This window comes from Salvelinus alpinus, chromosome 2, assembly GCF_045679555.1.
Source record: "Salvelinus alpinus chromosome 2, SLU_Salpinus.1, whole genome shotgun sequence".
Taxonomy (NCBI): domain Eukaryota; kingdom Metazoa; phylum Chordata; class Actinopteri; order Salmoniformes; family Salmonidae; genus Salvelinus; species Salvelinus alpinus.
The window spans coordinates 34,939,406-35,011,494 of NC_092087.1; the positions used below are offsets into that span (position 1 = coordinate 34,939,406).

Genomic DNA, 72,089 nt, shown 5'->3' on the forward strand with positions numbered 1-72,089 from the left:
AGCCCTGGCCATGTCCGCCCTGCCACTGCTGGCCTGGGCCTTACAGGGCGGGAGGACTCCTTTTCTGGAGGGTGTTGGAGTTGGGGGAGGGGGTGAGGGTGTCCCCTCACCCCCAGCTCAGAGTCACAGGCGCTGCTCCTTGCACTGGACGGGGGGTGGGTCGAACCGCATGGCCTTCATGGTCCTGTTCACGTTGGTGTACTTTCTGTGCCCGCTGCTGGTCATCCTGGTGGTGTACTGCAGCATGTTCAAGGTGGCGCGTGTTGCGGCAATGCATCATGGGCCTCTGCCCACCTGGATGGACACGCCCCGCCGCCGGCGCTCCGAGTCGCTCAGCAGCCGCTCCACCATGGTGACCAGCTCAGGAACGGGCACGGGGACAGGGTTGGGGCGCGACACCCCTCACCGCACATTCGGAGGGGGCAAGGCGGCAGCAGTTTTAGCAGCAGTGGGAGGACAGTTCCTGTGCTGCTGGTTGCCCTACTTCTCCTTCCATCTGTACTCAGCTCTGGCCTCTAGCCCTCCAGCCACGCTGGCCCCCCTGGAGGAGGTGGTCACCTGGATCGGCTACTTCTGCTTCACCTCCAACCCTTTCTTCTACGGTTGTCTGAACCGGCAGATCCGCGAGGAGCTTGGCAAGCATGTGCCTTGCCTGTTCCGCCGGGCAACAGAAGAGGAGGACCGACTGCCCAGCCGTGAGGGATCCATAGAGGAGAATTTCCTGCAGTTCCTCCAGGGCACTGGCTGCAACCTGGATCCCCAGGACTCCCACAGCACCTCCAGCCCCAAGGGAGAGGCCTGCCGGCCTCTGGCCCAGCCCCCTCAACCCATTCCCATCGACTTCCGCATCCCAGGACAGATTGCAGAGGAGACCTCAGAATTCCTTGAGCATCACCAGATTAAAAACAACCATATCCTATCAGACAGTTAGGTTTTGTATTTATTTGATGTAAAAACCAACACAAAAAGTTACTCGGATAACAATTACCACAGTAACATAACCACACTCTGGTTTACGTCACAGAGTATTACTATACAATGTTTTGATATTTTCTTTTTGATTATATTATTCTTAAAACTCAAAAGTTGTGCAATGGGAAATTGACAGAGATTTTTGTGGAGTCTGTATTGTCCTGAATCACTTTTTGCAGCTTCACTTTCCATTCTGTAAATGCTGTAATGCTATGGAATTTATCTTCTTTGAGTAATGTTCCCATTGGAATCATTTGCTGGGAAAGGGTCGTGGCATTTTTGGGAGAAAGACAAAATGGCACAACTGTAGCTGCAGAGAACAGGCTAATATTGCCAGTCATGCCGATATTGGTGTTGTTTGTTAGAATGAGTTTTAAAGATGTAATTCTTTACATACTTTTTTTTTCACAACGCATTGATAGGGCCAGCATGTTATTAATACAGATATCTCGGTAACACTTTATTTGGATAGTCGATTTGTAGCTCTACAGACTATATACAGACTATCAGTAACATTTAAAGTAGCTATCTACTAACCCTAACTCTTATCCTAACCCTAAACTTAACCCTTATTCTACACCTAATCCTAACCGTATCCTTAGCAAGCAGTTGCTTATCAACAGATAGTTTGTTGATAGTATGACCAGACTATCCAAATAAAGTGTGACCATTATCTCTTTTGAGGATTTCCTTTTGGATTTCAAACCAAACAAGCCCTTGAGCAAAGAGGCTATAGATGACTTTCCTTCTATTAGCATACCTTAAACCATATCAGGTCCTATGACTTTCAGAAGACATCCACAAATAATGTATCTAATATTTAATACTGGTAGATCAATTACTTTGTGAAGAACCGATTTATGACAGCTTATTTATGTAAGCTGCAGAACAAAGACACCAATGTTGGAGTGCAGGAAGTCATGTTTGAAAAGATGACGTTTTCCTGATCCCTTTACCTCTGTAAAATATCATGATATGGATGTATAGTAGACAGTGAGTGAGTGGTCACTATGTCTCTACGATAAAGATAAGTTGTGCCTTTTATAGATGATGACAGAGCTACTGTACCGTAATTGTGCCCTGGTTCTGATGATGATGTAGGTAGGGTATGAAGTAAGAAGTACCATGGATCAGCCACCTGTTGTTGATAGGTAAACCTCTGGGCAGATACCCCCTCTCTCTGGTGCTTTTCCTTAACACATCATCTGTGTTTTCCCATAAGCAGACCAGGTTTGTTGTGACCACAGTTAGGATGTAGGCAATCTTTTCTTTACTTCTCCTAAACTACTTCTGGTCTGTCAGAAAAGTACATTTATTTATCATCTATCTACCGTTTAGATAGTACAGTACCCCTCAAATTGACATGGGAAGGTGTTCAGTACATTGGCAGATGTTCAGTTAAGGCAGGAGTATTTTTCTTAACTGATGCACTACGTTACATTTCTATACAATTCGATTTTGACAGTTGTCGTTCTACAAATGTAGCTGTGTTTTATGTTTGATTAAAAAAACTAATAGTGAGTTCAACTTAAGCATTTAATTATTGCAAATTATTGATTATTATTAGCTATTATTGATTACTGTATCTTTTGTGATTAATTAACAAAAGACAATGGTGTATTCAAATGGTATACAGTAACTGTCTTTTCAGTGTGTGTTGTTTAGCTGTGGAGCAACAGGTTGGAGAATATAATAAACCTAATTATATTTAACAGTCCTGCTCCTCAGAGTTCTCTACCTCAGATACAAGATTGATTTCATTTGAAGGTCAGCACACAATGTACCGATAGAAAAGATATTGTGTAAGTCATGCCACATATTTTTTACTCTATGCTCCTTGGGTTGCTTTCCTTCTGCAGCTGAACAAGGACAGACTGACAAAAGCTGTCCTGATATGGCTTTGTCTGAGAGGCTTGATATGACGCTGCTTTACGTCTGCTCTCTCTGGTGTCACATTGTGAGGGAATTTAGAGTCGTTTGAGTTGTCCAGAACAGTACTGGACACTTTGAGGTATCATCAGCCCTGTGAAACCATAGATGGTTAACGCAAGAGTACAAAATTAAAAAATGTCTTTCTGGCTTCTGACTAATTTATAGATTGTTTTAACAAATAAATGTATGACATCTTTATATTTTGTACTTTATGTTTGAATGTGTGCAGGTCTACTGTTAACCTCATCTCTATTTCCATTAGATTGTTAGGAATCATAGATCTATGTGACGAAATGCTGGATGAAAGACAAGATGAAGATGACTGTAATTTTAGAGGATTTAACAGACAAGTGAGAGTGGTGTGATACTTAGAAGAGCTCGCAACAATCTGCCCCTCCAAGGCCAGGAAGCTTATTAAATACCATCCTATCTCTGTTTGTTCTCCAAGTTCCTGGGCACTGGTCTAAACAATGATCAAGGTTGCTGTTGAGACTACTTGGGTCAGTGTGAATTGTATATTAGCCATCTCTGTCATTTGGTGGTCACCTGCAGTACCGGGATTTACTTTATGGCAACTCCTAACCTCAGAGAGGTCACTAAGGGGCTGAGTTCAGACTTAAAGTGAGCCCTTGAATGTAGTTCTTAACAAGCTGCTGGGTGGAGGGATACTTGGATCTCTCTGTTCCACCCACTCGCTCATCTTTTTCTATAATGTATATGGTTGGTGCCCCTCATTGCTTTGATATACCATTGAAAGAGGGGGAGATATGCAGTTAAAATACTCTAACCCCGGGGCTACATTTCAACTTCAAAGCCAGTAATCTGACCTTCAGGTAAAAGAAAACAGAAAAACAGTCACAAAGGGCACGATGGATACGTTCACATTTCACTCATTATATTTTGAGAGTGATGGATAGACAGTGTGGAGGACAGGGTTTACCAGCTTAGGACAAATAGATACTGTTGAAATAATCAGCAGTAACACAATTTACAGTGTAGGAAAGAATATATTATTCTTTAGTTGCAATTAACACTAGAGTGAACGCATCAAATAAAGAGTAGAGTGAACTTCAACAGATAAATCTGATTCTGTTGAAGAAGTGTAATACTATGCATGAGATGCCCTGTAGTTTTTTTACCACTGTCTTGCTGCTGTGTGAACATACTACATTTATGTTGAAAGGCCTTGCATCACACCTCATCCTCAGCAAAGGGCCTCAGTCAACCCACCCCCAGCTTCTCCAGGCTCTGCCATTCCCATGGCAACATATAACCACTGACATTTCTCAGTAGTGGGGGTGGTGGGAGGAGCTTCTCCTGTTGGAATCGTTCACAAGACCTGATATTTTCACAACCACCAATGGCTAGAGTTCTACATGAAAGCACATTCAGGTTTTGTTGGTTACAATTGTCATTAGTTGTATGCACTGTACGCACAGTAGTAAGCATAATGGATGTTCATAAAATAGTAAACGAGTCCAGCTACCCACATGACATTTTTTTACAGTTTACTACAGAATTCTATAGTAAACTGTAGTATACTATACTACTTACTATAGAATATTGTAGAACAGTTGAAGTCGGAAGTTTACATACACTTAGGTTGGAGTCATTAAAACTTGTTTTTCAACCACTCCACAAACTTCTTGTTAACAAACTATAGTTTTGGCAAGTCGGTTAGGATATCTACTTTGTGCATGACACAAGTAATTTTTCCAACAATTGTTTACAGAGATTATTTCACTTATAATTCACTGTATCACAATTCCAGTTGGTCAGAAGTTTACATACACTAAGTTGACTGTGCCTTTAAACAGCTTGGAAAATTCCAGAAAATGATGTCATGGCTTTAGAAGCTTCTGATAGGCTAATTGACACCATTTGAGTCAATTGGAGGTGTACCTGTGGATGTATTACAAGGCCTACCTTCAACCTCAGTACCTCTTTGCTTGACATCATGGGAAAATCAAAAGAAATCAGCCAAGACCTCAGAAAAAAAATTGTAGACCTCCACAAGTCTGGTTCATCCTTTAGAACAATTTCCAAATGCCTGAAGGTACCACGTTCATCTGTACAAACAATAGTAAGTATAAACACCATGGGACCGCGCAGCCGTCATACCACTCAGGAATGAGACACGTTCTGTCTCGTAGAGATGAACGTACTTTGGTGCGAAAAGTGAAAATCAATCCCAGAACAACAGCAAAGGACCTTGTGAAGATGCTGGAGGAAACAGGTACAAAAGCATGTATATCCACAGTAAAACGAGTTTTATATTGACATAACCTGAAAGGCCGCTCAGCAAGGAAGAAGCCACTGCTCCAAAACCGCCATAAAAAAGCCAGACTACGGTTTGCAACTGCACATGGGGACAAAGATCGTACTTTTTGGAGAAATGTCCTCTGGTTTGATGAAACAATAATAAAACTGTTTGGCCATTATGACCATCGTTATGTTTGGAGGAAAAAGGGGGACGCTTGCAAGCCGAAGAACACCATCCCAACCATGAAGCACGGGGGTGGCAGCATCATGTTGTGGGGTTGCTTTGCTGCAGGAGGGACTGGTGCACTTCACAAAATAGATGGCATCATGAGGAAGTAAAATTATGTGGATATATTGAAGCAACATCTCAAGACATCAGTCAGGAAGTTAAAGCTTGGTCACAAATGAGTCTTCCAAATGGATAATGACCCCAAGCATACTTCCAAAGGTGTGGCAAAATGGCTTAAGGACAACAAAGTCAAGGTATTGGAGTGGTCATCACAAAGCCCCAACCTCAATCCTATAGAAAATGTGTGGGCAGAACTGAAAAAGCGTGTGCGAGCAAGGAGGCCTACAAACCTGACTCAGTTACACCAGCTCTGTCAGGAGGAATGGGCCAAAATTCACCCAACTTATTGTGGGAAGCTTGTGGAAGGCTACCCGAAACGTTTGACCCACGTTAAACAATGTAAAGGTAATGCTACCAAATACTAATTGAGGATATGTAAACTTCTATGTGATATGTAATCATTGATATGTAATCATTCTCTTTACTATTATTCTGACATTTCACATTCTTAAAATAAAGTGGTGATCCTAACTGACCTAAAACAGGGGATTTTTACTAGGATTAAATGTCAGGAATTGTGAAAAACAGAGTTTAAATGTATTTGGCTAAGGTGTATGTAAACTTCCAACTTCAACTGTATACTGTAGAATACTATAGTAAATACTACAGCATTATCCGCACAAAAAACTACAGTAAATACTACAGTAATATATACAAAAACACTACAGTCCACAAAAACACCACACTTTTTAAACTATAATAAAAACTACAGTATTTAATTTTCATATGCCCTGCCCATTCTCCTCCCCCATATCATAGTTTGTTCCACCCATAAGTGAGAAACCTACATGCCAAGTATACACCATTTATTGTGTTCCCTACAGGTTATAGAAAAGAGTAGATCTGAACTATCCATTCAGACCCCAGTCCTACCTACCTACCTACAGGTTATGGAAAATGTGCTCTTTTAGTATTTCTACAGAAGTTTTCCTGAAGGAGAAAGTCTCCACTTCTATGTCAAGGATTAGAAAACCAAAACACTATAGTAAATACTACAGTAATGTCTGCAAAAACACTACAGTAAATACTACAGTATACTACAGTCCTCAAAAAACACTACAGTAAATACTACAGTAAACTACAGTCCTCAAAAAACACTACAGTAAATACTACAGTATAGTACAGTCTGCAAAAACACTACACTAATTACTACAGTATATACTACAGTTATTTTACTACAGTATTTATACTATAGTTAACTGTAAATACTACAGTATATACTACAGAGGGGTTGGGTGCTATGTGTTAGTTTTAAGCCATTTTTTAGGGACCCCTGAAAACTCCTAATTCTCCTAGACCCCCTGGTTGAGAATCACTATACTAAATTACTGATAGATATGGACTTCATTTCCCATCAGCCCGGCAATTATTTTCCTAAATTTCCGCGTCACGTGGCTCTGAAAGTAAACATATTTTGCTCTTCTGCGTTATTGTAGGACCAGACAATTTAGAACAGTTAACAGACAATAGTATTTAGAAGTGTGTGAGTATTTTGAGTCACTGTATAGGGTGTTTAGATTGTAGCTATTTATCTAGCTCAATTTTTACACAGCCAACGCAACGCGGAAAGAACATACAGGTAGTAACGTTATAAAGTTAAGTTTCTAGCTTGCCAATTAAGTTAATGTGGTAACTAATGTTAACTACTTAATTTCTTCGTATGAATTTTGAATTTCTTGCTCTTCTATCAAAAGTATTCAGCTCCCTCCATGTGCATAGAAAAAGCTAACAAATATTTGTATGGTTTCCCGGCCAACGCCTTTCTCCCTTCCTTTTTTCTCATGCTCGTCGTCGCACACATTTCGTTTGAAAATGTGTCGTAGTTGACAGAGTTCTGCGTCAAGCGCTTGACAGACACAGCAATACAATTTTGTAGAATTAGGGATGACATTCTTTCTTTTTACTGAACACCTTCGTTTTTTCCATTTGGACAGTTTGTCAAAAGCCAGGTAGATTATAAGCGAGACATTTTCATAGGGTTTACCTGCTGGGATCAAAATGGGTTGCACACTAAGTGCCGAAGATAAAGCTGCCATGGAGAGGAGTAAAAATATTGATCGGAATCTGAGAGAAGCTGGCGAAAAGGCATCATGTGAAGTCAAACTGTTGCTTCTAGGTGAGTGTTCATATGTGACTGACATTCGCAGCTAGTATATACATTATATGAGATCTGGAGAGGGTGTCTGTCTAACTGATCGAATTACTGTTATGTATGGCTCATGACTAGCTCTTAAACTCTTCTGTATTTAGGGTTTGAGGTTACATTCGGCCACATTTGGCTCCATGTGAACTACAATTCCGACGCTGTGTTTTAACATGTTGAAAAGTCAATAATCATCACTTTCAAACCGGTTTTCGAGACATATGCTTTGCCCCTTATCGTTCATATCAGCGAGAAATACTCTTTAAAAAAAAAAAAATATATATATATATATATATATATACAGTTACTGTAGCAGTTTTGCACAGATCCACAAGCTGTGTGCTGCCAGTTGATGAACTACACTTCCTCCCCAGTTATGCTTGCGCACATTTGTTTGAGCTAATTATCGCAGGTGGCCACCTATGGCTTTCATAAACAAGAGATGTAACATGGAGATATGGCGGTGTGGGAACACATTGTTTTAAACTTTTTTTTGTTTTTTGAAAATGATTTCTCGCTAATTTAAAAAATATGCTCCTTGTGTTTCCAAAAACATACCGCAAGTGATAATGTTTAGAGCAAGCGTCTGGGCTCTTAACAAAACACCCCCAGTCAGAAGATACTATGGTCAATAGGCGCTAAAACAGTTAGTCATGAGCCTACCCCGTTCATAGATGCTATCTGGCAATGGTTATGGTGGAACCTACTTTACTCAAATGAAAGCTGTCATTACAATTCAGTCTTCCACAGACTGCATTAAAAAAACACTTTAGCGTTCATGCTCATGATGTAGCCTGATGTTTTCCCCTAGATTCTCAGGGCATGTGCAAAGGCCCCAAAATAGTAGGGGGTTGTAGAACTGTCACAGATGGAATCAGCTGGTTCTGAGCTCTGACTGTGCATGTTTGTTGTTGTATCTCTACACATTTAGTAGAGTTAAGGATTTGAAACTTCTCCTGATCTTATGTCTCCTTTCTTTGCCTCTAAACATTCCACTTCAAGGTGCTGGGGAGTCTGGGAAAAGCACAATTGTAAAGCAGATGAAGTGAGTACATGTTTCAACCGTTTTGTGCACACCCAAAGAAAATAACAAACTAGCATTCTGTTTAAACCTATTGACCGATTAGGAACCCATGTGAAGTGCTGTATCAGCTATGAGCCGTTGCGATATGATGTTATCTATGTCACGAGGCCTAGCTTAGATGTTGACCGCAAGCACCAGTAAGATGCGCATGTTAACCTTCTCTTCCTGCCCCCAGAATTATCCATGAGGATGGGTACACACAGGAGGAGTGCAGCCAGTACAGAGTGGTGGTTTACAGCAACACCATCCAGTCCATCATCGCCATCATCAGAGCTATGGGCAGGCTGGGCATAGACTTTGGGGACACAGCACGATCAGTGAGTCAGCTTGAAGATTCTTTTACATTCCAGTGCTCTTAATTAGTTTAATAGATTATGTTAGATTCATTTACTATTGTTTCCTTGTAAAATGCCACAGTAAGTGTTTCTATTTATGTTGTTATGACTACAAGGAAGTACATACTTCACAAGAACAGTGTACAGAATGATCTACTGGCTGCCGCGACATTTTGTTCCAAGTCAAATTGTATTTATCACATGCTTCGTAAAAAAACAGGTGTGGACTAACATTGAAATGCTTACTTACGGGCCCTTCCCAACAATGCAGAGAGAAATAATAGAAAAGTAAAACACGTAATAATACATACACAATGAGTAATGATAACTTGGCTATATACAATGAGTACCAGTACCGAGTCGATATGCAGGGGTACGAGGTAATCGAAGTAGATATGTGTGTATGTATGTGTGTGTGTGTGTATATATATATATATATATATATCTCTAGGAATATAGTGACATATGGTAAACAGTAGCAGCAGTGTATGTGATGAGTCAAAAAAGTTAGTGCAAAAAAGGCTCAATGCCGATTAGTCTGGGTAGCTATTTGGTTAACTATTTAGCAGTCTTATGGCTTTGGGGTAGAAGCTTTTCAGGATCCTGTTTGTTCTAATCTTGGGGCATCGGTACCGCTTACCATGCGGTAGCAGAGGACAACAGCCGAGGAACAACATGGATGGTCAGCATGTGAAGTAAATCACTTAAACTGATTCTGCACCGAACATGTTGATTTGGGAGTAGGTTTGGGCAGTATACAGTATCCCGGTCTATTTTGAAATACCATCAGAATGATTCTTAATTTTTTTTAATTTTTATATACATTTGAATATTAGTACTTTGTTAAATAAATACCTTCTGTCAACTTGTGCACTAGGTAATGAATAAAGCAGACCGTGTTAATCATTTTGCCTGTTAGATTATTTTTCATTATTATGCTTACTGGTACTAGTTTCACAAAACATCTGTTTGAGCCAGTCACATGTTTGTTTACAAAGAAGCACAACGAGCAAAATGGGTGCTTCGCAAGGGTACTGTCACTCTGGTAGCGCAACTTAAGTGAGGTGATCAAGTTACACTTGTATGAAATTCACTACTGTTGTTTCCCAGCTATATATCGTATAACTATTAAGTTAACTATCAAATTGTGCCAAATAAATTGTCCCCAGTTGGGTTTTGCTAATGTTAGCTAAGTGGCTAATATTAGCTTGCAAGCTCAAGCTTCTTGGTAGCTGCAGCAGAGACAATCCCCTCCTGGATTAAGATCCCTGCTGTTTAATATTTATTTTGTGCATGCTGCAAACTACGTTTTGAGATGCTTTGAGATACTGGGTTTTCTTGATAGTAAATGTTTCCATGAGCTTGTTAGCATTTACCTAGCATCCACTATGGGGATTCCTTAGTACTTGTTAGCATTCTGGTAAATTATGATTTTTGTGGGGGGGGGGGAATGGCGCCCCCTGTGTGCACTACCAGTAATACCATATATCCCGGGACAGCACAGGCACGGTATGGAAATCTGGATTCTGCCCAACCCTATTTGGGATTGACATTTTTCTGTTGTCATACTGTTTCCACGATAGACAAGCGTTGTTGTTTCCTGTTGGTAACTGTGGTTTTCTTTGTTTTGCTGTGTCTCCAGGATGATGCCCGCCAGCTTTTTGCCTTGGCCAGCTCTGCAGAGGAAGGGGTCATGACCCCTGAACTGGCTGGGGTCATCAAGAGGTTATGGCAGGACGGAGGGGTCCAGATCTGCTTTGGCAGGTCTAGAGAGTACCAGCTAAACGACTCCGCCTCATAGTAAGAGCATTACAAATCTCTGCTCTAACACTACTTGAATCAAATATTATAACGACTAGAGAACCATTATGACTGATAGGAGGCATATTGGTTATCCTCAAACATGAGAAGCGAGACTGTAATCCAAATGACTGTAATTCATCCAAGGTTGGGGAAAGCCTGATGATCTGAAAATAATATTTGAGTTCCAGAAAATCATTGGAAATAGGGAGAAGTGTAACGAACGTGTACCTAAGTTCTTATGTGACATGTTAATCAGGAGGCTGCGGCCTGGACTCATTTCGTATACATTGAAATGTTTTTCTGTTTTCCACTGCCTCTGTTGGGAGCTTGCTTTTCAAAAAATGTACTGTACTATCAACAGGCTATAGATTGAGTATTTATTAGGATCCCCATTAGCTGCTGACAAGGCAGCAGCTAATCTTCCTGGGGTCCAAACAGGAATAAAACAATACATCATAGTTAAACAATAGCCTACATCATAAATAAAATAGTACATCAAACTAGACATTGCATTATACATACAGTATGTACATTGCTCCATTACTTCAAATTTACATTTATAAAATGTACAATACAACAATACACTATTACAATGTGTGTGAAGAGTATGGCTGGCACAATGACCGTGTTATGGATGAAGACCGTCATGAAAAAATAAACGCCAGAACTGTTTAACACTAGAATCGCTGGTGTTATAATCGAGGCTAACGAGCAGTCATTACAGTGTAATAAATACATTTAATATACAGTACATTCAGAAAGTACCCCTTGACTTTTTCCACATTTTGTTACGTTTCGGCCTTATTCTAAGAAAGCCGTTCGGCATGTACTTGGTGTCCACGTCAAACCAAAAGTTAATTCCAAACTTGTCGGGTTTACTCGCAATGTACTGCGTAAAGCAGCAACAAGCTTTTGTTGTGAACAATTGTTCAGCAACAGGTATCTTCTCTCCTGGTTTGCAATGCTGTTCTGTACAAACGTCAGATACCATGGCAAATTTGTCTGTTTTCAGATTTCTCGTTTCTGTGTCATCAAAACGGAGGTAACGCATGATCTCTCTGAAGCGATCATGTTACATGATTTGCTGTTGTTTTTTGCTTGAGCTGTAGGGCCTGCTCTCTGAGTACATTTTGTGCTGATAATCGGCCCGTAGCTTGTTCTTCCAATGTTGGTTGAATGGGTGGAGGAGGAGGGCAATGGGGGGGGAAAACCATAAAACAAATGACATGCCCTCCTAAAACTTGTTATAGCTCCAGTTCTGTATGTGATTATTATGATTCTAACAACGGCAGTGTGTTTTATTTAGGAAAAGTCAAGGACGGAGGCTTTACTGAGTAATTTAATTAATTGGTCGGAGGCTTGACTGTAATACATTTAATTAATTAATAAGCAGTCAAAATGACTGCTTTAGCAGTTCTAGCAGTTCTAAGTTTAATTTAGATTTTTTTTTTTAATGAACAGCTGACTGAAAAGAGGATGGCCGGGCATTCGTGTGGTTGAGTCCGTTTCTGCGGTAACGTGGACTTTAACAACGTGACTAAACTTTGTTGCTCCTTGCTGAAACAAGCAAGATGTTGTAGAACACTAAGGCAACCTGCCTAAATTGTAGAACACTAAGGCAACCCGTAGCACTCATGTCCGTAGCCATGAAGTACTTTGAAAGGCTGGTAATGGCTCACATTAACACCATTATCCCAGAAACCCTAGACCCACTCACTCCAATTTGCATACCGCTCAAACAGATCCACAGATGATGCAATCTCTATTGCACTCCACACTGCCCTTTCCCACCTGGACAAAAGGAACACCTACGTGAGAATACTATTCATTGACTACAGCTCAGCGTTCAACACCATAGTGCCCTCAAAGCTCATCACTAAGCTAAGGACCCTGGGACTAAACACCTCCCTCTGCAACTGGATCCTGCACTTCCTGACAGACCGCACCCAGGTGGTGAGGGTAGTTAACAACACATCCTTGATTCAAGTTCCTTGGTGTCCACATCACCAACAAGCTATCTTGATCCAAACACACCAAGTAAGTTGTGAAGAGGGCACAACAAAGCCTATTCCCCCTGAGGAAACTAAAAAGATTTGGCATGGGTCCTCAGATCCTCAAAAAGTTCTACAGCTGCAACATCGAGAGCATCCTGACTGGTTGCATCACTGCCTGGTACGGCAACTGCTCAGCCTCCGACCAGAGGGTAGTGCGTAAGGCCAGTACATCACTGGGGCTAAGCTGCCTGCCATCCAGAACCTCTACACCAGACAGTGTCAGAGGAAAGCCCTAAAAATTGTCAAAGACCCCAGCCACCCCAGTCAAAGACTGTTCTCTCTACTACCGCATGGCAAGCCATACCGGAGCGCCAAGTCTAGGACCAAAAGACTTCTCAACAGCTTTTACCTCCAAGTCATAAGACTCCTGAACAGCTAATAAGATGGCTACCCGGACTATTTACATTGTGTCCCCCCCCCAAACCCTCTTTTACGCTGCTGCTACTCTCTGTTTATCATATATGCATAGTCACTTTATCCATACATTCATATACGTACTGCCTCAATTAGCCCGACTAACCAGTGCCCCCGCACATTGGCTACCCAGACTATATGCATTGTGTCCTGCCACCCACCACCCGACAACCCCTCTTTTACGCTACTGCTACTCTCTGCTCAATTAGCCCGACTAACCGGTGCCTGTATATAGCCTCGCTTCTATTATAGCCTCGCTACTGTCATTTTTCACTCTTTTTACTGTTTTTAATTTTTTTAAATTTCTTTACTTATATCTTGGTCACCTAATACTTATTTTTTACTTAAAAATGTCATTGTTGGTTAGTAAGCATTTCACTGTAAGGTCTACACCTGTTGTATTTTGCGCACGTGACAAATACACTTTGATTTGTAGAAAATGAGCGCACACAAAAAGCAAGATGCATCATCAGCACACATAGAAATAGAATGATGGCAGCACATGCATATTTTTTATATATGTTTTATATACAGTACCAGTCAAAGTTTGGACATCTACTCATTCAAGGGTTTTTCTTTATTTTTACTATTTTCTACATTGTAGAATAATAGTGAAGACATCACAACCGTGAGCGAACACATATGGAATCATGTAGTAAGCAAAAAGAAGTGTTAAACAAATCAAAATACATTTTATTTTTGAGATTCTTCTAAGTAGCCACCCTTTGCCTTGATGACAGCTTTACACACTCTTGGCATTCTCTCAACCAGCTTTTTTGGAACCAAACATGTATAAAATTTGGACTCCTCAGACCAAAGGACCGATTTCCACCGGTCTAATGTCCATTGTTCATGTTTCTTGGCCCAAGCAAGTCTCTTCTTCTTATTGGTGTCGTTTAGTAGTGGTTTCTTTGCAGTAATTTGACCATGAAGGCCTGACTCACGCAGTCTTGAGCTGTTCTTGCCATAATATGGACTTGGGCTATTACCACCCCTACCATGTCACAACTGATTGTCTCAAACGCATTAAGAAGGAAAGATATTCTACAAATTAACTTTTAACAAGGCACACCTGTTAATTGAAATGCATTCCAGGTGACTACCTCATAAAGCTGGTTGAGAGAATGCCAAGATTGTGCAAAGCTATCAAGGCAAAGGGTGGTATCTCAAATATATTTTGATTTGTGTAACACTTTTTTGGGGTTACTACATGATTCCATATGTGTTGTTTTATAGTGTTGATGTCTTCGCTATTCTATAATGTAGAACATTTGTAAAAATAAAGAAAAAACATTAAATGAGTAGGTGTGTCTAAGCTGTTGATTGGTACTGTGTGTAATATATATAGATATATTATTTAACACATATTTTATTGCACAGGGGACACCTGTCTGAATTGTGCCTGTCTCAGTGGACTAATCCATTGAGTAGGCTGCTGGAATGCCATGGTCCAAGAAGGGAGAGTGGCTAAGATGCACAAGGCACGTCTCTCCATAATGCTCTCTGTCCCGCCATTTCGTGTGCATTTGTTGTTTTGTAACTTCATTGTGGGAATTGTTTGCCCTTTGATTGTTACTGTCTATCAATTCCCCATTACATATATCACCAGTAGTAGCCTACATTTACTGTTAATTCCGATCATTTCTAATCTACAATGTTTGTTTGGTTATGGTCATTTTTGTTTAATGCATTCAATATTATTAGTTTACCATTCATTGTCGGAGTGCACACGATTGCAGCGCTCACGCGTGTGAGAAAGTTTGTTTATTTCATTCTATTTACGAGTTTTGACAATTTATACATTTTTTTGGTCATTTAGCAGACTTTAAAAAAAAGTCAGTTTTGAATGACTATTTCCTCAAATATTTCCAGCTCTCTCCCCTTCGATAACCACTCGGCATGAAAGGGAAAGGTTTAATGATCTGATCCAGTGGAAATGTAATAAATACTTGATTACTTCTTATCCCTTGCACAAATAGCCTACAGCTTTGTCTGTCCTGAACTCACTGGCACCTGAATTTTGTACATTTTCACCCCAAATTCTCATTATCGAAATGCCTCTTGTGGTCATTTGAATAGGTTTTTCTAAAGTAAAACGTAACTTATTTCTATAAAATGCAAAATATGTTGTCCATAAATCAAAACATTTATACTAATTGAAGTTTACATTAAACTATAATATTTATTACGTTAAGAGTGTTAACTTTTTCAAGTTGCTGTAAAAACTCCAATCGTTTAAAAAAAATCGTTTTATTCACCCATGATGCATCATCTAGAGGAGCAGTCCTTAGACGAACAGAAGTTCATTTAATTTCTTCACTTATATGCCTTCAGAATGAGAATCTTATTCTCAAACACCCCCTTTATGACACTTGACATACTGAAATGACAAAGGCTCAAATTGGGAAAACTTACCATACCAACATAGAGCCATGAATGGGGCTTCAGCAATGTGGTCCAAACATTTTTTTGCTCATTGTAGTGGCCATCTCTTATTACTTGCAGATTGAGCTACTGGCCTCTAATTACTGAAACACACATTTCTCATTACTGCATAATTTTTAGGTCTGTTTCGGGAATGAAATCTTTCATTTCAGCAAATTATAATAAGCTAATTCTAACATATAGTCAATGGGTTTGCTGTGCTGGTAACTTTATTTACTAGGACCACTCCTTATACCCATTGTATAGCATTTTTGTTAAACATCAGTTATTTGATTAAATAGGGGTTGTCAAGAAATATGGGTGTATAAACACCATTTAATTAACTTAAAGCCACAATCTGGAGTTTGATTCAGCATAGCGCAACCCGTCGTCCAGGCTGTATCACATCCGGCCGTGATTGAGAATCCCATAGGGCGGCGCACAATTGGCCCAGCGTCGTCCGGGGTAGGTCGTCATTGTAAATAAGAATTTGTTCTTAACTGACCTGCCGAGTTAAATAAAAAAATAAATGTACTTAAAGGAGGACATCCCCCATTTTGACATGTTCCTTTGTTATGACAAGCCTAAGTAAGTTCAGGAGTAAAAATTTGCGTAAGTCACATAAGTTGCATGGACTCTGTGCACAATAGTGTTCAACATGACTATCTCATCTCTGTACCCAACATATACAATTATCTGACATATACAATTATCTCTAAGGTCCCTCAGTTGAGGAGTGAATTTCAAGTAAAGATTCAACCAAAATGACCAGGGAGGTTTTCCAATGCCTCGCAAAGAAGGGCACCTATTGGTAGATGGGTAAAAATATAAAAGCAGGCATTGAATATTCCTTTGAGCATGGTGAAGTTATTAATTACACTTTGGATGGTGTATCAATACATCCAGTCACTACAAAAATACAGGCATCCGGAGAGGAAGGAAACCACTCCGGGATTTCACCGTGAGACCAATTGTGACTTTAAAACAGTTAGAGTTTAATGGCAGTGATTGGAGAACTGAGAATAGATCAACAACATTGTAGTTACTCCACAATACTAACCTAATTGGCAGAGTGTAAATAATTTAAGCCTGTACATAATAAAAAATATTCCAAAACATGCATCCTGTTTGCAACAAGGCACTAAAGTAATACTGCAAAAATGTGGCAAAGCAATTCACTTTTTGTCTTGAATGCAAAGTGTTATGTTTTGGGCAAATCCAATACAACACCTTAATGTGTACCACTTTCCATATTTCCAAGCATAGTGGTGGTTGCATCCATGTTATGGGTATGCTTGAAATTGTAAAGGACAGGGAAGTTTTTCAGGATAAAAAAAATTTATTGAATGGAGCTAAGCACAGACAAAATCCTAGAGAAAAACATTTCCACCAGAAACTGGGAGATTAATTCACCTTTCAGCAGGACAATAGTCTAAAACACAAGGCCATATCTACACTGAAGTTGCTTACCAAGAAGACCGTGAATGTTCCTGAGTGGCAGAGTTACAATTTTGACTTAAATCTTCTTGAAATCTATGGCAAGACCTGAAAATGGTTGTCTAGCAATGATCAACAACCAATTTGACAGAGCTTGAATAATTTTGAAAAGAATAATGGGCAAATGTTGCGCAATCCAGGTGTGGAAAGCTCCTCGAGACTTACCCAGAAAGAATCACAGCTGTAATTGCTGCCAACGGTGATTCTAACAAGTATTGACTCAGGGGGTTGAATACTTATCTAATCAAGATACAGTTCCTTTCGAAAGTGTTCAGACCCCTTGACTTTTTCCACATTTTGTTACGTTACAGCCTTATTCTAAAATTTGTGATTTATAAAAATAATACATTTTAATATCCATCTACACACAATACCCCATAATGCCAAAGCGAAAACAGGTTTTTAGAAATCTTTGCAAATCTATTAAAAATGAACAAATACCTTATTTACTTAAGTATTCAGACCCTTTGCTGTGAGATTCGACATTGCGCTCAGATGCATCCTGTTTCCATTGATAATCCTTGATGTTTCTACAACTTATATTGATTGGACATGATTTGGAAAGGCACACACCTGTCTTCCGGCGCCGAAAAGAGATGGCCGCCTCGCTTCGCGTTCCTTGGAAAATATGCAGTATTTTGTTTTTTTATGTGTTATTTCTTACATCGGTACCCCAGGTAATCTTAGGTTTCATTACATACAGTCGGGAGGAACTACTGAATATACGATTAACGTCAACTCATCATCGTTCCTACCAGGAATATGACTTTCCCGAAACGGATCCAGTGTTTTGCCTTCCACCCAATACAATGGATCTGATCCCAGCCGGCGACCCTGTGCGACGCCGAAAAAGGGGCAAACGAGGCGGTCTCGTGGTCAGGCTTCGGAGACGGGCACATCGCGCTCCACTCCCTAGCATACTACTCGCCAATGTCCAGTCTCTTGACAATAAGGTTGATGAAATCCGAGCACAGGTAGCATTCCAGAGAGACATCAGGGATTGCAACGTGCTCTGCTTCACGGAAACATGGCTAACTCAAGGGACGCTAACGGAGTCGGTGCAGCCAGCTGGTTTCTTCATGCATCGCGCCGACAGAAACAAACATCTTTCCGGTAAGAAGAGGGGCGGGGGGGTATGCCTTATGATTAACGAGAAGTGGTGTGATCATCATAACAACACACAGGAACTCAAGTCATTCTGTTCACCTGATCTAGAACTCCTCACAATCAAATGTCGACCGCATTATCTACCAAGGGAATTCTCTTCAATCATAATCACAGCCGTATATATTCCCCCCCAAGCAGACACATCGATGGCCCTGAACGAACTTTATCTGACTCTTTGTAAACTGGAAACCACACACCCTGAGGCTGCATTCATCGTAGCTGGGGATTTTAACAAGGCTAATCTAAAAACAAAACTCCCTAAATTCTATCAGCATATCGATTGTGCTACCAGGGCTGGGAAAACCCTAGATCATTGTTATACTAATTTCCGCGACGCATATAAGGCCCTCCCCCGCCCCCCTTTCGGAAAAGCTGACCACGACTCCATTTTGTTGATTCCAGCCTACAAACAGAAACTCAAACAACAAGCTCCCGCGCTCAGGTCTGGTCGGACCAGCGTTGAACAATCTGAATCCACGCTTCAAGACTGCTTCGATCACGCGGATTGGAATATGTTCCGCATCGCGTCCAACAACAATATTGACGAATATGCTGATTCGGTGAGCGAGTTCATTAGGAAGTGCATTGACGATGTCGTACCCACAGCAACGATTAAAACATTCCCAAACCAGAAACCGTGGATTGACGGCAGCATTCGCGTGAAACTGAAAGCGCGAACCACTGCTTTTAACCAGGGCAAGGTGACCGGAAGCATGACCGAATACAAACAGTGTAGCTATTCTCTCCGCAAGGCAATCAAACAGGCTAAGTCCCAGTACAGAGACAAAATCGAGTCGCAATTCAACAGCTCAGACACAAGAGGTATGTGGCAGGGTCTACAGTCAATCACGGATTACAAAAAGAAAACCAGCCCCGTCGCGGACCAGGATGTCTTGCTCCCAGACAGGCTAAACAACTTTTTTGCCCGCTTTGAGGACAATACAGTGCCACTGACACGGCCCCCTACCAAAACCTGCGGGCTCTCCTTCACTGTAGCCGAGGTGAGTAAAACATTTAAACGTGTTAACCCTCGCAAGGCTGCAGGCCCAGATGGCATTCCCAGCCGCGTCCTCAGAGCATGCGCAGACCAGCTGGCTGGTGTGTTTACGGACATATTCAATCAATCCTTATCCCAGTCTGCTGTTCCCACATGCTTCAAGAGGGCCACCATTGTTCCCGTTCCCAAGAAAGCTAAGGTAACTGAGCTAAACGACTACCGCCCCGTAGCACTCACTTCCGTCATCATGAAGTGCTTTGAGAGACTAGTCAAGGACCATATCACCTCCACCCTACCGGACACCCTAGACCCACTCCAATTTGCTTACCGACCCAATAGGTCCACAGACGACGCAATCGCAACCACACTGCACACTGCCCTAACCCATCTGGACAAGAGGAATACCCATTTGAGAATGCTGTTCATCGATTACAGCTCAGCATTTAACACCATAGTACCCTCCAAACTCGTCATCAAGCTCGAGACCCTGGGTCTCGACCCCGCCCTGTGCAACTGGGTCCTGGACTTCCTGACGGGCCGCCCCCAGGTGGTGAGGGTAGGTAACAACATCTCCACCCCGCTGATCCTCAACACTGGGGCCCCACAAGGGTGCGTTCTGAGCCCTCTCCTGTACTCCCTGTTCACCCACGACTGCGTGGCCATGCACGCCTCCAACTCAATCATCAAGTTTGCGGATGACACTACAGTGGTAGGCTTGATTACCAACAACGACGAGACGGCCTACAGGGAGGAGGTGAGGGCCCTCGGAGTGTGGTGTCAGGAAAATAACCTCACACTCAACGTCAACAAAACAAAGGAGATGATTGTGGACTTCAGGAAACAGCAGAGGGAGCACCCCCCTATCCACATCGACGGGTCAGTAGTGGAGAAGGTGGAAAGTTTTAAGTTCCTCGGTGTACACATCACGGACAAACTGAATTGGTCCACCCACACAGACAGCGTTGTGAAGAAGGCGCAGCAGCGCCTCTTCAACCTCAGGAGGCTGAAGAAATTCGGCTTGTCACCAAAAGCACTCACAAACTTCTACAGATGCACAATCGAGAGCATCCTGTCGGGCTGTATCACCGCCTGGTACGGCAACTGCTCCGCCCACAACCGTAAGGCTCTCCAGAGGGTAGTGAGGTCTGCAGAACGCATCACCAGGGGCAAACTACCTGCCCTCCAGGACACCTACACCACCCGATGTCACAGGAAGGCCATAAAGATCATCAAGGACAACAACCACCCAAGCCACTGCTTGTTCACCCCGCTATCATCCAGAAGGCGAGGTCAGTACAGGTGCATCAAAGCAGGGACCGAGAGACTGAAAAACAGCTTCTATCTCAAGGCCATCAGACTGTTAAACAGCCACCACTAACATTTAGCGGCCGCTGCCAACATACTGACTCAACTCCAGCCACTTTAAAAATGGGAATTGATGGAAATTATGTAAAAATGTACCACTAGCCACTTTAAACAATGCCACTTAATATAATGTTTACATACCCTACATTACCCATCTCATATGTATATACTGTACTCTATATCATCTACTGCATCTTGCCATCTTTATGTAATACATGTACCACTAGCCACTTTAAACTATGCCACTTTATGTTTACATACCCTACAGTACTCATCTCATATGTATATACCGTACTCTATACCATCTACTGCATCTGCCATGCCGTTCTGTACCACCACTCATTCATATATCTTTATGTACATATTCTTTATCCCTTTACACTTGTGTGTGTGTGGAAGGTAGTAGTTGTGGAATTGTTAGGTTAGATTACTTGTTGGTTATTACTGCATTGTCGGAACTAGAAGCACAAGCATTTCGCTACACTCGCATTAACATCTGCTAACCATGTGTATGTGACTAATAAAATTTGATTTGATTTGATTTGATATTTTAAGGTCACACAGTTGACCGTGCATGTCAGAACAAAAACCAAGCCATGAGGTCGAAGGAATTGTCCGTAGAGCTACGAGACAGGCACCTAAAGGACTCTCAGACCATGAGAAACAAGATTTTCTGGTCTGATGAAACCAAGATTGAACTCTTTGGCCTGAATGCCAAGTGTCACGTCTGGAGGAAACCTGGCACCATCCCTACGGTGAAGCATGGTGGTGGCAGCATCATGCTTCGGGGATTTTTTTCAGCAGCAGGGACTGGGATTATAGTCAGGATCGAGGGAAAGATTAATGGAGCAAAGTACAGAGAGATCCTTGACAAAAACCTGCGCCAGAGTGCTTAGGACCTCAGACTGGGGTGAAGGTTTACCTTCCAACAGGACAACGACCCTAAGCACACAGCCAACGACCCTAAGCACACAGCCTGCTTCGGGACGTCTCTGAATGTACTTGAGTGGCCCAGCCAGATCTAGGAAATAAACCCGATCGAACATCTCTGGAGAGACCTGAAAATAGCTGTGAAGCAACGCTCCCCATCCAACCTGACAGAGCTTCAGAGGATCTGCAGAGAATAACTGGAGATGCTCCCCAAATACAGGTGTGCCAAGCTTGTAGCATCATACTCAAGGCTGTAATTGCTGAGTAAAGGGTCTGAATAGTTATGTAAATGTCATATTTCTGTTTTTATTGAATACATTTCAACATTTTTCTAAAAACCTGTTTTTCTTTGTCATTATGTGGTATTGTGTGTAAATTAAGATTATTTATTTAAAAAAGTAATTTTAGGATAAGGCTGTAATGTAACAAAGTGGAAAAGATTAAGGGGTCTGAATACTTTTCAAATGCACTGTGTTAGTGTTTTATTCTTCCACTTTGACATGAGAGTATTTGGTGTAAATCGTTAAGAATACAATTAAATTCATTTTCATCTCACTTTGTAACACAACAAAATGTGGAAAAAGACAAGGGGTGTGAATACTTTCTGAAGAAACTGTATTTAGAAGCTTTAGGCATATCATGTTGTGCCATTTGCCTGTAGAATCCCATTCAATTTAGAAATGCATCTAAAATACCTTAGAACCACACATATCCATGTCCTAATACACCAATATTACCCGTAAATTCCTAAATTACTTTTTTAAAAAGGCACATTTTTATGCTGAAGTGACTTGTGAAAATACATGCACGTAATTACAGTACTTATCCTAAAATAATGGTATTTAGTCAGTTGCATTAAGATCAGTGATTTTAGTTTTATGCAGGTCATTTGGGATTGACAAATGACAGTTTGATGTTTTGGATTACTGAATCTCTAATAGAGCTCAGTACAGTTTTTCAATGCTAAACTAGGAAACACTCATTACCGAAACATGCATTCTCCCGAACCTGCTTTACTGTAATGCACCAATATTAGGAAAAATAAAATGTTTACTTTTAGTCATTTTTGCTTAATCTGATAGTGTGCCTTTTTGTTATTTTATCCAAATATGTGTACAGAAAAATAACAGAAAAATAAAAAAATTCAGAAAAGCTTGTGTTATGAGAAATTACTAAATACATGTTAAGTGTCATGTTTAACTCGGGCCTTTTCATTTAAGTTAGCAATGTTAAAACTTATTAGAAAGGGATTTGTTTTACTTTTTTGAACTTAATGATAATTCTTGCTTAGGTAGTTGTGGAAATTGTGGTAAAATGCATAATATATGTTCAATAAACACAACAATGATTATGAAATAGATAAATACAGATCCTAATCTTAGTGATCCAAGAGGAATTATGGAAAATGTTTATTTTGTCAATTTCTTTTGGGTCAAGTGTCAGTTTTGTGAGAATCGCCCATATGATTACTCTGAGTTGTTTGTTTTGGGAATCATTTTCTTTATTTACTTTGTATTCCTCCATATTGGCTTAATTTGTTCACTTGCATTGTTGTTCACATCCATGGTTGATCCAAAACCAGAACTTCTATTACATGTTAGCTCATCAATTTGAAATGGCATTATCCAACAATTGGTAAGTAGTAGTGTATGTAAGTAATTTATGTTAAGTCAGTTTCCTTCTCTTCCTCCTCAGTTACCTGAATGACCTGGACAGGATATCCCAGCAGAACTACGTGCCCACGCAGCAGGATGTCCTGCGCACCAGAGTCAAGACCACCGGCATTGTGGAGACACACTTCACATTCAAGGACCTCTACTTCAAGTCAGTAAGCTGTTAACACAGCATTCCGTGCGCCGACTTACACTAATAATAACTGAGGACCTTTGTCCCTACAGTTAGTGATTCACTAATGTAGAAAATCGCAAAGCTGTCTGTACAGCACCCTAGTGACCACAATTTACTGTAGAAGTGTTGTCTTTCTCTCTCCCACTCATTCCCTTTTTTATGTCCTCTATCTTCTCTCAATTCCTCATGTTATTTCTCTCTGTCTGAATCTCCATGGCTGCAGGATGTTTGATGTGGGGGGTCAGAGGTCTGAGAGGAAGAAGTGGATCCACTGCTTCGAGGGAGTCACAGCCATCATCTTCTGTGTTGCGCTCAGTGACTATGACCTGGTGTTGGCTGAGGATGAGGAGATGGTGAGTGGGACAGGGCATAAACTCTAGATCTATAGTCCTGTGGTAATGACATGATACTCTTTATCAAAAGAGATTGCCCACACGCTGACCCTAACACTGCTCATCTCTCCACAGAACCGAATGCACGAGAGCATGAAGCTGTTTGACTCCATCTGCAACAACAAGTGGTTCACGGGCACCTCCGTCATCCTCTTTCTCAACAAGAAGGATCTGTTTGAGGACAAGATCCAGAAGAGCCCCCTCACTATCTGCTACCCAGAGTACTCCGGTACATATTTAACCCTTTACACTCATTGGAATTGGCCTGTATGGATAGGGATACATTTAAATGTTTCTTACAGAAGAAATATGAAAAGCCTATGCACAACCATTTAAACAATTGAAAGGATACAGTTTGTAGATTATGGAAAAAATATTAGACTAAAGGTAGGGACACAACAGTTCACCTGACACAAGACTGAATTCTAACAAGCCGCTGTTGATTTGATGTGCATTATACATTTTCTGTACTTTTTGCCGCATTTGTGGATAAGAAATCTGAAAATACTCTGGGTACATTCAGTAACATGATAAGAAAATTCCTGGAAAATGTGGGGTAGATGCAACACAAAACAAAAATACAATGGTTTGAGTGAGAGGACTAACTGGTGTGTCCAAGTGGCCACACAACTCTCCAGAGTGTGCACAGTTCCTAAGTCATTCGAGTTGTGGCTGAAAGACGACATGAATAACATACAGCTGGCGGGTTATACACTGTATCGGCAGGATAGAACAGCAGCCTCTGGTAAGACAGGTGGTGACGGTCTATGTATATTTGTAAACAACAGCTGGTGCATGATATCTAAGGAAGTCTCGGTTTTGCTCACCTGAGGTAGAGTATCTCATGATCAGCTGTAGACCACACTATCTACCTAGAGTTTTCATCTATATTCTTCGTAGCTGTCTATTTACCACCACAAACCGATGCTGGCACTAAGATTGCACTCAATGAGCTGTATACGGCCATAAGCTAACAGGAAACGCTCATCCAGAGGCGGCGCTCCTAGTGGCCAGGGACTTTAACGCAGGGAAACTTTACTGAACACACAGGGATGCTTACAAAGCTCTCCCTCGCCCTCCATTTGGCAAATCTGACCATAGTTCTATCCTCCAGGTTCTTGCTTACAAGCAAAAGCTCAAGCACCAGTGACTCGGTCAATAAAAAAGTGGTCAGATGAAGCAGATGCTAAGCTACAGGACTATTTTGCTAGCACAGACTGGAATATGTTCCTGAAATCTTCCAATGGCATTGAGGAGTGCACCACATCATTCACTGGCTTTGTAAATAAGGGCATCGATGACGTTGTCCCGAAGTGACAGTACGTACATACCCCAACCAGAAGCCATGGATTACAGGCAACATCCGCACTGAGCAAGAGGGTAGAGCTGCCGCTTTCCAGGAGCAGGACTCGAACCAGGAAGCTTATAAGAAATCCCGCTATGCCCTTCGACGAACCATCAAACAGGCAAAGCGTCAATACAGGACTAAGATCGAATCAAACTACACCGGATCCGACGCTCGTCGGGTGTGTCAGGGCTTGCAAACTATTACAGACTACAAAGGGAAGCACAGCCGCGAGCTTCCCAGTGACACGAGCCTACCAGACAAGCTAAATGACTTCTATGCTCGCTTTGAGGCAAGTAACACTGAAACATGCATGAGCGCATCAGCTGTTCTGGAAGACGTGAGTAAGACCTTTAAACACGTCAACATTCACAAGGCCGCAGGGCCAGACAGATTACCAGAACGTGTACTCCGAGCATGCGCTGACCAACTGGCAAATGTCTTCACTGACATTTTCAACCTCTCCCTGTCTGAGTCTGTAATTCCAACATGTTTCAAGCAGATCACCATAGCCCCTGTGCCCAAGATCACTAATGTAACCTGCCTAAATGACTATCGACCCGTAGCACTCATGTCTGTAGCCATGAGTGCTTTGAAAAGCTGGTCATGGCTCACATCAACACTATCAGCCCAGAAACCCTAGACCCACTCCAATTTGCATACCGCCCCAACAGATCTACAGGTGATGCAATCTCTATTGCAATCTACACTGCCCTTTCCCACCTGGACAAAAGGAACACCTATGTGAGAATGCTGTTCTTTGACTACAGCTCAGCGTTCAACACCATAGTGCCCTCAAAGCTCATCACTAAGCTAAACACCCTGGGACTAAACACTTCCCTCTGCAACTTAATTCTGGACTTCCTGACGGGCTGCCCCCAGGTGGTAAGGGTAGGTAACAACACATCCACCACGCTGATCCTCAACATGGGGGCCCCTCAGGGGTGTGTGCTCAGTCCCCTCCTGTACTCCCTGTTCACTCATAACTGCATGGCCAGGCACAACTCCCAACACCAGCATTACGTTTGCTGATGACACAGCAGTGGTAGGCCTGATCACTGACAACGACGAGACAGCTTATAGAGAGGAGGTCAGAGACCTGGCCGTGTGGTGCCAGGACAACAACCTCTCTCTCAGCGTGATCAAGACAAAGGAGATGATTGTGGACTACAGGAAAAGGAGAACCGAGCATGCCCCCATTCTCATTAGGGGAGCAGGTTAAGCACTTCTTCAAGTTCCTTGGTGTCCACATCACCAACAAGCTATCTTGGTCCAAGCACACCAAGACAGTTGTGAAGAGGGCACGACAAAGCCTTTTCCCCCTCAGGAAACTGAAGAAATTTGGCATGGGTCCTCAAAAGGTTCTACAGCTGCTCCATCGAGAGCTTCTTGACTGGTTGCATCACTGCCTGGTATGGCAACTGCTCGGCCTCCGACTGCAAGGCGCTACAGAGGAGAGTGCGTACGGCCCAGTACATCACTGGGGCCAAGCTTCCTGCCATCTAGGACCTCTGTACCAGGCGGTGTCAGAGGAAGGCCCTAAAAATTGTCAAAGACTCCAGCCACCCTAGTCATAGACTGTTCTCCCTGCTACCACACGGCAAGCGGTACCGGAGCGCCAAGTCTATTTCCAAAATGCTTCTTAACAGCTTCTACCCCTAAGCCATAAGACTCCTGAACAGCTAATCAAATGGCTACCCAGACTATTTGCATTACCCAGACTATTTGCATTGCCCCCCCCCCCCCCCCCCTATTTTACACTGCTGCAACTCTGTTTATTATCTATGCATAGTCACATCAACTGTATGTACATGTAGGTAGAGTTAGTTGGAAATTTACATACACCTTAGCCAAATACATTTAAACTCAGTTTTTCACAATTCCTGACATTTAATCCTAGTAAAAATTCCCTGTCTTAGGTCAGTTAGGATCACCACTTTATTTTAAGAATGTGAAATGTCAGAATAATAGTAGAGAATTATTTATTTCAGATTTAATTTCTCTCATCACATTCCCAGTGGGTCAGAAGTTTACATACACTCAATTAGTATTTGGCAGCATTGCCTTGGATCAAACGTTTCGGGTAGCCTTCCACAAGCTTCCCACAATAAGTCGGGTGAATTTTGTCCCATTCCTCCTGACAGAGTTGGTGTAACGGAGTCAGGTTTGTAGGCCTCCTTGCTCGCACATGCTTTTTCAGTCCTGCCCACACATTTTCTATAGGATTGAGGTCAGGACTTTGATGGCCACTCCAATACCTTGACTTTGTTGTCCTTAAGCCATTTTGCCACACCTTTGGAAGTATGCTTGGGGTCATTATCCATTTGGAAGACCCATTTGCGACCAAGCTTTAACTTCCTGACTGATGTCTTGATGTTGCTTCAATATATCCACATAATTTTACTTCCTCATGATGCCATCTATTTTGTGAAGTGCACCAGTCCTTCCTGCAGCAAAGCACCCCCACAACATGATGCTGCCACCCCCGTGGTTGGGATGGTGGCAGCAGTTCTTTGGCTTGCAAGCCTCCCCCTTTTTCCTCCAAACATAACGATGGTCATAATGGGCAAACAGTTCTATTTTTGTTTAATCAGACCAGAGGACATTTCTCCAAAAACTACGATCTTTGTTCCCATGTGCAGTTGCAAACCGTAGTCTGGCTTTTTTATAGCGGTTTTGTAGCAGTGGCTTCTTCCTTGCTGAGCGGCCTTTCAGGTTTTGTTGATATAGGACTCGTTTTACTGTGGATATAGATGCTTATGTACCTGTTTCCTCCAGCATCTTCACAAGGTCCTTTGCTACTGTTCTGGGATTGATTTGCTCTTTTTGCACCAAAGTACATTAATTTCTAGGAAACAGAACGCGTTTCCTTCCTGAGCGGCATGACGGCTGCGTGGTCCCATGATGTTTATACTTGCGTACTATTGTTTGTACAGATGAACGTGGTACCTTCAGGTGTTTGGAAATTGCTCCCAAGGATCAACCAGACTTGTGGAGGTCTACACATTTTTTTCTGAGGTCTTGGCTTATTTCTTTTGATTTTCTCATCATGTCAATCAGAGGCACTGAGTTTGAAGGTAGGCCTTGAAATGCATCCACAGGTACACCTCAAATGATGTCAATTACCCTATCAGAATATTCTAAAGCCATGACATCATTTTCTGAACATTTTCCTAGCTGTTTAAAGGCAGTCAACTTAGTGTATGTGAACTTCTGACCCACTGGAATTGTGATACATTGAATTATAAGTGAAATAATCTGTCTGTAAACAATTGTAGGAAAAATGACTTGTGTCAATCACAAAGTAGATGTCCTTACCAACTTGCCAAAACTATAGTTTGTTAACAAGAAGTTTGTGGAGTGGTTGAAAAACGAGTTTTATTGACTCCAACCTTAGTCTATGTTAACTTCCGACTTCAACTGTATTACCTCAATTACCCCGACTAACTGGTGCCCCCGCACATTGACTCTGTACCGGTTCCCCCTGTATGTAGCCTTGCTATTTTACTGCTGCTCATTAAATATTTTATACTTTTTTTAAACGTATCTATTTTTTACTTACCACGTACTTTTCTTAACTACATTGTTTGTTAAAGGCTTGTAAGTAAGCATTTCACTGTAAGATCTACACCTGTTGTATTCGGTGCATGTGACAAATAACATTTGATTTGATTTTCAAAGCACTTTTATGACTCAAAGAAGAGACTTCAGCTAAGGTGCTTTTTTAAAGATATCCTAGCTATGCAGTTGAGGAACTAGCGCAAGCACCCTTGTAGTTTTTGTTTGGAACACATCCCTGCATCCCCGCTATCACACAATTACTGTTGTTTATCCAACCCAAAAACGGTCCATTATGAATCACAACGGTGCTCAAGTTCACAACGGGTGTCAGTCAAAACCTATACAGCACTGTGAAGCAAAGAGTCTGAGCTCTGACGTCATGTTTAGCGTGTTACTGTGCAGCCACTGCGTACCAATTTTAAGGTACTTATCAGTACCCAAATCTTCCATTTTCAATTTGTGTACGAGTGTAAAGGGCTACTAATACATTCTTTGACATTTTAGAGATATACAGGTGGATATTTAGGAATCAGCATCTATAAAACAGCACAAAGCACAATTTCCTGTGGGATTGTTGTTATAGTACCCGCAGTACATTTGCACACAGTGGATTCTTGTTTGGGATGTCTGAGTAATGAGTTATACCTCTTATGAAATATTAGCTTGTGCAATATGGGAGGAGCTTCATGGCACACTTTGCTGAAGCAGGATATTTGAGTTTAGCAAGTTTTTAGTCTATAGTAGGAAATGACTAGTTTGCTCAAGCAATGTATTAATTAAAAGTCAAACATATATTGCATGTCCTTGTGAGAATAATTGCATAAATGATATTGAAAACATATTCCCCTCTGCTCTAGGTTCAAACGAATTCAAAGAGGCGTCAACCTACATTCAGTGTCAGTTTGAGGACTTGAACAAGCGTAAGGATACAAAGGAGATCTACACCCATTTCACTTGTGCTACTGACACTAAGAACGTGCAGTTTGTCTTTGATTCTGTCACTGACGTCATCATAAAAGCCAACCTGAAGGAGGTTGGCTTGTACTGAGACTCCTGCAACATCATCTGTCTTGTCATCATAGGGGCTGGTGTGTTGGAATCACACATTTACAGGTATAAATCAATCATTGCCTTTTTGACAGTTAGACCATATACAGGATGGGTTTTTAGACCATAAACTGTTGCCATAATGTATGATGAATCCTTGGATATTTCAAAACAAGATTACATAGAGCACTTATGTGGTTTTGGTTTTCTATCTTTTTGCTGTTATGGATTCCTTAGCTATGGACTGATTTTTAAAGTGGAATAGAAGTTGTGAGTGTTGGATTTGCCAAATGTTTTTGACTGTTACTGCCAAATTTCTGTAAAATGTCTTTAAAACATTCTGCACTTTTTAGGCTTTCAGCATTCACTGTAAAGGGTTCAAATGTATGAATTACATTGTAAATGTTGAATAAGGGATCACAACAATTATGCATTTTCTGAGTTTTGATAACTTCTCTTTATAACTGTATGTACTGAGGGTACAAAACATTAGGAGCACCTTCCTAATATTGAGTTGCACCCCCTTTTGCCCTCGGAATAGCCTCAATCTGTTGGGGTATGGACTCTACAAGGTGTTCCACATGGATGCTGGCCCATGTTGACTCCAATACTTCCACAATTGTGTCAAGTTGGCTGGATGTCCTTTAAGTGGTGGACCATTCTGGATACACATGGGAAACTGTTGAGTGTGAAAAACCAAGCAGTGTTGCAGTTCTTGGCACACTACTACCATATTCTGTTCAAAGGCACTTTAAATATTTTGTCTTGCCCATTCATCCTCTGAATGGCACACATACACAATCCATTTCTCAATTGTCTCAAGGCTTAAAAATCCTTCTTTAACCTGTCTCCCCTTCATCTACACTGATTTGAAGTCGATTTAACAAGTGATCAATAAGCGATCATAGCTTTCACCAGGATTCACCTGGTCAGTCTGTCATGGAAAGAGTAGATGTTCCTAGTGTTTTGTACACTTAGTGTAAATGGTCATTGCTCAAACTAAATTGTTGTTGTGGAATTGTGTCCACTAGTGTTAATCAGTATTCTTGTGGGGATTTTAATGTGCTGAATTCTGATTGTTTTAATATATCACCATTCAGATCGTTACATAACACTGAAGTATTATACTAGCTCTTAGCGGACTGTAAGACATCACTTGATGTTTTAAAACCACTTTTAAAGAGAAAGCTTTTTTTAATGGTTGCCTTAACTTGTATTATGTTATTTTGGATAGAACTATTTTGTATAAAGATTATTATGGCCTTTCGCTGAAGACAATGGCCTTAATATAAACTAAAAGTATTTGCCTGGAAGCCATTTTAAACGCCCCTCCTTTTGAAAACATGCTTTTTTTTATTTTACCAGGTGAGTTGACTGAAAATATCTTCTTATTTTATAGCCAAGGCCTGGGGAAAGTTACGGAAGTCCAGAGGACATAAATAAAAAAAATACTCGTTATGTCGATCACAAAAGTTGTTTTGTTGAGATCACGAGAAACTATATAAATGGGAGTAGACGTAGTGATTGACAGTATGGCTGAGGTGGCAGAGCCCACGGTGGATCAGCGCATACGTTTTTATTGATTGCTACACTAAGGGATGGTGCATTTAATACTAACCTCATGCTTTCATTTGTGTTTTGAGCTCATTATCCGTTTATAAGTTAGAATGTTATCAAGCTATGTTACCTTGAGCTAAAAGCTCATGTAGCAGCTAAGCCCTCATGGTGCATTCAATCCCTGAACGATGCCTGACAGGCACCGCTGTCTCCCAGGCTGTATGCCACATCAAAGACCACAGCAAATCGCATGCAAGCAACAATGCAGCTAACCTGGCTAGTCTTGTGAGCGAGTTAGCTAGGTAGTCTTGTTATCTATGCTGGTTGTTAGCTTGCATAACTGATATGTGTATAATTGTAAGGGGCACTTTGTTTTATGAATAATATTTACAGAGTGGGTGAGCTCTAATCCTGACAGGCTGATCAGATTCAATAGTAGCCTCAGTCTGAAACATCAGGATGCTGCCTTGTAGGTTGTTTCATAGGTTAAACGCCTTCTGTTTCATAGGTGAAGCTCCTTGCAGGCAAATGAGCAATTGGTGCATTATGCATTTGATCAAGAGTTGGGTGCACTCTATTCCTGGCCAGCCGATCAAATTCAGTAGTAGTGTCAGAGGCTGATCTGTCAGGATGCTGCCTTGTAGGCTGGCTGCAAGGAACCTTACATATGAAACCGCCTACAAGGCAGCATCCTGATTTATCAGCCTCTAAGGCTGAAATTGAATCTGATTAGCCTGTCAGGAATGGACATCGCTCACTGTAAATGTTATATTAAATTACCTTTTTTACAATTATACACATCAGTTATGCAAGATAACAAGTTAACTAACAGGACTACCTAGCTAACTAGCTAGCTCACAAGACTAGCCTAGTTAGTTGCGTTGTTCCTTGCATGAGATTGGCTGTGGTCTTCAGGGGGACTCGCAGCCTGGGAGACGCCGCTGCCTGTCAGGCAGCATTCAGGGCTTAAATGCTCCGCATTACCATCAACGCAGCCACAGGGCTCCTTGATGAGGTGGCTATCGTGCATCTGCACATATGAATGGATGATGTGTGCTACTTTTGGTGATCTCGACAAAACAACTTTTGTTATGTAGAAATCATGAGATAAATACATAAGTCATGATCTCGGCATAAGGAGGGAATTGTATTTTTATTCATATGTCCTCTGGGCTTCTGTAGAAAGTTACAAAAAACATTAAAAAATACATAGGTAACCTACAAAATATATAAGCAAGCAAAAAACAATTGCTATTTGGACATTTTAACAGTTGTCTAAATTGAACACACTGAATGTTCCTTCTTGCATTAAATGTGAATGTGGACCAAACTTGTCTTTTTAATTATTCAGTAGTGTCAATTACAATCATAAGATTGTAAAAGACTTGACTTATACCATTATAAACCATAGAAATGTTTGTTTGCATTGTATATCTCTCACAACACCACCTACAATGGGGGTTATGTCATACAACACACATTTAAGTCTTAGGCCTAACAAAGTTGATTTGTTGTTTAACGGATGCCCCGTTTCACATTTCTCCCCCCAATTATTTTTTGGGGGGACAATTGGGCTCCCGAGTGGCGCAGCGGTCTAAGGCACTGCATCTCAGTGCTAACCGTGTCACTACAGTCCCTGTTTCGAATCCAGGCTGTATCACATCCGGCCGTGATTGGGAGTCCCATAGGGTGGCGCACAATTAGCCCAGCGTCGGCCGGGGTAGGCCGTCGTTGTAAATAAGAATTTGTTCTTAACTGACTTGCCTAGTTAAATAAAGGTAAAATAAATGTTAAAAATGTGATTCATATGAATTTATTTTAAACGATTCACTTTGCCCTTGTAGTATTTGGGATTCGGTTCAAGCGTGGTGAATCGGATCCTGTGAATCAAAGTAATCATTTGTAAATCGCAAACAGTAATTTTAGGAAAAATGATGACGTATAGCCTTCCTTTTGGATCATGTGCTTGACTTACCAGCACCTCAAATGTTCTAATGCTTGAGCTCTTGTTTATCTTTATAGAATATTAGTTCAATAGTATTGTAGGTATGCTGCACCTAAATGGTAACAGTCCAAGTCGAGCATTCAATATGTGGCTACAAAACTTAACATCAATGTAGTTCCTTAGAGGTGGACCCTGACAAGGACTCAAACTGTGGTCCCTGTGAGTGTCAATTCCAAAACCATCATACAAAAAGGCAAAAATGTCTTGGTACGGTTATGTATTAAGGTTGTTTAGTGTTTTTACAAGGGGTTGAAATTTTATTTTACATGTTCATATTTCTATTTGCTCGCTCACCTCACTTTTCAAAAAATGTATTCCTTTTAAACAGTAAGTCAACTTTGTATGACCTAAAGATCACATATCTTCGTAAAAAAATACAAAGAATGATGACATGCAGAAATGGCAGTTGCTATGTATACATTTTTATTTTGAATGTTTGGCTTTCACAAGACCGGTCAGTTACAGGTTCATTTGTCAGTAGTCAAAATGGAATATACACGCACATCACTAAACATGTCACTGATGTTGAACATTTTGATAACGTATTCGAATATTAATGTTTAAGGTCCCCTATTTACAAAATACATTGCTAACTTGTTTTGATGGTACTTTTTTCTTAAATTCCAGCTATTTGAACTCGCTGATTGAAATTAGCGTAATAACTTTTTACTGTGTTACATCTGGTGCGAAACAGTAAGCATATCCAAACAGAACTAGATATAAACATTATAAATCATTGGGCAAGAACAATGTTACTGGAAAGGACTTCACTCTGACCATGTTGAGTAAGATGGATCACTTCAAAATGTATCCTTTCATAAGTTTATCAATTGGATTCCATGAGCAGCGTTATACACTTTCCTCAACACAAACCATTTAAGAGCCAGAAATAACCCAGAATATCTAATAAAGTACCTATATCAAACGTGTTCATTCGGTTGTTCTTCTGACTTCTTATCCACATTTCCATCTACATCATCATCCACATTGTCTCCGCGAGGAACATGTTGCCATCTTTGTTTGATTTCTTGGACATGTGTGTTGACTTCCTTTGGAGTAAGTTAGGGGCTGTTTTTTAAAATTTGCCTTCATTACTCATAATTTAGGGTGTTGGGAGTTAGGAATGAAGGGAAGGGATAGTGTAGAATTGAAGAGTCTTATGACATTACAAAGCCTTCTGTTGTGCCTTCTGTTCCTACTGCTCAACTTCAACATGAATCCAAGTGAAGGGATGAGGGGAAAAAATACAATCTGTGAGGAAGAAAGTTAAATTTTTTTAGGCAAAAAAATAACATGAAAGAATAAGATGCTGAATTCCAAATTTAACCTACCCTTGAGGCACTTTAAATCTGAAAAGATTGGATGGGTGTATCCATCATGGTGAAAATTTCACCTAGTCTGAGGCAAGTCTATTATCTGATTTGTCCAAATCTAGTAGAAGTGTCTATGTACAGGCTAGGCGTCGATTTGGAATTCAAGAACCAACGCAATAACTACTGTACCTCTTTGTGTATCTGCTTAGAACAGACCGCAAGATTTTAGGTTCTCTTTGATAATGATGTCTGTCACGGCTCCGAAAACAATCTCAACGTTCTTTGTATCCGTTGCGCAGGTCAAGTGGGAATAGATTTCTTTGACACCCTTCTTCATGTTCAGCTCCTCAAACTGCTTCTTGATGTAGTCACTGGCATCATCATATGTGTTGGGGCCTAGTGGTAGAGAAACCGGGCAGCTTATGAAGTGGTTCTCATTTGTTTAAAATTGTAGGTGATGAAATTGACAGTACCTATTCTGTTTAGTATCTTGCCGCTACGTCATATTGCAGAAGAAGAGACAGAACATTTCCATCATTCCTGCTCGTGGGAAATACTATGTAATAGTACTAATATGTACTATGCTGTTTTTACTTGTGGTTACTCTTACCATCGTAGTCTGGGAAGCAGATGCTGAGGTGGACCTTTTTGATCTTCTCTTCAAAAAGATCCTTCTTGTTGAGGAAGAGCACAATGGAGGTGGTGGCAAAGAACCTGTGGTTGCAGATACTGTTGAACAAGTGGAGAGACTCATGCATACGGTTCTGTGGAGAAGCGGATGAAAGTTAGGTTAAGTGCCAACAATCTCTGTTTCACAATCCTCCCTCAGTCTGGATTAGTATAATAACTACTCTAAACCAAGATATGATCTTGCTTCCTATTTTGGGCCTTTGACTATCACACAAACACAACTCTACATGTCTTCTGTGCTTGAACTGGGGTGGTGGTACTGTGAAGCAATCATATTGTTTAGTCATCTGAGCTATGTCCTTAGGGACTTTAACATGTGATGGGATAGTAGAGTTCTGTAACCTTGTGACTGAATAATCCATTGTTTACTTCAAAGTCAGACTATAGAAAATACTCTTCAGTTAGAATCAGAAATCATGATGCTCTTTCAATCTTACCAAATGGATCACAGCATAAAAAAGAGAACTGGAAGTAAACAGTACAAAAGTACAACATTTCTACATAAAGGGCCACAACTGTTACAAACTAATGGACCTTTCAGAGGTCAACTGTAGAACCAAACCCACCACTTCATCGTCCTCTACGAGCACCATGTCATAAGCACTGAGGGCTCCGCAGAAGATGATGCAGGTTACACCCTCGAAACAATGGATCCACTTCTTTCTCTCCGACCGCTGGCCGCCCACATCAAACATCCTGTCAGAAGAGAGGTTAAAGAAGTGAGATGTTAACATCTGACTGTACAGACCTAACCGATGATTGTGCAAAATCAAACCCAAGATCAAAGGGAATTAACACGCTACAAGGATGTATGGGAGATCCACTATTGGCCGCTTGTGGTCTCCCATGCTTGGCAAACATTCCCTCACCTGAAATGCAGCTCTTTGCAGGAGAACTGCTCCTCGATGATACCGGTTGTCTTGACTCGAGAACGCAGCACGTCCTGCTCATTGGGCAGGTAATCAGACTTTGTGATTCTGTCCAATTCTCCAAGGTAGCTGTTTAGCGAGATTTCAGTTTAGCATACATCCACACCCCCACACCCACATAATCACTCTCACACGTACCAGCAAAGATATGACTGTCATAACAGACTATAACAGTTGCTGTGACACTCACTATCCAGCAGAGTCATTGAGCTGATACTCGGCTGCTCTCTCGAAGGAGGCCTGGACACCACTGTCACTCCACAGCCTCTTGATGACATCAGCCAGCTCAGGGGGCATGGAGCCCTCTTCAATGGAGTCTGACAGGTTGGACAGCTTCTGCCCGTCTTCCTGCACCATGAAGTCAAATGGTGAGTTTTACCGCTACTGAAACTTCAATTTCCTTCCATTCTAAAGTAGCTAATTAGCTAAGCTAACAATGTATTGTTGTTCTTTATATTTGAATAACGTGCAATTACCGAAACTTCTGCTGGTGTGTCAATGTCTATCAGTGTGTGTCATTGTCTGTTTGGAGGATCAGAAGGGGTTTTAAAGATGCAGAGTGGGACTCACAGATCCTTTTGGTGATCCAAAGTCAATGGACAGCATCTCCATGCCTCTGATGATGGCCAGAGCAGACTGCAGGATGTTACCATAGATGATCGCCCTGAACTCCAATTGTTCTTCTTTGGTATAACCACCTTGATGGAGAATTCTACCCAACATAAGAGGAAGAAAACAGTTGGGTTGTAATTACAGTTTCAAATACAACTGACATTATGCACTCCCCTACCTATTTATTCGGACAGTGAAGATAACCTTTCATTTGGCTCTACTCCAGCATTTTGGATTTGATATCAAATGTTTTATATAAGGTGACAGTACAGAATGTCACTTTTTAATTGAGAGTATTTAAATACATGTATGTTTCATACATTTGGTTTACAGTATAGAAATGAAAGCATGTTATGTATCTAGCCCTCCCATTTGATGGTATTTGGACAAATTCACTTATATTGACTACATGAAACTTGTGACTTTACAAACTTGTTGGATACATTTGCAGTTTGTTTTGGTTGTGTTTTGGATTGTTGTGCCCAAAAGCAATGAATGGTAAATGTATTGTGTTATTTTGGAGTCACTTTTATTGTAAATAAGAATATAATATGTTTCTAAACATTTCTACATTAATGTAGATGCTACCATGATTACGCACAATCATGAATGATGAGTGAAAAAGAAGCATAAATATTATACCCCACCAAAAATATGAACCTCCCCTGTTATTGGTAATGGCGAGAGGTATGTTTTGGGGGCATGATCTTTGTGCATCTGTAACTCTGACACACAGCCAAAACAAACTGCAAATGCACATTTGTAGTCACAAGCTTAATGTAGTCATTGCATGCTAGGAATATGGGACCAAATGCTAAGCTTTTGACTGAATGCAATACACTATAAGTGAATTTGTCCAAATACACTACATGACCAAAGCTGGTCAAACATCTCATTCCAAAATCATGGGCATTAATATGGAGTTGGTCCCCATCCCTTTGCTGCTATAACAGCCTCCACTCTTCTGGGAAGGTTTTTCTACTAGACGTTGGAACATTTCTGCGGGGACTTACTTCCTTTCAGCCACAAGAGCATTAGTGAGGTCAGGCACTGATATGGGGGGGATTAGGCCTGGCTTCCAGTCGTTGTTCTAATTCATCTCAAAGGTGTCCAATGAGGTTGAGGTCAGGGCTCTGTGCAGGCCAGTCAAGTTTTTCCACACCGATCTTGACAAACTATTTCTGTATGGACCTCGCTTTGTGCACAGGGGCATTGTCATGCTGAAAGTCTAAGGGGCCTACCCCAAACCATGAAAAACAGCCTCAGACCATTATTCCTCCTCCACCTAACTTTACAGTTGGCACTATGCATTCGGGCAGGTAGCGGTCTCCTGGCATCTGCCAAACCAAGATCTGTTTGTCGGACTGCAAGATGGTGACGCGGGATTCATCACTCCAGAGAACGCGTTTCCACTGCTCCAGAGTCCAATGGCGGTGAGCTTTACACCACTCCAGCCGACGCTTAGCATTGCGCATTGTGATCTTTGGCTTGTATCCGCCTGCTCGGCCATGGAAACCCATTTCATTAAGCTCCCGACGAACAGTTCTTGTGCTAACGTTGTGTCGAGAGGCAGTTTGGAACTCTGTACTGAGTGTTGCAGATGATTTTTACACGCTTCAGCACTCTGCGGTCCCGTTCTGTGAGCTTCTGTGGCCTACCACTTCACTTCACTTCCACTTCCCGTTGTTGCTCCTAGACGTTTCCACTTCACAATAACAGCACTTACAGTTGACCGTGGCAGCTCTAGCAGGGCATACATTTGACGAACTGACTTGTTGGAAAGGTGGCATCCTATGACGGTGCCGTGTTGAAAGTAACTGAGCTCTTCAGTAAGGCCATTCTACTTCCAATGTTTTCTATGGAGATTGCATGACTGTGTGCTTGATTTTATACACCTGTCAGCAACAGGTGTGGCTGAAATAGTCAAATTCAGTCATTTGAAGGGGTGTCCACATACTTTTGTGTATATATAGTGTACTTATGACACCTTCAAATGTGGGGACTCGATACATAAAGTGCATTCATTTCTAAACAGGTATGAAAATACCCTAAAATAAAAGGTGAAATCCTGTACTGTCGCCTCATATGTTCAAAATGCTGGAGTATAGAGCCAAATTAAATGTTTATCTTCACTGTCCAAATAAATACATACCAACAATCACTAGTGGCAAGAACTGGTACTTATCATGTTGCAGCAAGTGTTTTGTTCTGTAAGGGTACATGTCAATTGTAGCCACCACAATCTATTCTATTATGGTTAATTCTGTTGTGATTATGAGCTATTAACTTAGTCCATCTTGTTGAACACCCAGTTTACACCTTTTAGAGTGAGTTACAGTATTTAGAGTTACAGTATTTGGACAAGGTTGCCTGCATGTGAGTGAGGAGGAATGAGAGATGCAATGCGTTTGTTTTGTTATACTCACTTCATCTGCTTAACAATTGTGCTCTTCCCAGACTCACCAGCACCTGGTAAAACAAATTAAGAAGTAGATATGTTACAAGGGCTTTCCCATGTACAAACACATCATCATCATTCACCCTGTAGTTGGTTAAAGGGAACCCAAGGGCCGAAACATAGCATGAGCAAAGAGATGTATAATGATGGCACATAGTGAAAGAGGAACCTCAGCAGTTGCCCATCCCTTCCACTGCCACAGATCCAGTGCTTTTAGACACACGACATGACAAGCATTCAGTGGTGTTGCAAAAGTGACAGTTACAGTTCTTTCACATCCGTTCTATCATGATCTTCTGTTTTGTGTTTAGCTTTGTTTTTGCATGTTGTTGTTGCATTTGTACCATTGCATATCCTATAGGATATTTCCCATTACACACTACACTAACAGCTTGGCCCATTTCTCTGCATGAACTGTAACAACACACTTAGTGGGGGGGAATAGGAATAGAGTAAACAAGTTCTGGGCCATAGGGCAGACTTAGATGAGCAGTGAATTTTAATGTAATAATACCAGTAAGCTAATTTCACTCTGGGTTTATATCAAACAAGATTGTCACCACGAGCTGATTTGTTGTTCCACACGCCACCTCAAGGGGGCCATCTAAGATTCCTGACTATTTTGAATTGGGCGTATGAAAGGGTTTATGGCTAATGTGATTGACATCTGTCCCAATGGTTTAGCAGAGGCCAGTGACCTTATTAGCTCAGGGCTAAATGGAGAGATTTGAGAGGCCTTGGGTAAGAAGGCCTGGGGTTGAAAAGCCTCTCAGAGGATTGTCCGATAAGCGAAGACGTCACTGCTCTGTCTTCTTGACCTCATGTCAGTTATCACAACTGTTTAATTTCTGCAGGATGGTTGGTTTACCTCTACACTCTGTTGCTGCTTCTTCTCTTACTCATGTGTAGGTAAAGGTTTAAGGTATTAACCAGAAGACTACCAGTAGGCAAAATTATGTTGAAAATACGTATTTTCCAGACGTTGAAGTTTGGTACATTTTAGGTTCTGAACAAAGGATAGGCAACTTTGATGGGGGTGGGGGCCTCCAGGAAAACTCATCATGAGGAGCCGCAGTGGCTCGCGGGTCTGTGTACCCGCATTCATACCCACACATGCAGTCAGAGCCAGCCCTATAGCCTTTTGGGGGCACTAAGTGGAATTTTGTTGACCTCTCCACCTTGTGAGCAAAACATTTTAGTGGACCCCCTCTTGACAGTGTAGAGACAAAATTTAGTTAATTTCCTGCAATTCTACACATTTTGCCATGGGGCATTGAACATGTTGCAATTTTAAAGCAAGTTTGCTGCAATTCTACACATTTTGCCATGGGGCATTGAACATGTTGCAATTTTAAAGCAAGTTTGCTGCAATTCTACACATTTTGCCATGGGGCGGAGATGTATTTTTGCAGTTTTACAGCATTTATTTTGCAATTATACACGTTGCCATAGGGTGGAGAGACATTTTTCCAGTTTTTTATATTATATCTGAGTGAAAGTGACTAACAAAATCAATGAGGCCCCGCCGGTCGGTAATTCGACCATGATTACTACGTTTAGATAGCCGGCTAGACTAACTAGATAGCCGGCTAGACTCAAATGTTTAGCTAACTGAGTGACTGTCAGTGACTGACATAACAATAGGAAAACTCTGATGCACAACCAAATTTCGAAATTGCACCTGTATTCTACTATTAGGGCGGCAGGTAGCCTAGCGGTTAGAGAGTTGGGACAGTAACAGAAAGGTCGCTGGTTTGAATACGAGAGGTGAAAAATCTGTCTATGTGCCTTTGAGCAAGGCTCCAGGGGTGCCGTACTACTATGGCTGACCCTGTAAAACAACGCATTTTACTGCACCTATCCAATGTATGTGACAATAAAACAGCTGGTTGCCCATCCTTTAAATAAAAGGTGAAAATATGTTTTTTCCAGATGTTGAAATGGTGGTTAATTTTCGGTTCTGAATGAAAGTTGAAAAGTTTGGACACACCTACTCATTCCAGGGTTTTTCTTTATTTGTACTATTTTCTACATTGTAGAATAATAGTGAAGACATCAAAACTATGAATTAACACATATGGAATATGGAAGCCACCCTTTGCCTTGATGACAGCTTTGCACACTCTTGGCATTCTCTCAACCAGCTTCATGAGGTAGTCACTTGGAATGCATTTCAATTAACAGGTGTGCCTTGTTGAAATTTAATTTGTGGAATTTCTTTCTTTCTTATTGCATTTGAGCCAATCAGTTGTGTTGTGCCAATGTAGGGGTGGTATACAGAATATAGCCCTATTTGGTAAAAGACCAAGTCCATATTATGGCAAGAACAGCTCAAAAAATCAAAGAGAAACGACAGACCATCATTACTTTAAAACTTGAAGTTCAGTCAATCCGGAAAATGTCAGAAACTTTGAAAGTTTCTTCAAGTGCAGTCGCAAAAACCATAAAGTGCTATGATGAAACTGGATCTCATGAGGACCACCACAGGAAAGGAAGACCCAGAGTTACCTCTGCTGCAGAAGATAAGTTCATTAGAGTTACCAGCCTCAGAAATTGCAGACCAAATAAATTTTTCACAGAGTTCAAGTAACAGACACATCTCAACATGAACTGTTCAGAGGAGACTGTGTGAATCAGGCCTTCATGGTCGAATTGCTGCAATGAAACCACTACTAAAGGACAATGGACATTAAACCGGTGGAAATCTGTCCTTTTGGTCTGATGAGTCCAAATTTGTGATTTTTGGTTCCAACCGCCGTGTCTTTGTGAGACGCAGAGTAGGTGAACGGATGATCTCCGCATGTGTGGTTCCCACCGTGAAGCATTGAGGAGGAGGTGTGATGGTGTGGAGGTGCTTTTCTGGTGACACTGTCTGTGATTTATTTAGAATTCAAGGCACATTTAACCACCATGGCTCCCACAGCATTCTGCTGCGATACGCCATGCCATCTGGTTTACACTTACTGGGACTATCATTTATTTTTCAACAGGACAATGACCCAACACATTCCTCCAGGCTGTGTAAGGACTATTTGACCAAGAAGGAGAGTGATGGAGTGCTGCATCAGATGACCTGGCCTCCACAATCACCCAACCTCAACCCAATTGACATGGTTTGGTATAAGTTGGACCACAGAGTGAAGGAACAAGTGCTCAGCATATGTGGGAACTCCTTCAAGACTGTTGGAAAGCATTCCTCATGAAGCTGGTTGAGAGAATGCCAATAGTGTGCAAAGCTGTCATCAAGGCAAAGGGTGGCTACTTTGAAGAATCTAAAATCTAAAATATATTTGGATTTAACACTTTTTTGGTTACTACATGATTCTGTATGTGTTATTTCATAGTTTTGATGTCTTCACTATTATTTACAATGTAGGAAATAGTAAAAAATAAATGTATAGCCCTTGAATGAGTAGATGTGTCCAAATCATTGACTGGTACTGTATTTTCCGGACTTTGAAAATACATATTTTCTGGATGTTGAAATCAGGTTCATGTTTGGTTCTGAATGAAAGTTGAAAATACATAATTTACAGATGTGAAATTACGTATTTTTTGGTAATTGATTCTTTGGACAAATTTCCACTGCACAATGAAGTGAGCATTATATCACAATAACTTTTTTTAAATCCATAAAGGAAAGAGGAGCCAACTGAAGATCAAAAGCTTTAAAACTGGCAACGAAGATGTTCAAAGTTAGTCTGGCTAAGACCTTACTCTCAAAGTCCTCCTGACTTCAGAGTCTTGAATGGCTCTTTTGATGTTGTCAGCACAATGTGTCGATAATGAAAGGTGTCTGTGCTTTTACTGATTGGCTCTCCTTTGTCTTTCTCACAAACACCCACTTGCTCAGTCACACACAGCCCCTGAGCTCCACCCCCTTCTATTACAACAGTTGGATTTTCAACAAAAAAAACACTTGAGAGAACCAATTAAACCCGTCACAGATTTTCTGAACAAATATTGCATTACCAAAAGTTAATGTGTGTCACAACTCTTCCTGCGCTGTGAGTGACATGGGTCAAGTCAGCCAGGCTAGTTCAAAGTAGTCCAACCTACAGAATTATCCAACAGACCACTTCAACTACAATAACATTCTCAGCAACAGTTACAGATCTTTTTTGTTGTCGCTATGATTGTGATATGTTGTTGTTTATCTACCCTGGTTGAATGCACTCTGCATAAGAGCGTCTGCTGAATGGCCAAAATGTAAATGTAAAAACAAACACTTGCTGACCTTGCTGGGTATTATTCTAATAAACTCTGCACCCAAACAAATACAAATGTGAAATCTGAACAGATAGATGTTTAGGTCATGTTTCAGAAGTTTGAACAACCCAGTACAGCAAAGTTCAGTACAGTAGCGTACAGTATGGTACAGGACAGTAGTTTTATTCAGTAGAGTACGGTAGAATAGGGCACAGTGCAGTACAGTTTAATTCAGTAGAGTATATTAGAGTAGAGTGCATTATACTGTACCTTGCTGTTCTGTACTGAACTTTACTGTACTTCACTCTACTGTGCACCTACTGTACTGTACTTTTATTTTCTGTTCTGTAATGTACTGTGCTCTGCTGTGCTATATTGTACTGTACACTATACTTAGATGTTATGTATTGTACTGTAATGTACTGTGCTCTACTGTACTGTGTTGTCCAAACTTGTGAAACTTGGTTAAGATTCGGTCCAGTCCGACATTGAAATCAAGGCTGTCCGGACCACGCAAGTAAAAGACCGCCAGTCCGGACAGGACCAAAACAAGATATCCAAAAGACGTAGTGTCGGTCCGTGCTTAGTGGGCTGTCTCTGCAACACGTCTCCACTAATCCATGCTTTATTTGTGCCAAATGGCTGTAAGCAATTGCCTCTCTGATTTCATAGTTGTTTTGATGGTCTCTTGAGGTTCCATGTTTCCCAAAAAGCCAAATAGATTTTCATCCTGTAAAAAACTTCACCACCAATTTCGTTTAAAAACTGCTTTAGATAAACAGAGACCTAGTTTAAACTCATACCTAACTCTTGAATCCCTACCTCCCGATGAAAGAAAAGACTATAATGGGCTGACAGAAATAAACTGTTGGCCTAATAATAGTGTAAATACTAATCTGTCATTGATACCTGAAGCATCTCTCAACTTCAGCTTAGAACCAGAAGATGGCACCGTGTATCAGATAAAGTGGCACACCCATGGAGCTACAGAAAATGTCCTTCTGCCAAGGCAATGTTCAATTGCTTTCTTTTTAAGCAAGAGTTGAGTAGTCACTGTTCTTGCACCCAAGACACACATCATACACTAAGCTCTGACAGCAAATGTTGTTGAATATGACAAAAGTAATAGAGATGTTTCACATACATGTCATTCAAAATACAGAACAACTTTGTGTTTAGTAATTGTTACTCCATAGTTCTGCCAGAGAGTTGGCTGTGTTGCATCTGTGTTGTGTTCTGCAGGAGCAACAGGAGACATGAGGATTGATGGCATTAAATTGCTATTTTACGTCTACAGAGCCTCAACTCACAATGTTATGGTTGCAGTACTGCCAACTTTATGTAATACATGTACCACTAGCCACTTTAAACTATGCCACTTTATGTTTACATACCCTACAGTACTCATCTCATATGTATATACCGTACTCTATACCATCTACTGCATCTTGCCTATGCCGTTCTGTACCACCACTCATTCATATATCTTTATGTACATATTCTTTATCCCTTTACACTTGTGTGTGTATAAGGTAGTAGTTGTGGAATTGTAGGTTAGATTACTTGTTGGTTATTACTGCATTGTCGGAACTAGAAGCACAAGCATTTCGCTACACTCGCATTAACATCTGCTAACCATGTGTATGTGACTAATAAAATTTGATTTGATTTGATTTGATTTGAACTGTATTGTGGGTCAGCCATTTCACAGGACTTCACTTTTGCAATGTGTCAATATTTGACCAATTGCTTCAGCTGCCACTGTATCTCATTGGTTTAGTTTAAAATGTGGACCATGGCCCCTATTTACTGTTAGTGAGGGGTGTAGACAGGGGTTATGGTGTACAGGATGTAACATCTGCATCTTTGATCTGTTGTAAACTCAGGTGGATGTTCTGGCTCCATTATTGTAAATGCATGATCTATGGCCCAGATAGTAATTGGCTCCTGTAATTTATCCTAATGAGCTTTTGTTGCTGCTTGCTCTGGTTACTCTGATGGTTGACCCAACTGAGTTTCTCTGGTAGTCCTCTGTTGACTCTATAGTCTGCAACCTTTTAGTGGCTTGGTACTTGTTGTATTTGGCTCCTCAGAATTACAGTATTGATCTATTTGGCCCTTGTCAATTAGCTTGGCCCTTACTTTTTGTCTCTGTGACGTTACTAATTAGCATTTGATGATGCATTTTGCAAGGTGGGGCCATGTTGTAACCCAGTGCTAGAGAAATGATTACAGGGAGTCTAAGTGGCAGGAAAGAAAGCATAATTGGGTTACCATGATCCTATGAGAAAAGCTTACTAAATCCTGCCCCTGAACTCTCACAAAGCTATTTATAACCAGGGCTCATGACACGTATCTACGGCTCATTGTTTTACATACTGTATTGAAAAAATGCATCTGATATGTCAACATTCATAACCTTGGCCACTTATACAGAAATATATAAATATATAAGCCTGTTTTCATAACCTATGAAGACAACATAGGGCTCTTCCAATCCTTTCAGAACCAAACATTAACACTAATCTGATTCCCTGCTAGGTAGTGCTCCACATTTTACACTTTTAAGACCTTTCTCAGAATCAAAATGTATTTTGATGTCCCTAATATAGAAATAGACTTACAACTTCTCTTCTAGTAGCCTAGTTATGAATCAACACGTTCCATTTCAGGGGAACTTACTCAGCTATTAACTTTATTGCTACTGAGAAACATTAAATTATCCCATACACCCAGTAACGACTGTCATACAGATAATGTCAGTATGAGAGAACTTGTTGTTTCAGTCAATAGAAATGGTATTGCCTTTTACTATGGTGTTTTTTTACACCTCTGACCTCACAAGCCCTACGATTTCTCATCTCAGTCTTGAGGTAACGTAACAGCAGCAGTCACTCTTGGGCTTATCTGATTTAATGTAAGCTACTTTCAGCTTGACATGTTTATCTGTTTGCATCCAGACTGTGTTATAGTGACATGGTCACGTTGAATGTGCAAATATAGTAAATGTGCAAAGACAGAACACCAATACAGTATATAACAGATTATGAACTACTTTAATAACTTTTACTGTTAAGCTCTTTTCATATATACCTGAGACTTAGATACAATATCAGGATCAACACTAGAGTCCTGATTGAATAGTCCTAATAGGTTAAGCCCGTTTTTGAATGTACCATTTCAGCATTGGCAAGTTTCCACAAGTCTGGAAGTGTTACACAAATGGAAAAGCATATTACATTTATCCAAATTCTGATCATTTCAGAGGTGTTTCCACAAGAGCCTCTATTTAGCTACTGAAAATGTTCCAGAATGACCTTGAGAAAAGAGCTCCATCAATCAAGTGACCATATCAAAGTATTAAAGAATTCACAACAACTATGTCAACTTCACCAGTGAATATTCACAACTTTTGTCATTAGTGTAACCAATGTAAATCTTATATTATGCTTATGCTCATAAAGGTTTGCTATGGATGATGCTTAAGCTCATACAGGTTGGTATGGCTGCCTCATCGCAAAACCTCAAATGTTTACATGATGTAAACTTAAAGTATTTGTAACTTTTATTGTTGTGAAATTTCCAATACAATGCCCCCCAACTTTGACCAAAAAAAAAGCGGTGTGACTATTTCTCCAAGAACAGGGCACATACTGTAGTTGCATACTTTCTCATCTCCAACCAATATCTTTTTTCCCGTTTTTTTAAGAAGATTATGCTCATCCTAAGCGTTTGCATCAGACACTGTTCAGGTTTATATGCTAACAGACCATAAGCCAGTTGAGGGTCCCATTCTACTTTTCTGCACTTTCAGAAGAAGCCCCACAAGCACAACAGCTCCTTACCAAGCAGCAGAAGCTTGACTGTCTTGGCTTCTTTGTCCGCATCCTCCGCCAGCTGCTTTTCCAGCTCCTTGGACTTTGCGGCTAATGCCTTGTCTTCGACACTTCCTCCGGCTCCCATTTTTTACTTTTTTTTATCACTCTTTCAAGCCAAGATCCTGTGTGGTACGGAAATGCGGCCGGCCGCTCCCGGCGTCTGAGGGGTGCACTGGGAGACAGGGACAGAGGGAGGCAGAGGCAGAGGTGGGGGCTGGGAACAGGGGATCCTGGCCTCAGTCCGTGGTTGGTGACTGGAGGAAGAGGACACCGGAGATGTATACTGACACACAGTCAGACAATCACTGCTTGGGGACTAAGGGAAGCTGTACTCTCTGGTGTTAGCCCTCCCTAATTCCCCTACGCTAAACCTGACATCTTGCCGCCAGGTTTGGGATTGGGTAGGGCTTTTTCTGGCGTTCCCATGGGAACCGTTAGATCCAATTAGGATGAAGCAGAGGGCAAAAGTGAAGGTTAAAAATGGCAAACTCCATTGGATTTAGAAAGGGATGGGTGGATTAGAAATAGAGAACATATGGATGTTCCAAGTTGACTTCCTCTTGCACAATTTAGCTCGCCCAGCTTCTGTCAAGTATGACTCAAAAATAGATGGTGTCATGTGTTCTTTTTGTTCTATGGCCAGTGACAATTGGCATGCAAATCTGAGCCATGAAAATACATTATTTGTCACTTTGGGATTTGACTGTGAAGGCCATGTGATCATAAGGCATTTCTACAATGTAAGACCTTAGCTTTGTGACTATGCTGGTGAAGGATGGAGAGTTTAACAGGCATCAGGTCTCGTTTCCTGGCACGGGCTGAGTGATCCATTGAGGATAGAAGGCATTAAACAACAGTGTTGCTTTTCTGGTCAAGCTCTACCACTTACAATAAATCATACGTCACTGGCCTTTTACACTCAGATGAGGAGAGAGACAATGTGAACAGAGGGAGATTTCACTGATCTCAGAAAACTGTGTCATGGGTCAGCACAGAGATTTACTGTACTCAGCAGTGTGCCTTCTGTGCACAGTGCCTTCTGTGCTTGCATGTGCCTAATTGAAAGATCTGTTCTTTATAGATATATTTTGTCAGCAATTTTCATCTCCAAGAACTTTGTATGTCTGCGACAAAACAAAAGGGCCATGAACAGTTAGCTACTGTTTGACCGGGCTTGGTTGTAACAGAGTAACAAAGGTCATTCTAATGTAAAAATGCTTCATACACCTGATATAGCGTTGCATCCTTTATGTGAACAAACTCAAATGGAGTGGCACTGTAGTTGTGGTTAACCAACTAGGTAGGTGGCACTAACAGTGCTGAATGAAGACAAAAAGCCAGACATTGGCCCTTCCAGATACTATGAGATTGCCCAAAGTGCAGTGAAAGAGAAAAAAAGAAAGAGAGATTGGTCTCATGGCTAGAACCGGGTTGCTAATTAGGGCATCCTCCAATTCCGTTGTCCCTTTCTAATTCTGACCCTTCGATCTTTGACTATATGCTACCTACTTTATCATGGGATTGGCCTGGTGTAGCTGATCTGTTGACAAGATTATCCAGAGGCCCCTGTTAAATCTTGGGCCACAGCTTAGGCCAGCAGATGGCCACTTACTGTGAGAGGGGCGCTGGTTGAGAGGTGCTGGGGTGTGCAGTGCTGGTGGTACAGTAGCAGGGAACAAGTGTAATGATACTAGTCCACCCCTCTTTCAGAATAGCTCTTCCCTCTCTGCTCACCTGAGTGACTAGTCGGCCAGTCAGACCCTTGAAAGTAAGTAGGAAGTAAGAGGGTGATTGGATAAATGCACATCCAACTGTCCCCAGGACACTGTTCAGTATGAACTACTTGAGTTAATCTGAGAGTGACTGAGGTGGACACTCTAGACAAGTTTTAAATATGTTCATTCACATCTCATCCAACTCTTTAACCAAAAAAACTAAAAAAGTGTGTCACTATGTGCAGGCTACAACATATATAGACTATAAATAGACAATATTTTGTGTGTGTCTTTCTGCCCTACTTGTCTGAGTGGGAGAAATGCCTGGGAAAGTATTACAGAGCCTTTAAGTGAGTGAGGAAGAGTGGATGAATAAACTTTCTTACTATTCTAGCCTCAGGATTCTGGCCTCATTCTGTGCAATATGAATTACTGTTCATCTGAGGTGGATTGAGGTGCAGCGATGTCATCTATTGGCAGCTTTATATCTGGCACACCTGACTCGTGGTTGTGTATTCTACACCACTATGATTTTTTTTTTCTTCTCTTAAGTTTTTCTTGTCCTTTTTTTTAACCCGTTGTCTCCCCAATTTCCGGGTATCCAATTGGTAGTTACAGTCTTTTCTCATTGCTGCAACTCCCGTACGGACTCGGGAGAGGCGAAGGTTGAGAGCCTTGCGTCCTCCGAAACGCAACCCAAACAAGAAGCACTGCTTCTTGACACAATGCCCACTTAACCCGGAAGCCAGCCACACCAATGTGTCAGAGGAAACACCGTACACCTGGCGACCGTGTCAGCGTGCACTGCACCCGGCCCGCCACAGGAGTCGCTAGTGCGACCATACAGGTATGGTCATGGGAAATTGTCCAAGTCCCCATTGAGGTGTTTGGCAGGCATATTGGGAAAGTCTTCTGTGGGTTAATGAGTGAATTCTGTGATGGCCCTGTATCTACAAATCTTTTTAAAGCCCTGTTCTAGCTGTTTGTGTGAAATCTGGTGCCTCTATCACCAAAGTTACAATCCAAAAACAGCTACTCCATTACATGGCATTTTATGGCTAAGCTTCCAACATTCTAATGTCAATGGCACAATATGAATAATTTTTTTAATATAGTTGTAGCTGATGTTATCAAAATTGATTATACATTTGGAAAGTATTCAGACCACTTCACTTTTTCCACATGTTTTTACATTACAGCCTTATTCTTTTTTTTACCCCCTTTTCTCCCCAATTTCGATCTTGTCTCATCGTTGCAACTACTCAACGGCCTCATGACCCGCAAAACCGCGCTTCTTAACACCTGCCCGCTTAACCCGGAAGCCAGCCGGGTTAAGCAGGCAGACACAGACAACACAGGTCAGCCTGCAGGCGACTGGCCCGCCACAAGCAGTCGCTAGAGCACGATGATCCAAGAAAAGCCCCCCCGGCCAACGCAGGAGGGGCTTCGGGACAAGCCTCTGAATGTCCTTGAGTGGCCCAGCCAGAGCCCGAACTTGAACCCGATCAAACATCTCTGGAGAGACCTGACAGAGCTTGAGAGGATCTGCAGAGAAGAATGGGAGAAACTCCCCAAATACAGGTGTGCCAAGCTAGTAGCATCATACCCAAGAAGAATCGTGGGTGTAATCGCTGCCAAAGGTGCTTCAACAAAGTACTGAGTAAAGAGTCGGAATACTTAGGTAAATGTGAGGGAAAAAACGATTTAATCTATTTTAGAATACGGCTGTAATGTAACAAAATGTGGAAAAGGTATAGGGGTCTGAATACTTCCCGAATGCACTGTATTATATAAAATTTGAAAGTTAATGTCATAACCTTTCAGAACCACTTGTCAAACAAAGTTTAAAATGTATCAGAATTTTTGTTTTAAAGCCATGGACTACTAGTAGGACTACTTGACTTCTGACCTGTGCACAACTAATTAACACGGCCCCTTTAAAACTTTCTCCACTTTTTTCTGTATGTGATTTTTAAAATTTGTTTTACATGACGTCAAAACCGCTAATACATTTCCCGGTCAAAAGTGCAGCCAAATGGTAATGTGTGCAGTCTTCAGTCACACACGAAACAAACAAAAACACACATCTTATTGTTTAGTTAACATAGCTAGCTGATGATATGAGATATACATTCGGTGGGGGAAATATATTTACTCAAGAAAATAGATGTGTCTATAGCTAGACAATAAATTCACATTTCTGGAATATTTCCACATTCTCTTATGACTGGTCAGTTGGAGCTAACAAAACTAGCTCGCTAGCAAGCTAGTTACCAGTGAGAAGTTGTTAGAAGGCTGTACTCGGGACGTCTGAGAAAAACAACAACTGTCAGCTACAGTAAGGTTACCAGTTGTTTCCTAGTGCAAGGCAAGCTACTGCGACTATCTGTATCACCTCTTCGAGCTAAGACTGAGGTCGCAACAATGGCAGGTGGTAAGTAGATAGCTAGCTAAACCAGTGTTTTTCTAACCAAGTGTTGATGTCAGAACTTTCATGACCAATCCTCTTGAGTTATTTGGTATGTGACTTAATGTATTGTGGCTAGCTAAACAATGTAAAATACACAGTTCGTTATTTTCATGAGTACAGTAGTAGCTAAGTTAGCTTATAAATGTAAAAGATCTAGAGAGCCACATTGGACAGAACAGAAGCTGTTAACGTTGCTTGTAAATCAAATGTGTGGCACACTTAGCTACCTGGACAGCGCAGGACAGTTGGTTTATTACATGATTGTAGCATTTCTATACTGTCAGTATTTGACTTCAGCAGTACCAAGCCATCACATATTGAAGTTGCATTGTTTCAGTAAAAGCATTACTGCAGTGCACCCATATCAGTAATTGAGGATTTTTACGAGAGTTGATTTTCTTGTAGTGACTAGACTGTTATGCATGGATATGTACACTGATACACAATGACAGTAGTAACTCAAATTGAACGTTTAGCTCAAACGCTGGTGTAACAGTGGCCTGACAGTGGAAAAACACTGCCGACTTTGCACTCAGTCTGTCTATCATCTCTAGGCCTCAGTGTTATGTCACTGGTACAAGGGAGGTGAAATTCACTTATTTTCAGGAAAAGGGGGGCTGTAATTTTACATGACTGACTCAGGGTGAGGAGGATCATTTTCGGGGAGGAGTGATTGAAGGGTGAGGGGGTGTGCAAACTCTGCAAACAAATCTGCAACTCTGCAAACAAATCTGCAATACCCTGAGCTTTGCAGAAAAAAAACAAAAAGAGCCAGCAGTCTGGTCTCATTTTTACTGCTAGGGTGTCCAGGCAGGAAGCCTGGCCGGCAGAGACTGAAACAAAAGCACAGAAGAATGAGTAAGAACCTGTGTAATTTCCCAACAACAATCCTCCCATTCTTGCGGTAAGGGCTGTAAGATTGCGTTGCCATCATTTGTCTTGGTTACCTGTCATAGACTTGGGGCTTTTTTGGTTAAAAAAAAATTCCCCGGGGAAAAATGTAGGCCTCAATTTTTAGTGGTGTAGACTGCGAGAAGTCAGTCCTTTAAAAAAAAGGGTCAGATTTATTGGAATGTTGCAGACAGCCTGCAGTAGTTGTTTTTGTCCTCCACTGAAACCACCCTTTTACTGTGTTGGCAGTTGCCACACAGTCTGAATGATATTTTTATATATATTTTACAGCTGTATTGACAAGTGACTGTATTGAAAGTTAAATTATTGATTGTCACATACATTTATACGAATCTGATGAATTGTGTGCATTAGTTTAGGTGTCAGCACTTGCGTGTCAAGTCCAACATGTCTATCAGAGGTAAACCTTGCATGAAAGTTGGTGAAGATGTCTGGGATACTGATTTTCACTGAAGAACGTTTTGTCTTTTGATGTAGTTGTGTCTTCTTACCACTAGATGGTGGTCTTTACTTAGTATTCCCTCAGTGTCTCATTACCTCAGTTCCAAATCAAATCAAATTTTATTTGTCACATGCTTCGTAAGCAGCAGGTGTAGACTAACAGTGAAATGCTTACTTTACTGTCCTTTTCCAACATTGCAGAGTTAAAGATATAGATACAAAATATAAATAAATTATGGCACGAGGAATAAATACTAAGGCTGTCAAATAATTATAATAATGAAGATTTAATGGCATGGCTGACCTTATAAAACAACACATTTCACTGCACCTATCCGGTGTATGTGACAGTAAAACATTATTATTAATCCCCAAAAAATATTTGCTCAAATTTAGCCCTAAAGAAAGATTTTTTTATTTAAAAAGCAGTACATTGAGTTACAGGTATACTATGCTTTGATTGTAAGGGACAGAAACACAAAGTTATTTACATCAGAATGTTTTAATAGCATTTTCACCATAAACAACACAAAAGTCACTGTAACATAGCTGTAAATGCTCCTAATGTTTAAGTAGGCCTACTCCCTCCTATCAATGTTCTTGAAGTTTAACACTTGTGTACACACACACACACACACACACACACACACACACACACACACACACACACACACACACACACACACACACACACACACACACACACACACACACACACACACACACACACACACACACAGCTTTAAGTACTGTTAAAGCTTCAGGTGTTCTAAATGAGTGTGCCAAGAGCTAGCTCTATGGATACAAATAACTTTTAAACTTGTCCAACAATGTTATGAAAACAATGTAACTATATGTACTGTTCAGATAACTTTACACACATAGGCCTATACCCTCTCCCTCCTTCCCACACGTTCTCTCTCTCTCACTTACACCCGCTCTCTCACACACACACACACACACACACACACACACACACACACACACACACACACACACACACACACACACACACACACACACACACAATCATACACACCCAACTCTTTTATTTGTATTTTTTAGGGGATAGATCAGCTTTAATATTGCAGATAGATTGTAGCTTCCATCATAAACACCCCACTCTTGCATATGCAGCCTACATTTGAAGCATCTTTGAGTAGCCTATTCCATTTCAGTTCTTCTTGTGCTATCCAAATTTGTGTATAGCCTAAACACTGGTCAAGTTACCAGGTTGCTAGCTAGCTATAACTTTGACATCCCTAGTAAATACACAATGAATAAATAATAACAACAACGAGTAAAAAGTACAGAGTCGATGGAGTACCAGTAACGAGTCGATGTACAGGGGTACGAGGTAATTGAGGTATCTATCAAATTGTATACAATTTTATGTCACATTTTTGGGGCCTTCCTCTGACACCACATGGTATATAGATCCTGGATGGCAGGGAGCTCGGCCCCAGTGATGCACTGGGCCGTTCGCACTACCCTCTGTAACGCCTTACGGTCGTTTGTCAAGCAGTTGCCATACCAAGCGTTGATGCAGCCCGTCAAGATGCTCTCAATGGTTCAGCTGTATAACTTTTTTGAGGATCTGAGGGCCCATGCCAAATCTTTTAAGCCTCCTGAGGGGGAAGAGGCGTTGTCGTGCCTTCTTCACGACTGTGTTGGTGTGTCTGGACCATGTTAATTCCTAAGTGATGTGGACACCAAGGAACTTGAAGCTCTCGATCCGCTCCACTACAGCCCTGTCGAGGTGGATGGGGGTGTGCCCTCCATTTCCTGTTGTCCACAATCAGCTTCTATGTCTTGTTGAGGGAGAGTTGCCAGGTCAATGACCTTCTCTCTATAGAAGTGTTTTCCACAAGTACATAGGGTAGCCAGCCAAATAGAAAAATGAGCCAGCCTGGCACCCTCAGTCCTGTTGAATTTTTTTTTGCAGATGGAGCTCTATTTTGGTGGTACATTCTAATTCATTGATTCAATCTGAAATACACAGCGAAATTATTGAATAGTTTATTGAGTTTACCTCCCAGATTGGACAAATTTGTTGTGGTAGAAAGACATTCCTTTACAATTTTAAATTACAGAACATTTATGAATTCAGTGTATTGTTAGTTGTTTTGGGTATTGTCTAGGTCGAGGCCTACAGTATATGATCAGGACTATTTCCTAAGAGAACATTAAACCTTTTTTAACATTTAACATCTTCTGTTGAGATTAAAATCTTATTTACAGTTTGACTGATATGAATTGCCACAATGATGTTTGTTCAAATTATGTATTTTATTAACACAGAAAAAGGAAGTAAATAGCCCACAGTATCTTGAAAAATCGATTAAAGGTTTTATTTTTCCAGGTTTCAGTTTTTCCGATTTTTAGGGTTTTCACTCTCAAAATCACACTTTTAATAGAACATCCAATTTTGTTGCTTTTCTAAGTCCACAACAATGCTTAAACCACATTAGGGCTGTCCCCGACTAAAGAAAATCTTGGTTGACCGAAAGAGTCGTCTGTTCTGTCGACCAATCAACATATTTTTAAACGTGTATTTTTCAATATATAGACACAACTATATGCTTGTCTGATGCTGTTTGATGAAATAAGACACAAATGACTGAAGGAAGCCAGAGATCCAGATCCCCAACCATATGCCTCCTGCTCCTGCTGGCTTTCGCATATTCTGCCATTACTCTCCTGAAGTTGCCAGTAATAGGCTACACGAGCAATCGGCAACCTTTCTCATATGGAATGCAAGTGTATCTTTCAATTTCTATCAATCTGCATGCCAGTTATGGTTTTCATATGCACATTTTTGTGGAACAGTTTCATATAATTTATAATAGCGTCTTTATCTCAAAATCATTGTCATGTGGTTAATCAAAATTCTATCCAAATCTAAATGAAAACGATACAAACCTAAAAAGTAACTGCTATTACCATTGCCAGCTATGTCAAAATAGCCTACATAAAGCCAACAAATAAAAACATTTAGCGATAGAGAGCGCATTCTGGAAAGAGACTTGCAATGTTTATTTTAGCCACACTCCCCTTCTTCTTGGACTGTGCCATCCACGTGACCTCCGCAATGGATTATTTCACTGAGATGGTTGTGAATCAGACAGGTTTCTGCGAAAAAGTTACCCTTTTAATTCAAGTGTGCACCTAGCAAGAGGCTGTTGTTTAGCAGTGTTTTTGTAGTGCACATAAGCTAACTTAAGCTACTTTGTAGTTAACATTTAATTGAGAAGGTTTTTGGGGAAGCCTTTCCATCTACCAGAAAACTGTTTTCATTAGCATCATCGCTAACGGATACACAAAGTGGTAGACTCGTGCACTGTACACACACAGACGGGAATTCTCGTTGCCACTTCAGAAAGTTGCTGTTAATCAAATCGCTGATGCATCCTGTTCATGTCTTATGATAAACTTTGGCAAATTTATAAATGTTCAATACATCTAGTTGATTCCCTACTAAGGTCAATACATTTTTGAATATTGTTGAATTCCGTTTTTATGCCTGGATTCTGTGAAGACCTTAATTATTTGGACCAGAATGAGGCTCTTCACCAATGTTCCCTCAAAGCTACATGCGTGCTCGGGCGCGCAGTAACCCTGAGACTGCTGCGCACAGAAGAAATATCAGCCCACAGAGAGAAGCACAAGATTGAACTTCACTCCACTTTCTAGAGCAGTGCTCATCAACCGGTCGATCACGAATGCATTCCACAACAAGCGCTGCAACAGTAATGAATGAGTAAGAAAGTGTATCGATAGGCTTGCGTTGTTGTTATTATTAGCGGCTAGGGTCTTTTTTAATATAGAGAAATATTTCACTGTTCATGAGGCAGAAATAATGTGGTGCGACTCGAGTTTCGCCATCAGCAGGAAGACAGTCTCTCTTTTTGGAGGTAAGGGAGAGAAGAGAGGTGTTGAGAAGCGGACCTTCAGTCTGCTGCTCTTTCCCTCAGCTGAGACTGACCATCAGCTCAGTAAAATAAAAAGCTAATTATTTAAATGGATTCACGCAAAATGGGGATTTTATGTTCGGTAAGGGGATGCCACAATAACTGGCAGAAACAAAAGCTGTTCTTGGAGCAGGAGTGTTTTGAACACCAAACTTTTTTGAAGGAGCGAGTGCAGTTGTGAAGCACCTTTTCATTTGCACCCAACTCCTAAGGACGAGGAGTCATAAATGAAAATGGTGCCGGAGGGGATGGCTGCCGTTTTACAGGCTCCTAACCAAGTGTGCTATTTTGTTTGTTTTTTTGCGTTGTTTGTAACTTATTTTGTACATAATGTTGCTGCTACCATCTCTTATGACAGAAAATAACTTCTGGACATCAGAACAGCGATTACTCACCTCGAACTGGACAAAGATTTTTTCTTGAACGAGTCCGAAGCGAAGGATATACTGCTTTCTCGGGAACTTGCCCAAATCCCTGTCATTTGCGTGAAGAAAAGACAGAGTAAAAGGGGTCGGTGGTCGGGCTGCCTTCTGAGAATTCGTAGGCGAGTGAGTAAACCTCCACTACCATCCGTTCTATTGGCCAACGTGCAATCATTGGAAGACAAAATGGATGATATACGATCAAGACTATCCTACCAACGGGACATTAAAAACTGTAATATCTTATGTTTCACTGAGTCGTGGCTGAACGAAGACACAGATAATATAGAGCTGGCAGGATTTTCCATTCATCGGCAGGACAGAGAAGCTACGTCTGGTAAGACGAGGGGCTGTTGTGTGTGTCTATTTGTCAATAACAGCTGGTGCTCGATGTCTAATATTAAAGAAGTCTTAAGGTGTTGCTCGCCTGAGGTAGAGTACCTTATGATAAGCTGTAGATCACACTATCTACCAAGAGAGTTCTCATCTATATTATTCGTAGCCGTCTATTTACCACAACAACCCGATGCTGACACTAAGACCGCACTCAACTAGCTGTTTTGCTAGCACAGACTGGAATATGTTCCGGGATTCATCCAATGCTATTGAGGAGTATACAACCTCAGTCATCGTCTTTATCAAAAGTGCATCGATGGCGTCGTCCCCACAGTGACCGTACGTATATATCCCAACCAGAAGCCATGGATTACAGGCAATATCCGCATTGAGCTAAAGGCTAGAGCTGCTGCTTACAAGAAACGGGACACTAATCTGGACAATTATAAGAAATCCTGCTACGCCCTCAGACGAACAATCAAACAGGCAAAGCGTCAAAACAGGATTAAGATTGAATCCTACTACACTGGCTCTGACGCTCGTCGAATATGGCAGGGCTTGAAAACTATTACGGACTACAAAGGGAAACCCAGCCGCGAGCTGCCCAGTGACGTGAGCCTACCAGACGAGCTAAATGCCTTTTTATGCTCACTTTTAGGCAATCAACACTGAAGATGCATGAGAGCACCAGCTGTTCCAGACAACTGTGTGATAACGCTGTCGGTAGCCAATGTGAGCAAGATCTTTAAACAGGTCAACATTCACAAAGCCATAGGGCTAGACGGATTACCAGGATGTGTACTCAAAGAATGCGTGGACCAACTGGCAAGTGTCTTCACTGACATTTTCAACCTCTCCCTGACCGAGTCTGTAAATCCTACATGTTTCAATTAGACCACCATAGTCCCTGTGCTCAAGGAAGTGACAATAACCAATCAGAGCTGCAGTAGGCCTATATACAAATAGACTTGCCATATATGGATCTGTGCCATTTACTTTGATCTGGGCTGTGTTTACAGCATGAGTACTGTAGATGTGCTTGTTTTGAGATCAAAGCGAGAGCTGCATGTAACCACGTGCACATATCCTTTGCTAGTTAGTGAGTTACTAGCCCAGTTATAGATAATTATAGTCAACAATAGGGGAGTGATTGCTTCCTACAAAAGCACAAAAAATTTAAATTTCTAGACGTCTTTGAAAAGCTAGTCCGGTAAAGAGCTTTTTTTTGTCTCAAAGAGGCAGTGTTGTATTTTATATTATTCTTTATTTATTTTATTTTATTGAATATTAAAACATACAATCTACTTGCAGTGAAGCCGCTCAACATATAAATTACATTCAGTCATCTAACAGACTCCCATCCAGAGCGACCCACAGAAGCAGCCAGGTTCTACACCCTGCTCAAGTGCACGTCGACAGAACTACTACAATGTCAACAACGGGGACCCGAACCAGGGACTGATTTGTTGAAAAGGTGGCATCCTATGACGGTGCCACGTTGAAAGTCGCTGAGCTCTTCAGTATAGGCCATTCTACTGCCAATGTTTGTCTATGGAGATTGCATGGCGGTGTGCTCAATTTTATACACCTGTCAGCAATGGCCAAATCCACAAATTTATAGGGGTGTCCACATACCTTTGGCCATATACTTTTAGTGTATAGCCGCGTTGCATGTTTTAAGGGATATAAGGGATCAACTTTATTCAGTCAGTTCAACACCTGGTACCGACAGCCGGCACTAATGGAAAATTGTCGTCGGTGATCAGGCCTACCACCATTGTGTTGTCAGCAAACTTAATAATGGTGTCATTGGAGTCATGCGCGGTCACGCAGTTGAGGGTGAACAGGGAGTACAGGAGGGGACTAAGCACTGTTGGGTTCCGAGAATATGAAATATACTTATTCATGTCACTAAGGGAGAGAGGGTAATGTATAATGTTTACATTATGTCAGGATATGTTATTGTTAGCCATCAGGGATCCTATGGGAGGGATCCTCTGGGAGGAGAGGAGACACAGTCTGGTACCAGGCACCATGACAGCCGTGAGTTGGGCAGGGAAGCGATCACATATGGCAGGCATTGATAAGGGGAGAGAGCTTTGGATTAGGCATCAAGTGGGTTGAGGTCAGGTCACCTTAAGGGAGAAGGAACGGTTTATTACCCCATCACTTCATCTTCCTGTCGAACCATAAAAGATGTAAGGGTTGGAGAGAAGGAGGTGGAAAATATTTTGTCTAATGCAGCTGTATTGATCTTCTGGGAAGAATAAACTTGGTTAGTCTTTCATAGTGTCATTCGAACCTAACAGCACGTACCCTTGAGAAGCCCCCGTGTTGAGGGTCAACATGGCAGATGGGTTGTTGTCTACCCTCACAGCCTGGGGGTGGCACAGTCAGGAAATCCAGGACCTCATTTATCAATAATGCGTAGGCACAAATCTGTACGTAAACCATACATGGGATTATTTGCACGCAAAGTGTGAGATTTATCAATATGAACGTTTGCTTGAGCGTGTGCGTAAATCTATGCACAGCCATGACCATGCGTACACACAGTGCCAAGTGGTGGAATACGGGAACTGCTTCTCAAGTGTAGAATGGGGAAAGTATATGTTGAACATTTTTGAAATTGTGAGAGTAATAATTCAATAATTTTTCTATTTTATTGTATTTACATTGTGAATTCATACAACATATCTTGACAAGATATATCATAATTTGACCACACCAGTACATTAGTTATAAAGTACAGTAATTTGTTCAATTAGAGGCACGTCATCAGCAAAGCGAACAGTAACACATACAATTTCCATACACCGTCTCACAACAGGTTGAAGTCAAGAGCGGTTTCTTTGCCATGATACCATTAATGGGTTCCCAAATAAGGAACAGAGCAATAGACGGCACCCACATCGCCTTAAAAGCACCATCCCAAAAAGCACTCAACTATGTGAGCAGAAAAGGCTTCCACACTTAATGTGCAAGCTTATGTCGCACGTCATTACTTCACAGGAGAGACTTTTTTTATTTTTATCAAAGTGCGTTTTTTTGGGCAGAAATGCCTTCCGGAACATGTGAACTTTCATGTGCCTTAAACTTCTTATGGCTGCAGTCCCGTTAACGGGATCGATATGACAACAGCCAGTCGAAGTGCAGGGCGCCAAATTCAAAAAACAGAAATCTCATAATTAAAATTCCTCAGACATTCATGTGTCTTATATCATTGTTAAAGGTAATCTTGTTGTTAATCCCACCAAAGTGTCCGATTTCAAATAGGCTTTTCAGCGAAAGCACTACAAACGATTATGTTAGGTCACCACAAAACCACAATAACCACAGCCATTTTTTCCAGCTAAAGATAGCTTTCACAAAAACCAGAATAGAAATAAAATTAATCACTAACCTTCGATTATTTTCATCAGATGACACTCATAGGACTTCATGTTACACAATACATGCATGTTTTGTTTGATTAAGTTCATATTTATATCAAAAAATCTGAGTTTACATTGAGGGGTTAGATTCACTAGTTGCAAAAACATCAAGTGACTTTGCATAGCCACATCGTTTCAACAGAAATACTCAACATAAATATAGATGATAATACAAGTAATACACATAGAATTATAGATATACCTCTCCTTAATGCAACCGCTGTGTCTTATTTCAAAAAAACTTTACGGAAATATAAACCATGCAATAATCTGAGACGGAGCTCAGATGATTAGCCAAATTAGCCACCATGTTGGACTCAACAGAAACCAGAAAATACATGATAAATGTTTCCTTACCTTTGATGAATTCATCAGAATGCAGTCCTAGGAATCCCAGGTCCACAATAAATGCTTGATTTGTTCGTTCATGTCCGTTATTTATGTCAAATTAGCTACTTTCGAATTGTTTACCAAATACCCTAACCAAAGTCTCAAAGCGCGACCACTATCACGTGACGAAATGTCCAAACGTTCCGTTACAGTCAGTAGAAATATGGCAAACGATGTACTGAATCAATCTTTAGAATGTTGTTAACATACATCTTGAATAACGTTCCAACCGGAGAATTAAATCGACTTCAATTGAGAGATGGAACGGAGCTGCCTCTCACGTGAACGCGCATGTTGAATGCATGGTCACCTCATGGCGGTGATTACTAAATTCTGTCTCCTTCGACCCCCCTTCACATTAGAGTCATCAGACGTAGTTCTATTGACTGTTGACATCTAGTGGAAGCCGTAGGAAGTGAAAACCCATCAATATCTCTCTGTATTTTCAATAAGAGCTTGGTTGAAAATATGGCACCCCCAGAAAAACTCCAAACAGGAAGTGGAACTTCTCAGGTTTTTGCCTGCCAATATGAGTTCTGTTAATCTCACAGACTTAATTCAAACAGTTTTAGAAACTTTAGAGTGTTTTCTATCCAATACTAATAATAATATGCATATATTAGCAACTGAGACTGAGGAGCTGGCCGTTTACAATGGGCACCTTTCATTCAAGCTACTCAATACTGCCCCTTCAGCCATAAGAAGTTAATGACACACTTGTATGCCATCTGTAAATACCAATGCAATAGTTAAATTACGAGCCTAGTTGTTTTAACCACAGAAAAAGGAAGCAACCTTCCCGCTAGCCATGATTGGCTGAGACAATGAGTGGGCTGGACATGCCGAGAGTTGAGTTCGGATTGGTCTGCCATCTAGCATGCTTCGGTCTATTTGAGCTGGTCAGTATGTGTAGGTAATCCTGTCGTAACGCAGCTTTAAAAAATATATTGCGTAGCAGAACTGCATAAGTGTTGCTCTCCACTTTCTGGAGGACCGAGTTTGGAAATCAGTGGAATTAGAGTATGATAGGTAAGGAGATGGAGAAAACACCTGTCTCCGGGTTACAGCTTAAAACTAAGGGCAACCATGGCATCCGTGACAGAGAGGGAGAAGCGTCCATCCATGTATATGGGTAAGATAGTCTAGCTAACTACATTTTCAGATATTACACATTTCTAATTTTGTCAGAAAGTCATTTTCATTTCAAGTTAGTGTACGGCTCGCTAGCTAACGTTACATGTATGATCTGTGTAGTAATATTATTCGTATCTCAGAGCCATTTGCTTTGCTAGTTATAGCCTAATGTTAGCTAGCTAACATTGAACCTGGTTGGTTAGCTACCTGCAGATTCATGCAGGATAGTAACGTCATGAGTTGGGATTATGGTTCATTGTTTAGCTAGCTAGCTAGCTAGCCACAGTTGAAGTCGGAAGTTTACATACACTTAGGTTGGAGTCATTAAAACTCGTTTTTCAACCACTCCACAAATTTCTCGTTAACAAACTATAGTTTTGGCAAGTCGGTTACGACATCTACTTTGTGATTGACACAAGTCATTTTTCCTACAATTGTTTACAGACAGATTATTTCACATATAATTCACTGTATCACAATTCCAGTGGGTCAGAAGTTTACACACACCAAGTTGACTGTGCCTTTAAACAGCTTGGAAAATTCCAGAAAATTATGTCATGGCTTTAGAAGCTTCTGATAGGCTAATTGACATCATTTGAGTCAATTGGAGGTGTACCTGTGGATGTATTTCAAGGCTTACCTTCAAACTCAGTGTCTCTTTGCTTGACGTCATGGGAAAATCAAAAGAAATCAGCCAAGCCCTCAGAAAAAAATTGTAGACCTTAACCAGGTAGGCTAGTTGAGAACAAGTTCTCATTTGCATCTGCGTCCTGGCCAAGATAAAGCAAAGCAGTTCGACACATACAGCAACACAGAGTTACACATGGAATAAACAAACATACAGTCAATAATACAGTAGAAAAAGTCTATATACAACATGTGCAAATGGGGTAGGATAAGGGAGGTAAGGCAATAAATTGGCCAGAAGATGAATGTGCAAGTAGAGATACTGGGGTGCAAAGGAGCAAGATAAATAAATAAATATAGTATAGGGATGAGGTAGTTGGATGGGCTATTGACAGATGGGCTATGTACAGGTGCAGTGATCTGTGAGCTGGTGCTTAAAACTAGTGAGGGAGATATGAGTCTCCAGCTTCAGTGATTTTTGCTGTTCGTTCCAGTCATTGGCAGCAGAGAACTGGAAGGAAAGGCAGCCAAAGTAAGAATTGGCTTTGGGGGTGACCAGTGAGATATACTTGCTGGAGCGCGTGCTACAGGTGGGTGCTGCTATGGTGACCAGTGAGCTGAGATAAGGTGGGGCTTTATCTAGCAGAGACTTGTAGATGACCTGGAGCCAGTGGGTTTGGCGACGAGTATGAAGCGAGGGCCAGCCAACGAGAGCGCACAGGTCGCAGTGGTGGGTAGTATATGGGGTTTTGGTGACAAAACGGATGGCACTGTGATAGACTGTATCCAATTTGTTGAGTAGAGTGTTGGAGGCTATTTTATAAATGACATCGCCGAAGTCGAGGATCGGTTGGATAGTCAGTTTTACGAGGGTATGTTTGGCAGCATGAGTGAAGGATGCTTTGTTGCGAAATAGGAAGCCGATTCTAGATTTAATTTTGGATTGGAGATGCTTAATGTGAGTCTGGAAGGAGAGTTTACAGTCTAACCAGACACCTAGGTATTTGTAGTTTTGCACATAGTCTAAGTCAGAACCGTCCAGAGAAGTGAAGCTGGACGGCCGGGCAGAGATCGGTTGAAGAGCATGCATTTAGTTTTACTTGCATTTAAGAGCCATGGAAGGAGAGATGTATGGCATTGAAGCTCATCTGGAGGTTAGTTAACACAGTGTCCAAAGAAGGGCCAGAGGTATACAGAATGGTGTCGTCTGCGTAGAGGTGGATCAGAGAATCACCAGCAGCAGGAGGGACATCATTGATGTATACAGAGAAGAGAGTCGGCCCGAGAATTTAACCCTGTGGCACCCCCATAGAGACTGCCAGCGGTCTGTACAACAGGCCCTCCGATTTGACACACTGAACTCTATCAGAGAAGTAGTTGGTGAACCAGGCGAGGCAATCATTTGAGAAACCAAGGCTGTTGAGTCTGCCGATAAGAATGTGGTGATTGACAGAGTCGAATGCCTTGGCCAGGTCGATGAATACAGCTGCACAGTAATGTCTCTTATCAATGGCGGTTATGATATCGTTTAGGACCTTAAGTATGGCTGAGGTGCACCCATGACCAGCTCTGAAACCAGATTGCATCCTTGGGAGTAATTTCCAAATGCATGAAGGTACCACGTTCATCTGTACAAACAATAGTACGCAAGTATAAACACCATGGGACCACGCAGCCATCATACCGCTCAGGAAGGAGACGCGTTCTGTCTCCTAGAAATGAATGTGCTTTGGTGCAAAATGTGCAACTCAAACCCAGAACAACAGCAAAGGACCTTGTGAAGATGCTGGAGGAAACAGGTACAAAAGTATCTATATCCACAGTAAAACGAGTCCTATATCGACATAACCTGAAAGGCTGCTCAGCAAGGAACTCAGCACTGGTGCACTTCACAAAATAGATGACATCATGAGGAGGGAAAATGATGTAGATATATTGAAGCACCATCTCAAGATATCAGTCAGGAAGTTAATGCTTGGCCGCAAATGGGTCTTCCAAATGGACAATGAGCCCAAGCATACTTCCAAAGTTGTAGCAAAATGGCTTAAGGACAACAAAGTCAAGATATTGGAGTGGCCACCACAAGTCCTGACCTCAATCCTATAGAAAAGTTGTGCGCAGAACTGAAAAGCATGTGCGAGCAAGGAGGCCTACAAACCTGACTCAGTTACACCAGCTCTGTCATGAGGAATGGGACAAAATTCACCCAACTTATTGTGGGAAGCTTTTGGAAGGCTACCCAAAACGTTTGACCCAAGTTAAACAATTTAAAGGCAATGCTACCAAATACTAATTGAGTGTATGTAAACTTCTGACACACTGGGAATGTGATGAAATATATAAAAGCTGAAATAAATCATTCTCCCTACTATTATTCTGACATTTCACTTTTTTTTAAATAAAGTGGTGATCCTAACTGACCTAAGACAGGGTATTTGTACTCTGATTAAATGTTAGGAATTGTGAGAAACGGAGTTTAAATGTATTTGGCTAAGGTGTATGTAAACTTCTGACTTCAACTGTACATGTCTTTACAAAAGACTCCACTATGCAAGTTACCATTTCAATAGAATGTTAATGATGTCACTGTGACAACTGTTGATAGACGTAGCTGCTAAATTTTTCTGGCTATCTACTCCAATTTTAGAGCACTCTCGTCTGAGTGTGCCAGAGCACAGAATAACTGACCAATTTACGAACACTCAACACCCGTTGAATATGGCCTGTGTCAGTAAACGTTGGCAAAAAAACGGAAATTGTTGCCAGCAGCACAGTTTCAGTCACCAACGCTCTAGATAACATAAAATAACAGCCTAACCAGCTCTGTTAGGGCGAGTAAAATGTTCAGAGTGAGCTGTTCTCTCATTTGTGTCTGGAAGTAAGCTAGCCAATGTTAGCTAGTTAGCTTGGTTGCTTGACTGCTGTTGTTAGGACAGAATGCTCAGATCAACCCTTAAAGAGATAGGTGGGGCTAATGCTTAAGATGGTGTGAATGATGCTGAAGGGGTATAGACAAAGAAGAGCTCTCCAGTAGATGTACCAAAACTTTCAAAAGCCATTTTCTCAAAAGTGAGGTTACAAGTTTATCAACTTTCAAAGCATAATTACTTTCCCATTGTTCCTCAACTATAGTGTATGATATGCCGTTTTCTAGCTCTGAGTCTCTACTTTTATCCAATGTAAAAAACACAATTTCAAATTTTGCTACATAAGACCGTATCAAGCTGGTCGGTCACATATGATGTGCAAAGGACGCTGCTGAATATGGTGGCAAGGTGGCCAGGTGAAATGCACGGCTCATTCATTCTGCAGAACAGCAATGTTGGCCTAAATGTGACCCGATTCAGGAAACTAGGCGTATGTCACAAGTCACGACTTCACAGGAGAGACGTTTGAATGTAAACATTTTTGGGGGCAGAAATGCCTTCTCGAACATGTGAACTTTCATGTGCCTTAATAACAAACTTGTATGCCATCTGTAAATACGAGTACAATTGTTAAAATTACAAGCCTTGTTGGTTAAGCCACAGCAAAAGCGAGCAACCTTCCCCCTAGCCGTGGTTGGCTGAGATAATTAGTAGTCTGAACAAGCAGAGAAAGGAGTTTGGATTGGTCTGTCTATTTGAGCTCGTCGGTCTGTGTTAGGAGTCCTGTCGAACGCGGCTTTTTAAAAGTATTGTGTAGTGGAGCTGCATAAGTGTTGCTCCACTTTCTAGAGGATCGAGTTTTGAAATCAGTGGAATTAGAGTATGATAGCTAAAGAGATGGAGAAAACACCTACATCTTCAAACTAAGGGCAACCGTGGTATGGCATTCCTGACAGGGAGATGCGTTCATGATGCATGTTGATGTATACAGGTAAGATAGTGTAGCGTTAGCTAGCTACATTTTCAGATATTACACGTTTCTAATTTTGACAGAAAGTGGTTTCATTTCAAGCTAAATTTAGCTTGAAATCACACAGAGCATTTCTTGGTAGTCTTAACAAATCTACTTTGAAATAAAAGTGTACACCTCACATACATGGTTATGGGGTTTAAAAAAAGAAACATCTGTGCCACGTCAGATATAGAGTTTAAATGTATTCAATTTTGAGTTTGCATCACAATATTACACTTTATATACATCACAGTAGACTGAAATATAACAAAACGCCTAGTGTGTTTATTGAGCTGTACTCTGAGGTAACTATTCAGAGATGCTCAGTTGGTCAATATTCCCCTCCAGTGATTCCCAAACATCTTGTCAACATGTTCCCCAAAAACGGAGCAGATATCTTCTACTAATTTATCTTTATAGACGTTTATCCATAAGGCCTAGGAATCCCCTACTGTGCACACAAATCTCTCTTTCATTCATGCATATAACTTATCAAATATCATTTTTATGATCAAATTCACATTCTTTAGTGTATCATTTTTGGGATTTGTTTTCATGAGTGTTTGAGATTAGGTCCTTGAATGGACAAAAAACACTTCAAATAGAAGTACGTTTATAGCACTATTCACAAAATATCTTACAGGTAGGCCCTCTCTCACTGTCTCTCATCATATCACAAGCTGACCGGCTCCCAGAGGCAGGGCCATAAAAGTCCCCAGCTCACTCAACTACCCTTCCTCCTCTCCATCAGCCCAGGAGCCGAGATAAGGATCTCGCTCCACTGAACTGACCAATCAGCAGTGAGGAGGCTTGGCACTCTGTGACCCCTTGAACATCAACCTATATCACCATTAACCTATATCACCATTAACAAGTTCATCAATCCGTCTAGTGGAGAGGTGTCAATGCACAAGTCATGCAAATCTATTCTATAAAAACAAATCAAATATATTTATTGGTAGCAGTTCTGAACACAGGCTTTGTTCAGGCTTTACTCAAACAGATACTCAACAAATACAGATCAAAAGTCAGGCCTGGGTTCATGTCACAGTAATGGGGCTGTACAGATACTTCTGGATGTTGAAATAAATGCAATTGTGTAAATGTCTAGTATAGCTCCCGAGTCGTGCAGCGGTCTACGGCACTGCAGTGCTAGAGGTGTCACTACAGACCCTAGTTCGATCCCGGGCTTTATCACAACCGGCCGTGATCGGGAGTCCCATAGGGCGGCGCAAAATTGGCCCATCATCTTCCGGGTTAGGGGAGGGTTTGGCCAGGGTAGGCCATATTGTAAATAATAATTTGTTCGTAATTAAATAAAGGTTAAATAAAAATATATATTTTTAATGTCCTAAATAGCCTACAGACAATAAACAGGGTCCCTGTGGGATGACAATTACTTTGCTGCATGTTCAGGATTTGCGAGTCAGTATACCATTTGAATTAACTAGATATCCCAAATAGTGGTGTGTTTGCATTGATTGAAAAATAGGCTATACAGCACTAACTCAATCAGCCAGGAGTACCTGTAGGTGAGGATGGGGAGAGTGACTGATCAATTGTTTCATCTAGGAAAGAGGTTTCTTCCGAGCAGGGGTTCATCATCATTCCTGGTGTAAAATATAAAAAAGGAATTATTCAAAAAGCAAAAAACAAATCCATAAATCCAGTATATGTCTAAACAATATGTTCAGGGTAACGTCCATGACTGTGTGCTAGCCTTAGCCAGCCTTAAGACAGATAAACCAAACATTATCACAACAATGTTTTCAATTAAAGAAACATCAAACTGGTTATGCTGTTGAACAATTCACATTGAACAGGCCAAAATAAACATGTTCTTTAGTGATTTACTTTGCTGTTTATATCACTTATGAAAGTGGACATGGAATAGAAAGTAGTCGATAGATTCCCTGACTTGTGCACACTAGACTAAATAGAAAGACAAGATACTCAACTTTGACTCAAAATAAGGTTACTTCCTGTAGAATGTGACCATTTTCCATTTACTTCTCTCTGAACTTTCATTGAGCAGCGCGAATTACAGGAAGTAATGGAACCGCTAGTTGAGTCTCTTGGTAGACTAGCATCTCTGATTTCAAGTTTCCCCGGTGATAAAATTATACATTTTCCGTGACTGAAATGTTTTATTAACACTGTTGACAGGATTCCATATTCTACATGTCAGACGCATAGTGTTATATAATATATTTCAATCTAAACATTTTGTTCGCATTATAATGTGTCTTATGTTACCGTTCCTTCCCTTGCTTGCTCGAATGCGCCTTCCATCAAAACAAGCCTATGCGCTGAACAGCAACTTTCGGGGGTCAAAGCATTTCGGTGTGTGATAGGCAGTGGTTTCTATGTATATGTGACTCAAATAACATCAGGATATACGGAATGTGATGCTGTTGAATGACAAAGACCTATCGGATTGTTTACCAGATCGATACAAAACACAGCGCGCCAGTAGCTCACGTGTGCCTTGCAAGCAAGTGTTAGTCGCTAAATCACTACATAGGGAGAGATACGCATACTTCAAGTTTATTTTATATAGCCCTTCGTACATCAGCTAATATCTCGAAGTGCTGTACAGAAACCCAGCCTAAAACCCCAAACAGCAAGCAATGCAGGTGTAGAAGCATACTTGCTATGTCGTAATACTTAAACCGAATAGGACGTTATACATTGTTGGAAAGGTCAAAGGCTTTAGAAACCGAATGTGCTTAGGTGCTGCACTGAATATTTGCACATGTTTACCAGAAATCGATTAATGCTTAGCCAAAATGTCAATACATTAGCATTAACCATTTTGGACTGTGTGAATGAGGACATATTTTCCAGTACATCTGAAAGGATTATCAAAAGGTCATCATGGATTAATTACATAACAACCAAAGCTTAAATAAAAGGTAAGTCATGATGTTTTTTAACCAATTACTTATTGGTGGTTTATTGGAAACTGTATTGTTGTGACCAAATTGCATGTGCATGGGTTTCTATGACTGATGTGAGCAGGATGTTATTTTTTTTTTTACTTTTAAAGTTGTCAATTTTGTATTTGTATTGGAATAGGAGTTCTCAGAGTTGAGGTTCTCAGTTTTGTTGAGCTTTTGACATGTACAGTAGGTGTCAGGGAGACTGAGGAGTAATGGGCAGCTGGTGATATATGGCCCTGCTGACAGCTGGTGATTTATGACCTTGTGTTGAAGGGGAGAGGCTGATAAGATCTCAACAGGGGATTTGGCTGACTGAGGGCCCGTTTGACATAGAAACATCAGATTTATGTTGATGAATTCTGAAAAATATTAATAACCTTCCACCTATGAGGCCACTAGAGGGTGCTTTTGGTCACTGACTGCAGGAAAATGGCCTTTTCGAAATACAAATAGCCAAGGTCGTGCACGAGCAATGAGGATTATTTCAATTGGTGTTTATCAATGGTTATGTCCTACCTGTGTGCGTATGATGCTCGTAAGAATGTTTGATAAATCACACTTTTTCTATGCGTAAGAACATTCTGAATTCCGTTCGTAAGTATTTTAGAATAGTATTTACGCAATATTGATAAATGAGGCCCCAGGATCCAGTTGCAGAGGGAGGTGTTCAGTCTCAGGTTCCTGAGCTTAGTAATGAGCTTGGAGGGGACTATGATGTTGAATGCTGAGCTGTAGTCAATAAACAGCATTCTCACATAGGTGTTACTCTTGTCCAGGTGGGAGAGGGCAGTGTAGAGTGCAATAGAGATTGTGTCATCTGTGGATCTGTTGGGGCTGTATGCGAATTGGAGTGGGCCAAGCGTGTCTGGGATGATGGTGTTGATGTGAGCCATGACCAGCCTTTCACAACATTTCATGGCTACAGATGTGACTGCTAGAGGGCGATAGTCATTTAGGCCGGTACCTTAGCATTCTTGGGCACAGGGACTATGGTGGTCTGCTTGAAACAAGTTTGTATTACAGACCGGGTCAGGGATAGGTTGAAAATATCAATGAAGACACTTGCTAGCTGGTTAGCGCATGCTCTGAGTACTCGTCCTGGTATTCCATCTGGCCCCACAGCCTTGCGAATCTGAACCTGTTTAAAGGTCTTACTCACATCGGCTATGGAGAGCGAGATCACACAGTCATCCATAACAGCTAGCGCTCTCATGCATGGTTAATTGTTCCTTGCCTCGAAGCGAGCATAGAAGGAATTTAGCTTGTCTGTCAAGCTTGAGTCATTGGGAAGCTCACGCCTCACTGGGAAGCTCACGCCTTTGTAATCCGTGATAGTTTGCAAGCCCTGCCACATCAGTCGAGTGCCACATAGTCCTGCATTAACGCTCAGGATACCGCCTTGCCTGCCTCTCTTTCACCGCCGCTTCCTCTTTCACATCCTGGAGATTAGGGCCTGGTTCGGAGTAAGCAGAACGTCCAGAGCTGTCGACTCGTTGAAATAGAAATGTTCTGATATCTAGTAGCTGTTTTCAGTGGCGGAAACATTATGTAAAAAAAAAAATAAAAAAAATAAATGCATATCAGTCAATATATATATTTTTTAAATTAACAGATTTGGTCAATAAAATCGAATAACATTTTATTGGTTGCATACACATATTTAGCAGATGTTTTTGTGGGTGTAGCGAAATGCAGGAGCCCGTAAGACGGCTACTATCCACAGCAGTGCTATCTTTATTTGCAGCCTGTTGTCAGTGATTAGCCTTTTCAACATTGATTTCAAAGTTTAACAAACCGTACTCTATGCACAAGGACTACTTTGAACAATTTACACAGAAGTTTTC

The 72,089-nt window shown here is 41.1% G+C and overlaps 3 protein-coding genes across 6 annotated transcripts in view; 2 read left to right on the plus strand and 1 right to left on the minus strand.

Annotated features, from left to right (window-relative positions):
• Positions 1-3,102, plus strand: part of LOC139559543 (G-protein coupled receptor 61-like) — a 6,028-nt gene extending 2,926 nt beyond the window's left edge. The window contains exon 2 of the mRNA XM_071375636.1: positions 1-3,102. This exon is cut by the window's left edge and continues 663 nt beyond it. Coding sequence (XP_071231737.1) covers positions 1-931 — 931 coding nt within the window. The 3' untranslated portion in view covers positions 932-3,102.
• Positions 3,103-6,925: 3,823 nt separating this feature from the next.
• Positions 6,926-32,808, plus strand: LOC139559553 (guanine nucleotide-binding protein G(i) subunit alpha-3-like). 2 transcript variants are annotated; one of them, XM_071375657.1, is made up of 9 exons: positions 6,926-7,094; positions 7,450-7,631; positions 8,661-8,703; positions 8,918-9,059; positions 10,720-10,877; positions 23,424-23,552; positions 23,800-23,929; positions 24,044-24,197; positions 29,732-32,808. In XM_071375657.1, exons 2-9 carry the CDS (start codon positions 7,514-7,516, stop codon positions 29,920-29,922), a joined length of 1,065 nt encoding a protein of 354 aa, XP_071231758.1. In that variant the 5' UTR covers positions 6,926-7,094; positions 7,450-7,513; the 3' UTR covers positions 29,923-32,808. The 2 variants fall into 2 exon arrangements, with proteins under 2 accessions (XP_071231758.1, XP_071231749.1); XM_071375648.1 differs by having other exon boundaries at positions 6,926-7,631.
• Positions 32,809-33,883: 1,075 nt separating this feature from the next.
• On the minus strand, positions 33,884-47,856 carry LOC139559565 (guanine nucleotide-binding protein G(t) subunit alpha-2-like). Of its 3 annotated transcripts, none has more exons than XM_071375669.1 (9): positions 47,540-47,856; positions 39,454-39,496; positions 36,986-37,127; positions 36,606-36,763; positions 36,356-36,484; positions 36,053-36,182; positions 35,407-35,560; positions 34,986-35,192; positions 33,884-34,734 (listed from the first exon to the last, which is right to left on the minus strand). In XM_071375669.1, exons 1-8 carry the CDS (start codon positions 47,655-47,657, stop codon positions 35,002-35,004), a joined length of 1,065 nt encoding a protein of 354 aa, XP_071231770.1. In that variant the 5' UTR covers positions 47,658-47,856; the 3' UTR covers positions 33,884-34,734; positions 34,986-35,001. The 3 variants fall into 3 exon arrangements, with proteins under 3 accessions (XP_071231770.1, XP_071231777.1, XP_071231784.1); XM_071375676.1 differs by lacking the exon at positions 47,540-47,856 and adding an exon at positions 44,604-44,666; XM_071375683.1 differs by lacking the exon at positions 47,540-47,856 and adding an exon at positions 44,498-44,609.
• Positions 47,857-72,089: the final 24,233 nt, after the last annotated feature.

Bases quoted from the DNA above. Each gene is read 5' to 3' on its own strand.
- LOC139559553 (XM_071375648.1), top strand. From the start codon at position 7,514: ATGGGTTGCACACTAAGTGCCGAAGATAAAGCTGCCATGGAGAGGAGT. The intron at 9,060-10,719 runs GTGAGTCAGCTT...CTGTGTCTCCAG, and splicing joins TTGGGGACACAGCACGATCA to GATGATGCCCGCCAGCTTTT. The intron at 23,553-23,799 runs GTCAGTAAGCTG...CCATGGCTGCAG, and splicing joins TTCAAGGACCTCTACTTCAA to GATGTTTGATGTGGGGGGTC.
- LOC139559565 (XM_071375669.1), bottom strand. From the start codon at position 47,657: ATGGGAGCCGGAGGAAGTGTCGAAGACAAGGCATTAGCCGCAAAGTCC. The intron at 37,128-39,453 runs GTGAGTATAACA...TATGTTGGGTAG, and splicing joins ACAATTGTTAAGCAGATGAA to AATTCTCCATCAAGGTGGTT. The intron at 35,193-35,406 runs GTAAGAGTAACC...CTCTACCACTAG, and splicing joins CTGCTTCCCAGACTACGATG to GCCCCAACACATATGATGAT.